General features: G+C 42.4%; 3 protein-coding genes across 4 annotated transcripts in view; all 3 read right to left on the reverse strand.

The window, feature by feature from the left end:
* Window positions 1-19,868: 19,868 nt before the first annotated feature.
* Window positions 19,869-32,971, reverse strand: RPSA (ribosomal protein SA). The gene is made up of 7 exons (XM_082663780.1): window positions 32,901-32,971; window positions 30,572-30,737; window positions 29,544-29,662; window positions 22,364-22,609; window positions 21,441-21,569; window positions 21,158-21,323; window positions 19,869-20,026 (listed from the first exon to the last, which is right to left on the reverse strand). The coding sequence occupies exons 2-7, from the start codon at window positions 30,702-30,704 to the stop codon at window positions 19,932-19,934; spliced, it is 888 nt and encodes a 295-aa protein (XP_082519906.1). The 5' UTR covers window positions 30,705-30,737; window positions 32,901-32,971; the 3' UTR covers window positions 19,869-19,931.
* A 2,494-nt stretch (window positions 32,972-35,465) lies between these two features.
* CASP14 (caspase 14) lies at window positions 35,466-58,781 on the reverse strand (the record flags this gene model as incomplete). The annotated part of the gene is made up of 7 exons (XM_082663513.1): window positions 35,466-37,223; window positions 41,708-41,817; window positions 50,695-50,811; window positions 51,304-51,529; window positions 55,282-55,431; window positions 56,499-56,551; window positions 58,451-58,781. 7 exons carry the CDS (start codon window positions 58,779-58,781, stop codon window positions 37,122-37,124), a joined length of 1,089 nt encoding a protein of 362 aa, XP_082519639.1. The 3' UTR covers window positions 35,466-37,121.
* A 3,681-nt stretch (window positions 58,782-62,462) lies between these two features.
* Window positions 62,463-72,089, reverse strand: part of SLC25A38 (solute carrier family 25 member 38) — an 11,005-nt gene continuing 1,378 nt past the window's right edge. The window contains exons 2-7 of one of the 2 annotated variants that reach the window (XM_082664732.1): window positions 68,182-68,303; window positions 67,491-67,575; window positions 66,604-66,783; window positions 66,201-66,369; window positions 64,284-64,450; window positions 62,940-63,203 (exon numbers count right to left, since the gene is read on the reverse strand). In XM_082664732.1, coding sequence (XP_082520858.1) covers window positions 63,081-63,203; window positions 64,284-64,450; window positions 66,201-66,369; window positions 66,604-66,783; window positions 67,491-67,575; window positions 68,182-68,303 — 846 coding nt within the window. In that variant the 3' untranslated portion in view covers window positions 62,940-63,080. Of the gene's footprint in view, window positions 63,204-64,283; window positions 64,451-66,200; window positions 66,370-66,603; window positions 66,784-67,490; window positions 67,576-68,181; window positions 68,304-72,089 lie in introns of both variants that reach the window. The other variant, XM_082664733.1, reaches the window with a different exon arrangement.

Consider the following 72,089-nt stretch of genomic DNA (forward strand, 5'->3'; position numbering starts at 1 on the left):
ATTACAAGTTAGGCCAGGTATTGTGTGTGATTGAAAGATCTGAAAGGTATGCTTGGGCTGGAGATGAGTAGATCGTGGGGGTGCCTGGTTTAAAAGTTAGTTCCAATACAGCTTTGCTAAAGTGCCAGGAAAAGGGGCTTCCTACCGAGGGTAGTTTCCTGTAAAGAGCTGCTTATAAGCCCACTGCTTTCATCTAACACGGGCTCTTGCCAGCACTGGCTAAGGGTGAGTGCTCAAAAGGCCTTGCCAACTGCCCAGCCAGTTCTCACCCACAGGCTGCGTGCTTATGGCTGGAACACTGAAGACCAAGCCTGACCTCAGTGATTTGGAACAAAGGGATGATGTGAGCCTATGAAGGCCCTGAGATGTCCTAACCCCCCAAACCAAACTCCTGGGCAGGGTTTCCCCATGTCAGGCTGAGATCAGCTAGACTTGTCCACTTTTCCCAAAAGCTTTCCTGACAAAGGCCTTGCCAGACGAGAGCTGTGCCTTTTACTGCTAAGAATGAGCCACCATGGAGGTAGGACAAGGCAGCTTCTTAAACCCACACTGTTAAAATAGACAAATGCATAAAAATAAGCAAGGAAGATAGAATCATGAAGGCCTGGTTGTGATGGTGGCCAGGACCAGGGACCACTTTAAATATCCCAAGGATGGCCCAAAGCTAGTTGCCTTAATCCTATCAGTCTCAGCCCTGTGTCTGGATGAAAGAAGAATTTGCTGCCTAATTCCTTTAGTGGTTACAAGTTTCTCTTTCCTTTGAATATTAAGTATCCCTCCAAAGTGACTTTGTCCTACTCTGTTTTTTTCTAGCAACGCCTTGAATTTAAGATTGCTTTGGTATTTGAAGGTTCTCCGCTCAGTAATATTTATGGGACCATCATCACAGACAGATGCCCTTCTTTTAAGTTTTATTAGACTATCTGAGCTCAGAGAAGGGGCCAAAAGAGAACTGGGGATGTGAAATGTGGACTCTTGAGACCATTGTTTGTGTTCCTTGAGAAGGAAGAGGAGAAAGGAAGGGAACAGTCACTGTACAGCCTCCACGTGCTGCCTGAGGTCAGTCCTTTGTCCTTGAACGATCTCAGGTACACGTTCCCATCCTTGTACCTGTGAAGACAGGTGTATGAAATACAATTCTTTCTCTGTGTGAGATGATTGCCAGTGTGTACTAGTGGGGTTACAAGTGATTTTAGTTAAACTGCCTCAAACTAGTTCTTGTTCTTCAAATTAGAAGATCCACTGGATTCTACCCAGATTTTAGCTGTCCTGCTTGGGAGGGACAGCGGTTGACCAAAGGACCAAAGCCACACACACACACACACACACACACACACACACACACACACACACACACACACACACACACACACACAAAAAGGAAACTCACCTAGTGACTTTCTTCCTATAGGGGTCTGTTCCCCTCCAGAACTTCTGCTTTTGTTTTTTCTTCGGTATCTTCCAGCAATAGTTTTTTTAAAAAACTTTTTTATTGAAGTATAGTTGATTTACAACATTGTTTTAGTTTCAGGTATACAGCACAGTCATTCAGTTATACATACAGATTCCTTTTCCTTTTCAGATTCTTTTCCCTTATAGGTTATTATAAAATATTGGGTATAGTTCCCTGTGCTATGCAGTAGGCCCTTGTTGGTTATCTGTTTTATATATAGTAGTGTGTATATGTTAATCCCAACCTCCTAATTTATCACTCTCCCCCACCCCCTTTTCCCCTTTGTTAACCATAAGTTTGTTTTCTATGTCTGTGTGTCTCTTTCTGTTTTGTCAATAAGTTCATGTGTATCATGTTTTTAGACTCCACATGTAAGCGATATCATATGATATTTGTCTTTGTCTGATTTACTTAGTATGATAGTCTCTAGGTCCATTCATATTGCTGCAAATGGCATTATTTCATTCTTTTTTATGACTGAGTAATATTCCATTGTGTATTGTGTGCATGTGTGTGTATACCACATCTTCTTTATCCATTCATCTGTTGATGGACATTTAGGTTGCTTCCATGTCTTGACTACTGTAAATAGTGCTGCAGTGAACATGTATCTTTTTTTTTTTTTTTTGCTGTACGCGGGCCTCTCACGGTTGTGGCCCCTCCCGTTGCAAAGCACAGGCTCCGGAGGCGCAGGCTCAGCGGCCATGGCTCACGGGCCTAGCCGCTCCGCGGCATGTGGGATCTTCCCGGACCGGGGCACGAACCCGTGTCCCCTGCATCGGCAGGCGGACTCTTAACCACTGCGCCACCAGGGAAGCCCAACATGTATCTTTTTGAATTATGGTTTTCTCTGGATATATGCTCAGGAGTGGGATTGTTGGATCATATGGTAGCTCTTTTGTAGTTTTGTTTGTTTGTTTGTTTGTTGTTTTTTTTGCAATATGCGGGCCTCTCACTGTTGTGGTCTCTCCCGTTGCGGAGCACAGGCTCCGGACGCGCAGGCTCAGCGGCCATAGCTCACGGGCCTAGCTGCTCCGCGGCATGTGGAATCTTCCCAGACTGGGGCACAAACCCATGTCCCCTGCATCGGCAGGCAGACTCTCAACCACTGCGCCACCAGGGAAGCCCCTTCTGCCCATTCTTTGATTGAGTTGTTTGTTTTTTTGATACTGAGCTATATGAGCTGTTTGTATGTTTTGGAGATTAATCCCTTCTCGATTGCATCATTTGCAAATGTTTTCTCTCATTCTGTAGGTTTTCTTTTCATTTTGTTTATGGTTTCCTTTGCTGCACAAAAGCTTTTAAGTTGAATTAGGTCCCATTTTGTTTATTTTTGTTCTTGTTTCCATTACTCTAGGAGATGGATCCAGAAAGATATTGCTGAGATTTATGTCAAAGAGTGTCCTGCTTATGTTTTTCATTAGGAGTTTTATAGTATATGGTCTTACATTTAGGTCTTTAATCCATTTAAAAAATTTTTTTGAAATATAGTTTATTTACAATGTTGTGTTAGTTTCAGGTGTACAGCAAAGTGATTCAGTTATACATATATGTATATCTCCACTCTTTTTAAGATTCTCTTCCCATATAGGTCATTACAGAGTATTGAATAGAGTTCCCTGTGCTATACAGTTGGTTCTTATTAGTTAGCTATTTTGTATATAATAGTGTGTATATGTCAATCCCAATCTCCCAATTTATCCCTCCCCCCCCTTTTACCCTTGGTAACGGTAAGTTTGCTTTTTACATCTGTGACTCTATTTCTGTTTTGTAAATAGGTTCATTTGTGCCATTTTTTTATATTCCACATATAAGCAATATCATATGATATTTGTCATTCTCTGTCTGACTTACTTCACTCAGTATGATAATGTCTAGGTCCGTCCATGTCACTGCAAATGGCATTATTTTGTTCTTTTTTATGACTGAGTAATATTCCATTGTATATATATACCACATCTTCTTTATCCATTCCTCCAGTGATGGACATTTAGGTTGCTTCCATGTCATGGCTATTGTAAATAGTACTGAAGTGAACATTGGGGTACATGTATCTTTTCGAATTATGGTTTTCTCTGGATATATGCCCAGGAGTGGGATTGCTAGATCCTATGGTAGTTCTATTTTTAGTTTTTTAAAGAACCTATATACTGTTCTCCAGAGTGACTGTACCAATTTACATTCCCAACAACAGTGTAGGAGGGTTTCCTTTTCTCCACACCCTCTCCAGCATTTACTGTTTGTAGCTTTTTGATGATGGCCGTTCTGACCAGTGTGAGGTGATAACTCATTGCAGTTTTGATCTGCATTTCTCTAATAATTAGTGATGTTGAGCATCTTTTCATGTGCCTCTTGGCCATCTGTATGTCTTCTTTGAAGAAATGTCTATTTAAATCTTCCATTTTTTTGATTGGGTTATTTGGTTTTTTTTGATATTGAGCTGCATGAGCTGTTTGTATAGTTTTGAGATTAATCCCTTGTCGGTTGCTTCATATGGAAATATTTTCTCCCATTCTGTGGATTGTCTTTTCATTTTGTTTATGATTTCCTTTGCTGTGCAAAAGCTTTTAAGTTTAATTAGGTCCAGGCTTCCTGGGTGGCACAGTGGTTAAGAATCCGCCTGCCAATGCAGGGGACATGGGTTCAAGCCCTGGTCCAGAAAGATCCCACATGTTGCCGAGCAACTAAGCCTGTGTGCCACAACTACTGAGCCTGCATTCTAGAGCCGGTGAGCCACACTGAGCCCATGTGTCACAACTACTGAGCCTGTGCTCTAGCGTCCATGCTCTGCAACAAGAGAAGCCACCGCAATGAGAAGTCCGCACACCACAACTAAGAGTAGCCCCCACTCTCCACAACTAGAGAAAGCCCCCACACAGCAATGAAGACCCAATGCAGCCAAAAATTTTTTTTTAAAAAGGTTTAATTAGGTCCCACTTGTTTATTTTTGTTTTTATTTTCATTACTCTAGGAGGTGGATCAAAAAAGATCTTGCGGGCCTCCCTGGTGGCGCAGTGGTTGAGAGTCCTCCTGCCGATGCAGGGAACACGGGTTCGCGCCCTAGTCCGGGAAGATCCCACATGCCGCGGAGCGGCTGGGCCCATGAGCCATGGCTGCTGAGCCTGCGTGTCCAGAGCCTGTGCTCCGCAACGGGAGAGGCCAAAACAGTGAGAGGCCCGCATACCGCAAAAAAACAAACAAACAAAAAAACATCTTGCTGCAGTTTGTGTCAGACAGTTTTCTGCCTATGTTTTTCTTTAAGATTTTTATAGTATCTGGTCTTACATTTAGATCTTTAATCCATTTTGAGTTTACTTTTGTGTATGCTGTTAGAGAATGTTGTAATTTCATTCTTTTACATGTAGCTGTCCAGTTTTCCCAGCACCACTTATTGAAGAGAGTGTCTTTTCTCCATTGTATATTCTTGTCTCCTTTGTCATAGATTAGTTGACCGTATGTGCGTGGGTTTATCTCTGGATTTTCTATACTGTCCCATTGAACTATATTTCTGTTGTTGGGCCAGTACCATACTGTTTTGATGACTGTAGCTTTGTAGTATAGTCTGAAGTCAGGAAGCCTGATTCCTCCAGCTCCGTTTTTCTTTCTCAAGATTGCTGTGGCTGTTCAGGGTCTTTTGTGTTTCCATACATATTTTTAAATTTTTTGTTCTACTTCTGTGGAAAATGCCACTGATAATTTCATAGGGGTCACATTGAACCTGTAGGTTTCCTGGGGTAGTATGGTCATTTTGGCAATGTTTATTCTTCCAATCCAAGAACACAGTGTGTCTTTCCATTTCTTTGTGTCATCTTCTGTTTCTTTCATCAGCTTCTTATAGTTTTTGGAGTACAGGTCTTATACCTCCTTAGGTGGGTTTATTCATAGATATTTTATATTTTTGATGCAATGGTAAATCGGGTTGTTTCATTAATTTCTCTTTCTGATTTTTTGTTGTTAGTGTATGGAAACACAGCAGAGTTCTGTGTATTAATTTTGTATCTTGCAACTTTACTGAATTCACTGATGAGTTATAGTAGTTTTCTGGTAGTGTCTTTAGGATTTTCTATGTATAATATCATGTCATCTGCAAACAGTGACAGTTTTACTTCTTTTCCAATTTGGATCCCTTTCATTTCTTTTTCTTCTCTGATTGCTGTGGCTAGGACTTCCAAAACTGTGTTGAATAAAAGTGGTGACAGTGGATATCCTTGTCTTGTTCCTGATCTTAGAAGAAATGCTTTCAGCTTTACACCATTGAGTATGATGTTAGCTGTGGGTTTGTCATATATGGCTTTTATTATGTTGAGGTAAATTCCCTCTGTGCCCACTTTCTGGAGGGTTTTGATCATAAATGGATGTTGAATTTTATCAAAAGCTTTTTCTGCATTTATTGAGATAGTCATATGGTTTTTATTCTTCAATTTTTCAATGCAGTGTATCACACTGATTGATTTACGTATATTGAAAAATTCTTGCATCCCTGGGATAAATCCCACTTGATCAGGGTGTATGATAATTTTAATGTATTGTTGGATTTGGTTTGCTAGTATTTTGTTGAGGATTTTTGTTTCTATGTTCATTAGTGATATTGGCCTGTAATTTTCTCTTTTTTGTGGTGTCTTTGTCTGGTTTTGGTATCAGGGTGATGGTGGCCTCATTGAATGAGCTCAGAAGTGTTCCTTTCTCTGCAATTTTTGGAATAGCTTCAGAAGGATAGGTGTTAACTCTTCTCATATGTTTGATAGAATTTGCCTGTGAAGCCATCTTGTCCTGGGCTTCTGTTTTTGGGGAGTTTTTAAATCACAGATTCAATTTCAGTATTTATGATTTGTCTGATCATATTTTCTATTTCTTCCTCATTCAGTCTTGGGAGATTATACCTTTCTAAGAATTTGTCCATTTCTTCTAGGTTGTCCATTTTATTGGCATATAGTTGCTTGTAGTAGTCCCTTATGGTCCTTTGTGTTTCTGTGGTGTCAGTTGTATGTTCTCCTTTTTCATTTCTAATTTTATTGATTTGGGTGCTCTCCCTTTTTTTCTTCTTTTTTTTTTAGGAGTTCTTTCTTTAATTTTTTTTTTATTTTTGGCTATGCTGGGTCTTCGTTTCTCTGCGAGGGCTTTCTCTAGTTGCGGCAAGCAGGGGCCACTCTTCATCGCAGTGCACAGGCCTCTCACTATCGCGGCCTCTCCTGTTGCGGAGCACAGGCTCCAGATGTGCAGGCTCAGTAGTTGTGGCTCATGGGCCTAGTTGCTCTGTGGTATGTGGGATCCTCCCAGACCAGGGATTGAACCCGTTTCCCCTGCGTTGGCAGGCAGATTCTCAACCACTGCACCACCAGATAAACCCCCTGGCAGGAGTTCTTTAGACCCAAACAAGTTGTCAATTACTTGCCGCGCAGTCTTAATTTGGATGTTTGGTGGTTGTCTGGGTGGATCTTTTCAAGTCCAAAGAGATAGAGCAATAGGAGAATGAGAAAGACTGAAGGGGAAAAGCTTGGCCTCAGTGCGCTTCTTCACGGCCAGAGAACTGGTCCCTGCCAGATTCTGCAGGCGACGTCAGCTGCCACTTAACGGGCTACTTGAATCTACATGGCTCAGGATAAGTCCCAGCCACCCTTCAGAGGGGAGCCATAGCCCAATAGGCGGATCGAGATTATGGCCTTTGAGGCCCCGCATTGGGTGCCAGAAAAGATGTTGCAGGAAAGAGAGTGGAGTGCGAGAGGATAGTCACATCCCAAGTCATGTCTGAGTCCCTGGGATGGCCGCCAAGTGTGGGTTCTTGGCTTTGTGCAGGCAAGAATTCAAGAGCAAGACATAGTACAGTGAAAGAAGGTTTATTCAGGGAGATACACACTCCATAGACAGAGCGTGGGTCATCTTGGAAGGCAAGAGCTCCCTTTTTTTCTTGATGAGGCTGGCTAAAGGTTTATCAATTTTGTTTATCTTTTCAAAGAACCAGCTTTTAGTTTCATTTATCTTTGCTTTTGTTTTCTTAGTCTCTATTGCATTTATTTCTGCTCTGAACTTTGATTTCTGTCCTTCTACTAACTTTGGGTTTTGTTAGTTCTTCTTTCTCTAGTTGCTTTAGGTGTAAGGGTAGGTTCTTTAGTGTAAGGATAGGTCGTTTGAGATTTTTCTTGTTTCCTGAGGTAAGCTTGTATTACCATAAACTTCCCTCTTAGAACTACTTTTGCTGCATTCTGTAGGTTTTGGATCATCATGCTTTCATTTTCATTTGTTTCTAGGTATTTTTTGATTTCCTCTTTGATTTCTTTAGTGATCCGTTGGTTGCTTAGTAGCATATTGTTTAGCCTCCACATGTTTATGGTTTTTTGCAGTTTTTTCCCTGTAGTTGATTTCTAACCTCATAGCATTGTGGTTGGAAAAGATACTTGATATGATTTTAATTTTCTTAAATTTACTGAGGCTTGCTCTGTGCCCAGCATGTGACCTATCCTGGAGAATGTTCCCTGTGCACTTGAAAGGAATGTGTATTCTGCTGTTTTCGGATGGAATGCTCTTTAATATCAACTAAGTCCATCTGGTCTAATGTGCTGTTTAAGGCCTGTGTTTCCTTATTGATTTTCTGTCTGGATGATCTGTCCATTGATATAAGTGGGGTGTTAAAGTCCCCTGTTATTATTGTGTTACCATCAGTTCTCCCTTTTATTATGTCTGTTAACATTTGCCTTATATATTGAGGTGCTCTTGTGTTGGGTGCATATATATTTACAATTGTTACATCTTCTTCTTGGATTGATCCCTTGATCATTATGTAGTGTCCTTCTTTGTCTCTTGTGACAGCCTTTATTTTAAAGTCTGTTTTGTCTGATATGAGTATTGCTACTCCAGCTTTCTTTTGATTTCCATTTGCATGGAATACCTTCCTCCATACCCTCACTTTCAGTTTGTATGTGTCTCTATATCTGAAGTGGGTCTTTTGTAGACAATATATATACAGGTCTTGTTTCTGTATCCATTCAGCCAGTCTATGTCTTCTGGTTGGAGTGTTTAATCTGTTTACATTTAAGGTAATTCTTGATATGTGTGTTCATATTGCCATTTTGTTAATTGTTTTGAATTTGGTTTTTTAGGTCTTTTTTCTTCCTTTCCACTTTTGTTCTCTTGTGATTTGATGACTATCTTTAGTGTTGTTTGGATTCCTTTTTCTTTTTTGTGTGTATTACAGATTTTTCATTTGCAGTTACCATGAGGTTTTTAATTTTTTTTATTTTTTTGCCATACGCGGGCCTCTCACTGTTGTGGCCCCTCCCGTTGCGGAGCACAGGCCATGGACGCGCAGGCCCATCGGCCATGGCTCATGGGCCCAGCCACTCCGCGGCATGTGGGATCCTCCCAGACTGGGGCACGAACCCTGTGTCCCCTGCATCGGCAGGCAGACTCCCAACCACTGCGCCACCAGGGAAGCCCGCACCATGAGGTTTTGATATAGCAGTCTATACATGATTGTTTTAAGTTGCTGATCTCTTAATGTCAAATGCATTTCAGATATCCTGCGTTTGTACTCTCCTCCTCTCACGATTAATGGTTTTGATATCATATTTGTGTGTGGAGATTTCTTGCCTTTACTGTATGTTTGCCTTCACCAGTGAGCTTTCCTGTTCATAATTTTATAATTTTTAGTTGTGGTCTTTTTTTTTTTTTTTTTTGCTTAGAGAAATTCCTTTAGCATTTGTCATAAAGCTGGTTTAGTGGTGCTGAAATCTTTTAGCTTTTGCTTGTCTGTAAGGCTTTTGATTCCTCCATCACATCTGAACAAGAGCCTTGCTGGGTAGAATATTCTTGGTTGTAGGTTTTTCCCTTTCATCCCTTTATATATATCATGCCACTCCCTTCTGGCCTGCAGATTTCTGCTGAAAAATCAGCTATCTCTAATGGGCATTCCCTTGTACATAATTTGTTGCTTTTCTCTTGTTGCTTTTAATATTTTCTCTTTGTCTTTAATTTTTGTCAGTTGATTACTATGTGTCTTGGCATGTTCCTCCTTAGGTTTATCCTGTATGGGACTCTCTGCGCTTCCTGTACTTGGGTAACTGTTTCCTTTCCCATGTTAGGGAAGTTTTCAGCTATTATCTCTTCAAATATTTTCTCAGGCCCTTTCTCTTCCTCTTTTCCTTCTGGGACCCCTATGATAAGAATGTCATTGCATTTGCCGTTGTCCAAGAGGTCTCTTAAACTGTCCTCATTTCTTTTCATTCTTTTTTCTTTATTCTGTCCTGTGGCAGTGATTTCTACCACTCTGTCTTCCAGCTCATTGATTTGTTCTTCTGCCTCATTTATTCAGCTATTGATTTCATCTAGTGTATTTTTCATTTCCCTTGTTGTATTTTTCAAGTCTGGTTGTTCTTTATATTTTCTAACTCTTTGCTAAAACCTTCCTGTAACTTCTCACACTGTGCATCCATTCTTTCCCCAAGCTCTTGGATCATCTTTACGATCATTACTCTGAACTCTTTTTCCAGTAGATTGGCTATCTCCACTTCACTTAGTTGTCTTCTAGGGTTTTATCTTTCTCCTTTGTCTGGCACACACTCCTTTGCCATCTCATTTTGTTTAAATTTCTATTTGTATTTTTATTTATGTAGTAACTTAGTTACATTTCTTGACTTTGGAGAAGTGGCCCTCTGTAGGAGATGTCCTATATGTTCCAGCAGTACACTTCCCTCTCATCACCCAAGAACCAGGGACCAGCTGGTCCCAGGGTAGTTTCTGACCGGTGTTTGCAGACTCAGTTCTGCAAGATCATAGTTTCCTTGCTTCTGGCGTCTGCCCCCTAGTGGGTGAGGCTGGTCTAGAGGTTTGTGCAGGCTTCTCGGTGGGGGTGTGCTGGTGCTTGTCCACTGGTGGGTAGAACAGGGTCCTGGCCCTCTGGTGAGCAGGGCCATGTCAAGGGACATGTCTAGAGGTGGCTGTGGGCAGCCTGTCTGCTGATGGGTGGGGCTGTGTTCCTGCCCTGTCGGTTGTTTGGTCTAAGGCTGGAGCTTACACACTGTTGGGTGGGGCCAGGTCTCAGTACCTAGGATCCAAAGTGTCTGCCTCCAGCCAGAGGTCTTGTAGGTCCCTGCTATGTCCGCCACCAGCTTTTATGGCCCCAGAGAGAGCTACAGCCACCCCTGCCTCCCCAGGAGACCCTCCAAGACCATCAGGTAGGTCTGGCCCAGACTCCTACGGAGTCACTGCTTTTGCTCTGGAACCCACTGTGCACAAGACCTTGTGTGTACTCTCCAAAAGTGGAGTCTCTGTTTCTCCCAGTTGCGTGGAGCTCCTGCAGTCAAGCCCTGCTGGTCTTCAAAGCCAAATGCTCTTGAGTCTCTTCCTCCCGATGCTGGACACCTAGGCTGGGGAGACTGGCATGGGGCTCAGAGATCTCAAACTCCTGCAATGTACTTATTCTGCAGCTTGTGGGACGCCCACCCAAGTGGTATGGATTTTGATAATATACTGAGTGCGCTCCTCCTGCTGTCTCGTGGTTTCTTCTTTATGTCTTTGGATGTAGAATATCTTTTTTGTTTGGTAGATTCCAGTCTTTTTAAAAAATATTTATTTTACATTGGAGTGTAGTTGATTAACAATGTTGTGTTAGCTTCAGGTGCACAACAAAATGATTCACTTATACATGTATCTATTCTTTCTCAAATTCTTTTCTCATCTAGGTCATTACATAACATTGAGCAGAGTTCCCTGTGCTATACAGTAGGTCCTTGTTGGTTATTCATTTTAAACATAGTAGTGTGTACATGTTAATTCCAAACTCCCTAACTATCCCCACCCCACCCTTCCCCCCGGTAACCATAAGTTTGTTCTCTAAGTCTGTGAGCCTGTTTCTGTTTTGTAAATAAGTTCATTTGTATCATTTTTTTTTTAGATTCTGCATATAAGTGATATCATATGATATTTGGCTTTCTTTGTCTGACTTACTTCAATCAATATGACAATCTCTAGGTCCATCCATGTTGCTGCAAATGGCATTATTTCATTCTTTTTTATGACTAATATTCCATTATATATATATATGTGTGTTTATGTATATATGTACATATGTATGGGCACCACATCTTTATCCATTCATCTGTTGATGGACATTTAGGTTGCTTCCACGTCCTGGCTATTGTAAATAGCACTGCAATGAACATCGGGATGCATGTATCTTTTTGAATTATGGTTTTCTCCAGATATATGCCCAGGAGTAGGATTGCAGGATCATATGGTACCTCTATTTTTACTTTTTTAAAGAACCTCCATACTGTTCTCCAAGTGGTTGTACCAATTTACATTCCCACCAACAGTGTAGGAGGGTTCCTTTTTATCCACAGCCTCACCAGCATTTATTATTGGTAGACTTTTTGATGATGGCCATTCTGACCAGTGTGAGGTTCGTTGTAGTTTTGATTTGCATTTCTCTAATAATTAGTGATGTTGAGCATCTTTTTGTGTGCCTCTTGGCCATCTGTACGTCTTCTTTGGAGAAATGTCTATTTAGATCTGCCAAATGACTTTTGAAGTGTTCCTTCCTCTGCAATTTTTGGAACAGTTTCAGAAGGATAGGTGTTAGCCCTTCTCTAAGTGTTTGATAGAATTTGCCTGTGAAGCCATCTGGTCCTGATTCCAATCTTTTTTATCAATGGTTTTTCAGCAGTTAATTGTGATTTTGGTGTGCTCGTAAGAAGAGGTGAGCTGAAGGCCCTCCTGCTCCACCATCTTCTAAAATACTAGTTTCTCTTTTTCTTACATCTCTCCCAGGAATCAGGAATCATGTCGGAAAAAGCAAATAGCTTCTATGCAGAACTTTCAGGTAGTGAAGTGCTGCTGAAAGCTGTGATTCTCCAGTTTGAGATGCTCATTATAGTAAATGATTATGGAGGCTATGAAGTCCCATAGTCTGCAAGCTGGAGAACCAGGAGACACAGTGGTGTAATTCAGTTCTGGTCCAAAGGCCTGAGAATAGGGCCATGGGTGGGAGGCAGTGATATGAATCTCAGTCTGAGTCCGAAGGCCTGAAAGTCAGGATCACCTGTGTCCAAGAGCAGAAGAAGATGGATGTGTCAGCTCAAGCAAAGAGCTTCTGGCAATAGTTTAAAAAAATATTTTCCCTAGAGTTTTTAGTGGTTATCCAGGGTAGATTATATTTGATAGGAGCTGTTTGGCCATTACAAAAGCAGGTGCAGTCCTTTGACAGAGTTTCAGGAAATATGGGTAAAGTTTCATGACTAACCCTTAAACTCCAGACTAAACTTGCACAGGAATGGGGCCCTTTAGGTGGTCAAAATATGTTTAGGACCCATCACTGGAAATCTCCTTTGAAGCCAGCTTAGAAGTCCCATAACAACTTGGTCTCATTGCCTATAGAGTCAGTTTCCATTTTCCATCTCGAATAGGATGCAGTTTGACTGCCCTTTTATTCACATCATTGTTTCCAAACTTCTTTCAGTATGTATCAAAAATTCAGTTCACTCTCATAGTGATGTCCCACCTTAAAAAATATTTCAAAGCCCCTTGAGCTATGGACTTTGGGTGGGTAGGGGGGCACCCAAGAGTGGTAATAAGCCACGATCTCCCAGGTATGAAGTGGCCAAGCCACCGCCTGAAGAGATTCTTTCAAAGGCAAGAACAAGAACTCAATTAATTTGTCTGGGTTGTTTCACAAAAGCAGACTTTAATCTGGAAGGTGTATAAATACACCAGGTTTCTTGCTCAGAATAAAATTGGTTGTTCTTTACTTGTTGAAACTTTTAAGTCTTACATTTAAGGTTCTGGTTTTCTGAATAACAGTAGATGGCGTTTATACAGTAGCAAGTGTTTAGAGTCCGTGCTATGGTAAATAGTGTACTAGCTGGCATCTTCAAAAGTTAGAATAAAATGAGAGAGCCTAAGGCAAAAGACGAGAAAGAACAACAAAAAGCTTTTCCACACTAAAGTGTAGGGTCATTCAGGACCTGTTCAAACAACAGGAATTATGCTGGTGATGACAGTACATCCCTTCCAGCCTCAGAAAAGCGCTCTAAGAAAGACATTCATTCCCCATGGCCTTTCTCATCCCGTGCGCCCACCTGATCTGGAGAAAGCCCTCTGCAATATTGAGCCCCTCGGGCTGCCCATCACAGGCACGATGCAGGGGGCTCAAAGGAGTTCTTTGTGAACCTCATGTCACAAAAGGGGACACATTCTTCCCTGGCCTTTGACCTATCTTCCGGTGGAAACCTTGTGCAGGGTTAATAGGTGAGAAACCATGTTTTCAGCACCCTGGAGCATGTTCTGGTCCCTGAGCACCAGATCTCAGATGGTGGAGAAGGTACAGATCTTCACCAGGGTTTGGAAAAGTACTGGCGAGGAAGCTTTTCCTGTGAAGTCTGCCCTCCTGTGGTTAACAGAGTGATCGACAGTGACATGGCAAGGTCTCTGCTTAGGGTTCTAGATTTAGATGTAGTAAAGCCATAAATTCCTCTATTTTCCCATTTTCATTTAGATGGTAGTCTCTGTTATGGGCATAGCTAAGGTAAAATACTTAAATTATTTGAAATACAAAATGGAACGCTTTTCTCAAGTCTGTATCTTTTTAACTCATAAACCTACTGTTTTGATAGAAAAACAAAAGTAGCATAGGTATCTCTGCCCTTTGTCGCCTTCACATGATAGATGCCTGTTTTTTTTTTTTTTTTTGGACCGTGTGGCATGTGGGATCCTAGTTCCCCGACCAGGGATTGAACCCACGACCCCTGCTGTGGAAGCGCAGTCTTAACCACTGGACCACAAGGGAAGTCCCAATAGACACCTTTCTATTTGTCTTCTCTCCAAATTACAGAGTAAATTCCTGGAGGGTAGGGAATGGTCCTAGTTCTCTGTCGGTTCCCATGTCCCTAGTTCTGTGCAGAGCACATAGTTTTTAGCAAATATCATTGAATAGTAAAATTACAAGATATCAGTTTGTTTTCTTCCTCTATTTTTGCAACAAAAATGGAAGGCAGTGGCTTTTTTATTTGGTCATCTTATGCATAGATTATTGCTGGCAGAGGGTACCTTAATGCCATCTAGACTAGCTTCCCAGAATGTGGAGAAATGCTTTTGGAACATCAAGCCTTGTAGCTTCTTTCTGGATGTTCAAATCAAAGCAGGTCAAGAACTGCTCTTTACGTAATTGAAATGCAAAGAAACAACACTGAAATGAAAATTTTCATTAATCAGATTAACAGAGATTAATAATTATTGTGGGGAGTTCCCTGGCGGTCCAGTGGTTAGGACTTTGTGCTTTCACTGCCAGCGTCCCGGGTTTGATCCCTGGTAGGGGTAATAAGCTCCCACAAGCCATGCAGCATGACCAGGATAATAATAATAATTATTATTTATTATTGTGGGTGACAATAAAATTGAGCCTGCAGTCCCTTTTGTTGCTACTAAAAATGTAATTCCAGAACACTTAATGATTTTATTTTAAATCCTTAAAATATTCCTGTTATTTGATCCAGTTAACCACAGGATGTTCATGATAGCTATGTTTATGAAACTAGAAATTTGGAAAATATTAAAAATAGGAAAAAGCATATACAAAGCATTTGGTAGCCACTTAATACTTTATTTTATAGTTAATATATACAATAGCTATATATATATATACACACACATACAATATATATACAAAAGCTATAATATTGTGGAGAAATGCTTATGGTAAATTCTATGAAGAAATCAGGTGACTATAGATTGTGTATATAATTAGTTACTCTTGCTTCATCGCATTCCCTGATAAATTCATTGCTATGATATAAAGTAGTGGTAATAGTGGGTATCTATGTCTTGTTTCTGACTTTAGTGAAAATGTCTCTAGAATTTTCCCATTATATCAGCTATCTGTTACTGAGTAACAAGTTTTCTTAAAGCTAAGTGGCTTAAAACAACAATAATCATTTATTTTGCTCATGAATATGCAGTTGTTGACAGAGCTTGACAGGAGTGACTTTCATCTGCTCTACATCGCATCAACTGAGATGGTTCTAGTTGATACTGGACAGTCCACTTTCAGTACAGATCACTCCCGTGGCGGGCGAGTTAATGCTGGCTGTCAGCTGGCAGTTCTGCTGGTCTGGGGCCTGGGAGTGAGGGGCCTTGCTGCTGCTTCTCCAAGTGGGCTTCTAATCTGCTAGGGCTTCTTCATTGGATGACGGCTGAGTTCCCTGAACAAATGTCCCAAGAGATGTAGACAGAAGGGAGTGGCACTTTTATGCTCTATCCTTGGAAATCATGTAGCATCACTCACTGTACCTTATTAGTTGAGGGAGTCACGAAGTTCCACTCAGGTTAAAAGGGAGAGGACATAGGTTCCACCCATGGGATTGTGGGAAGGTCACGTCGTACAATGAGCGTGTGCATGAGAGACATTCTTATATTCTAACCTCTCTCAGATTACAGAGACACTGAGACACTTGAATTTATGCACGTCATTGCATGTAGCTGTGCTTCGTTCATTTTCACTGTTGCCTGGCACTCCTTGATATAAATATACCGCAATTTAGGAACTGTGTTCTGGATGGACCCTGGGCTATTTCCAGGTTTATTGATTAGCATTCCTGTCCACATATCCTAGTGCAAATGTGCATAGGTGTCTTTGGTGTATACCCCCAAGAGGGATGTTACAGATGCTTGTGTTCCTAAATAATGCCAAACTGTACCAATTTATACTCCCACCAGCCAGTATGAGAGTTCCTGTTCCAAAGGCTGGTTACCATAATCTGATTTTTCCAGATTTTTTTCTTCTTTATCGCAGGTTTCTAATGGAAAGCGCCTTTAATCCTAATTTTTCTGTGTGCTAGCTTTCCAAGGAGCAAGAGTGTTCCCTTCTTCAGAGTCTGTCCCTTCAGATGCAAAGCTCATAACTGCTTGACTTGGTGCACAGAAGCGTTTGGCTGAGTATATTGCAGGTCAGAGATAGAATGTGCCTGTATTAGCAGAACTGTGTCCTTCCATTTCTGCTTACAGGCTGCCTAGATTTAGCTAGAGTTGTTCCTTCACAGGACTTTGCTCAAAGTAGTCAAAAAATTGGCAACATAATCCATCATTCTAAATCTTCCTGACCATGTCCCTAATGACACAGATTTGGTCAAATTATAGTCTACCCTCCAAAGTAATGCAGGCCTCCAAACCTGACTGAACATCTTATCACCGTGTAATGTGAGGCACCAGCTTCTCAGCCTATACCGTTAACAATCAGCACATCTGTTACTATGGAAGAAGGGAGGATGGACACTGGTCGACCACCAGCACTCTTGGCCACAGCTTCCTTCTGGCATCACTTTTTCTTAGTAACTTTGTTTTCTGGAAAAGTATAGTGTCCTAACTCTTGGCTAACAGAGCTGGGTTGACCACTTCTTTTTCTCATTTTATTTTCTGTCTCTGTTGATAGGGAACAGTCGGGTGTGTTGATAAGGAACAGTCGGGTGTCCTTTTTCTTTGGTTATTTTCAAGAACACTTTTGTGTTTGGCGTTTCCTTGATTCCTCAACAGTGTAAAGATAGGTTTTTAAAAATAAATTGATCCTACTTGGTAAACACTGGAATTCCTGAATTGGTGGATTCATGAGAAGTTCAGAAAATTCTGACTTCCCTCATTCTCTCTTCTCCCTCTGGAACTCCAACTAGATGTTTGACTCTCATTTTGTCCTCTAATCTTCTCTTTTCTATGTTATATCCCTCTGTCATTTCTTCATATATTTTTCTAGTTCACCAAACTCCTCTCCGAGTGTCTTATTGTTTCATATGCCCATTGTTATAAATTGTAATTTTTTTCATTTCTAAATTGCAAAAGCAGTGTTATTAGACATTGTTTTAAGAAGCAATTTACAACAGAATTATTTCTATATGAAATGATAGATACAAAAAAAAAAACCTCCAAAAAGGATTTTGAAACAAACGTCATGTTATGCCAGCGCAGTCATTCCTTGTCTTGAAATCTTGTAAGGCCCCTATGCAATCTTGTAAGGCCCCTATGCAATCTTGTGTGGCCGTGATGGTCTGGAGAGCTACTTTCCCATGCTGAAAGCTGTAACTTTCTCTTGAAAATTTTAAGTGGAAGACACCCCTTGGGTTGGCACAGGGTATTGGATGGAAGGAAATGCAGAGATCAGTGGCTGAGGATGTGGCAGAGGGCCTTCCAGTGGGGACATGATGGTGGACACTTCTGGCAACGCTGAGAGCTCTTTGCACCGGTGTAGACCGCGTGCATCACACGTGGCGGGGATTGGGGCTGCGGAGTGCTCCTTGGGCCATTGTCTCCCAGTGCGTGTACAGCAGGGAGCAGAACTGGAACAGATGTCTGTATGGTTAGATTTTTCTTGCCCCCCCCCCCCCCGCCCCGGTCCCCAACTCATTTCCATACCTTTCACACAGCATGGGCTCCAAGAGACTCCATGGCCTCTGGTAAAGGGCACCAAGTCCCAGAGGGAGGGCAGAACCTCTCCCAGCTTGATGAGACCCCTCCTTCCAAAGGAGTTTCTTTGGGCTCTTTTGGTTCTCCCCCAGTGATCCTCTCCCATTTTTCTCTCCTATAGCCTGATGCCTGTGATTTAGGCAAACCTTCACATTTACATCCTCACTTCTGATCCTATAGACAGTGGCATACTTAGCTTTATTACTGCCTCACCCAACAAAATGTAACTGCCATAGGGTCACAAGCTTCATTCACTGCTCTACCCCCAAGTGCTCAGAATTATGTGTGGTCTAGAGTAAGCACTTAATATGATTATTAGATTATTTTACTTGAGATTCTTTGCAGAGGTAGAATTGGAAAATTCTCAGGTTATGTGTAAGTGAAACCCACTGAACTTTTAGCATGGATAGGAGTGCAGTAGGTTCTTCTCTACTAAATGAGTTCAATGTTTGGCATGTAGGTTTGGAGCAGGTTTTTCACAGGTGGAGTTCGGTAATCTCATTCTTGCCTTGCACAAAAGTATGGATTGCTCAGGCAGGGTCAGCAGGGTCAGAAGCACCGTGGCAGTAGTGACATATGGATTCCAACAGGATCCCTAATTGTTGAAGAGTACCATTTAAAACACCTTGAGAATCTAGGAATATATTTACCAAACAAAAGATGTGCAAAACCTCTTTAGAAGAAATTCTAAAATTTTATTGAGGGACATAAAAATGAGAATCTGGGGCTCCCTGGTGGTGCAGTGCTTGAGAGTCTGGCTGCCAATGCAGGGGATGCGGGTTCGTACCCCAGTATGGGAAGATCCCACATGCCGCGGAGCGGCTGGGCCCACGAGCCATGGCCGCTGAGCCTGAGTGTCCGGAGCCTGTGCTCCGCAACAGGAGAGGCCACAACAGTGAGAGGCCCGCGTGCAGCAAAAAAAAAAAAAAGAATCTGGCAGGATGTAGATTGTTCATGGACTGAAAAACTCCATACAGTGAATCAGTCACTTATAGTCACTAAATTACAGTCAATGCAATCCCAACTGGCTTTATACTGGAGCTGCACTAGGTTAAAAAATTTATGTGACAATGCAAAAGGTTCAATAATAACCATAACATTTGGAAAAAAGGCAGGAGGACCATGCTACCCGTTGCTATCGTGGATTATAAAACTCCAGTCAACAGGAAAGACAGTGTGGCATTGGCCTGGGGACAGTCATAAGAACAGTGGGGAAAGATGAGCCAGGATCACACCCTGTATTTTTAAGGCAGCAGTTCTGAGCAGTGAATAAAGGACAGTGCTTTAGTACTAAGGGTTGTGGCTGTGTTTTCAGAGGATTTTATAGATGACTGTGAAATCTGACATTATCTGGTGAAGCTAGAGTTTGAAACCCAGAGTGAGGAAATTTCCGGACACCAGGATCTATCAAATGTTCAAAATAGCTCTGCTGTTAATGGCCAAAATATGGGAACAACTCAAATGGCCACTGCAGTTAGAGGTCATGGATGATTCTTTGGGAACAGGGCAAGAGGGGTGAAAAGCACAAAATAACAAAGGGAAAAGAAGCAAGTCACACAAGATATGATTCCATTTATAGGAAGCTCAAAAACAAACTAAAGAATTCTTGATTTGATCATCTACCCTTTCCAAAGGATTGAAGGAGAGAAGCTTGTGACTTCAGGAAGGAGCATGAAGATTTTCTCAGGTCTCAGCACCTTCCTACTTGGTAATCTGTGTAATGGCTTATTCTCCAAGAATACACAGGTATGTCTTTCATGATCATCTGCATGTATATTTTACTCTTTAAAATTATTTTTAAATTATATACTAACAAAGGACAATGTGATACATTGCTCTGCATCACAGCTCCAAGATTATCCCCTGCTAAGGACACTTGGGCCCAGAAACATCATCTCTTGCCCAGAGCCACACACTAGGAACGGGCTGAGCAAGGCTTTCATCCCAGGCCTGTCCCATGAACTGAAATAAATGGACACAATTTTTAGAAACTGTTTATTTTCCATCAACCTATTTCCATTTTAAGAGTTTGTGGAAGAACAGTTTAAGACCACTCAGTGGTTGTTCCTACCCACTCGGTGGCCTGAGCAGTGGGAGCTGCAGACCAGTCTTCAGTGGCAGGCTGAGCACTCCAATCTTCTGTTGAGAAAATACCAAAAAAAAGAGAGAATGCCATCAGCCCCCATTCCCATAGTATTTTTGTCACCCCCACCACCAGCAACAATCTGCCTTGCATTCCAACAGATAACACATTTCAAAGGACAAAGACAAAAGACAGAACATTTCAAAAGCACCTGAATTCAACCTGTCAGGTTATTAGCACAGCTATGGCACACCGAGACAAAACCCTTTAATGCTAGTATGTGTGTGTGTGTATATATATATAGTGTATGTATATGTGTATACGTATAATGTACACATACATACACTAAGTGCCCTACATACAACCTTCAAGTTATGAACTCTCGAAGAGAAAGTGCATTCGCATGTCCAATCACATAAGTTAATTCACATGTCTGTGTGTCTGTGTACACTGTCACGTGCCTGCATCCTCTACAAGTGGTTGTGTACTGTACTGTATAGAGCACACAGTTACAGTATCTTTACTTCAAGCCCAGGATGTCCGGAAGCAAGTGTAAAAGCAGTGGTGATGTAGCTGGTACATACAGTACTACCGAGACATCACTGACTCGTTTTTTCAAGGAGACAGAACTGAATCCAGCAGGGAACCAGACCTGTGCCATCAAGGTCAGGCGTGAGTGAAATTACCCTCCACCTCCGATAGTTGATGACCTTTCAGCTCTACCATCTCCCTCCCGCCTCCTCCAGTCAGTAACACTTCTTGCCTATTCACTCGATACCAATCCCTGTATGCCAGCTGTTGTACTGTACTATAAGATTAAAAATGTTTTATTTTTTGTTTTTTATGTGTTATGTTGTGTGAAGTGTTATAAACCTATTACAGTATAGTACTATATAGCCCATTGTTAGTTGGGTACCTAGGCTGTGTTGGACTTACAAATGTGCTCTCAGAATGGAACTCGTTTGTATGTACAGGATTTACTGTATACGTATATATAAAGTGTGCGTATATATATATGCATGTATGTGTGTGTGTATATATATGTGTGTGTGTGTGTATGTATGTGTGTATATATATATATATATATATATATATATATATAGTGTGTACACACACACACGTATGTTACACTGGAAACACAGAAGTTCCAAACCACCAGCCTGATGCCCTTGGATCTTGATACGTACCAGTGGGGAACTGCTGAATAGGCACAGAGGGCACCTGCACACCTTCGGACCAGTCTGCCACCTCAGGCTGAGCAGCAGTGAACTCAGGAGCTGGAGCAGTCCATTCACCCTGAAATTCCTCCTTGGTCACAGCCTTCTCAGCTGCCGCCTGCTCTTCCTTTTCAATCTGGTTTAGAAAAAAATTTTTTCGTTTATAGGGACTGACAGACTTTACTGCCAAGCAGCACAGACTAAAGTGTCCAATTTGTTCATGTTACCACAAGCCTTTGTGGAGGAAGCTCACCTCTTCAGGATCTCTGTAGAAGTAGAGATCAGGCATGACCTCCCACGGGTGTTCACGGGAGATGGTGCCACGCATGCGCAGAACTTCCCGGGCAAGCATCCACCACATCAGACCCACTGAGTGCGCTCCCTGCAAGAGTGCCAGATTATTATAAAGTGATACTCGGCGAACCCCAAACAGCAAGCACCTCCCATTCCACCTAACAGCTGGGTCCCTTGGTACCATGTGAACAGACATGTCTTAGTTTAGAAGTGTCTATAGTATAGCAGAAACTAACACAACATTGTAAGGCAACTACACTCCAATAAAAATAAGACTTTACTTATTTAACAAAATTATTCCATAACTCTGGTTCTCAACCTTGACTGCCACATTCTGGAATGAATCATGGGGATTAATCAAGAGTCCACTCTAGACAACAAAATGAATTAACCTGGGGTCAGTGCCTGAACACTGGTAGTAGGAAAAAAAAAACACCTGTGCCTGATTCTTTTGTGTAACCAGTGACAAACCAGACTAATTTGAACCATATGCAACCCACCTTTTTAGGATCTTACATCAGGATACATCAAGTTAGTCTGAAAACAGAAAGGCCAAGTAATGCCTGAGAGGTCCAGGAGTAAGAAATAATGGAGAAAAGCAGAAGAAAACGCAGGCCATTTTTAAAATGTTTTTTCATCTCTCCTTAAAGCTTTCATGTATTAAAATCATACATTTGTAGCAAGTATTACTATCAAACTCCACTCATTGGGCCAGAGACCCTTGTGACGTTAGCGGAAAACTTGCCCCTCATGTAGCACACTACCTACACTTGTGAGTTCATCGGCCAGTGGCCTCAACTCCAAGCTCTAACAATGTGCAGAGGAATGTCTGTCTCTAGAGCACTTATTCTCCAGCTCTAGTTTAGATCATAAAATTGTTACCTTGTTGTTGCATGGGATGGCAATGTCCACATACCGCAGAGGAGAGTCCGTGTTACACAGAGCAATGGTAGGCAGGTTAACGTAAGAGGCCTCTGTGAGAGGCTGGTGGTCAGCCCTGGGATCAGTAACCACCAGAAGTCTTGGCTCCCGGAAGGCTGCCTGGATCTGGTTAGTGAAGGTTCCAGGAGTGAAGCGGCCAGCAATAGGAGTGGCTCCAGTGGCAGCAGCAAACTTCAGCACAGCTCGCTAGAAGAATCAATATTAAGAGTTAACAAAAAAAAAAAAGAGTTAACAGTGCTCCAGAGATGGTGCCATCTTGCAGAATTGCAGGAGTTCTGCAATTATAAATGGGTCAACACCAAGTTCTGTAATCACATGAAGCAGCCTATCTAGCCAGAACCTCCCGAAATCCCTTACTCAAAAATGAAACCATCAAATTAAACGTTCAAAACATCCAGTAATTCTTCTATATCCTTCACTTATTACATGAAAAATACTTACAAAATTAGAGCCAAAAAACATGCCAAGCACGGCCCACTCCTAGGCCCTCTGCTGGGGATGCTCTTCCCTCAGGTATCTGAGGCTCACTACTTCCTCACTTCTGCAGGTTCCAGAGCCAACCAGCCTGGTTCAAGTACCAAGCAGGTCACTTACGAGTAACTGGGGCAAGTTACTCACGTGTCTCCAAGTTCCTCATAGAATTGTAAAAATTACACCACGCAGAACAGTGCCCGGCATCCAGTAAGCACTTCTGTACCGGTCAGATTTTGTCACAGCCAACCTATACAGAGCAGGAGTTCACCCACCTTTCTTATCCTCTAACTCCACAGAAAGCTTATTTCCTTCACCCCTTCAAAAACAGACTGCTTTTCTGCTATATTCCAAGCACTCAGCAAGCACTGCCTGGACCAATCTAGATACTCAGTAAATTTTCGCTGAGGGAAGCACGGAGTGGTCACTAAGTTCATTCTACAGCAGTAATTAAAACTGTCAGCCATACATCAAACCACAGAGGTCATCATAAGCCAGCCTCTGGGGAATAACGCCGTTAACATACATCTACAGGGGGTTCCAATCAGGATAGTGGAGTAGAATGACATGGAACTCACCTCCTCCCACAACTACATCAAAAATACATCTACAAATGCAACAACTGTCACAGAACACCTACTGAACACTAGCAGAAGACTTCAAACACCTGAAAGGGTAAGAAAGATCTCCACATAACTGGGCTGGACAAAAGGAAAAAAAAGAGGAAGCAGGATGGGACCTGTGCCCCGGGAGGGAGGTGAAGAAGAGGAAAGGCTATCAACACCCTGGGAAGCCCCCTCAACGGTGGGGAGATCAGCTGGGACAGAAAGGGAGCTCCTAAGGCTCAGAGGAGAGCACAACAACTGGCTTGTGGTAGGCATAACAGAGAGACCTGCACGCCTCAGCCTGAGATGCGTGTCCGTTAGTACAGGTGGGGGCTGGGTGCTGGTTTAGAGGACAGACCCAGAGAGATGACTGGTGTTGGCTGTGCAGAGATAGCCTGAAGGGGCTGGAGAGTGGCACAGCCACAACCAGGACTGTTTGTGGAAAATGGCCGGGCCCACCACAGAAGGGAAGCGCCACTGTTAAGTGGCATGCGAAAAGAAGTGGGGTCACCAGTGCAGCCTCTTGCAACTGGGACGGGTCTTGCCTAAGCAGCTCTGGGCTTTGTGGGCACGGGCACACGGGGGCTGGGCCAGGGTCTGAGCTGCCTCCTACAGGGGATCCGGGTGTGCGACTACTGCTGTCCTGGCACCTGACTTCAGTGGATCTGCGTGGGTGGCCTTGTGAAAACAACACCTGAGGGACACCAGGGCTGACTACCAGCATTCCCCGGGTTATGATGGGGCCAAGGGCAGTGCCAACAGCACAATGGGTGACAGGTGGCACCACAGAGCACACTCGCCAGTGAACAGCTCCAGCAGAGAAAGACGCAGTGGCTCCTCTCCCAGTGGAAACGCTCCAATCCAGTCTACCTTACGCCGCAGCTCAGCTCTGGGGGCTTCTACTCTATAACAACAACTAGGGAGCACACCCTGCCTGACAGGGTAGTGACAACCACAGAGTAAACAACATCCAGTGCAGGCTCTACTCACCACACCAGTCACACCTCCTGTCAAGGGGATGATGGCCACCATACACTGAGGAAAGAGGCAGCAGGCACCCACAGTAAAAACAGCCCACACCAAAAATGTTAAACCCAAAGAGGCTATACAGTGACATTCCCACATAAAAATAGCCCTCTAAGGGACCTCCCTGGTAGCACGGTGGTTAAGAATCCACCTTCCAATGCAGGGGACATGGGTTCAATCCCTGCTGAGGAAACTAGATCGATCCCACATGCATGCCATAACTAAGAGTTCGCATGCCACAACCAAGACCAAGACCAACCAAAATAAGTTAAAAAAAAAAAAAAAGCCCTCCAACACCACAGAAGATAACTTTCTCAACTTATAGAGCAAGAGAAATATAAGTAAAATGCAGAGACAGAGGAACTACTCCCAATTAAAAGATCAAGAGAATTCCCCTGAAAGAACAAACTACGAAAAAGACCTGAGTCTAACAGACATCGAGTTAAAAAAGGAAATAATGAAATACTGAACAAATTGAGAAAGACTATCAACAGAAATGCAGATTACTATGAAAAGGAACTAGAAATTATTAAGAAAGAACCAAGAAAAATCAGAAAATTCATTTGCAGGGACAAAAGCTGAACTAAAGGCAATGAATAGCAGAATGAATAATGCAGAAGAACGTTATCTGTAAGACAGTGATCTATCTTCAGAAGAAAGTGATTTGGAAGATAGACTGGAAATCACCCAATCAGAACAGCAGACAGAAAGCCAAATGAAAAATGAAAGCAATATAAGGGACCTATGGGATAATATAAAGCATTCCAACCTACACATAATAGGGATCCTAGAAGGAGAAGAGAAAGGGGACTGAAAATCTATTTGAAGAAATTATGGCTGAACACTTCCCAAACCTAAAGAAGGAAACTGATATCCAGGTACAAGAAGCACAGAGCATCCCAAACAAGATAAACCAAAACAAACCTACACCCAGACATAATTAAAATGCCCCCCCAAAAGGATTCTAAAGACTACAAGAGAAAAATAAAGAGTTTATTACAAGGGAACCCCCATAGGGCTTTCAGCTCATTGTAGGCCATAAGGGAGTGGCAACATATATTCGAAGTCCTGAAAGGGAAAAATCTGCAACTCTACCCAGCAAGATTATCATTTGGAATAGGAGAATTTCCTCAGACAAGCAAAAACTTAAAAGAATACAGCAATACTAAACCTACCCTACAGTAAATACTGAGAGGTCTTCTCTAAATAGAAAAGAAGAATCTATAGGAAAGGGGGAAAAAAAAAATCACAGTTGGAAAGTAAATCACTTAAATAAGCCAGTAAACAGATTTTAAAAATAAAAAAATTTCTCTTAAAGCAAAAGGATAAACATGAAGATGTAAAAGAGGACATCAAAATCACAAAATGTGGGGGATGAAAGAAAATGTAATTTTTTCTTCTAGAAAGTGAGCCTGTATGACTACCAGTCTAAGTCAAGTTGATATGGGAAGGGGTTAACATATTTGAAAAACAGGGTAACCACAAATCAAAAACACAATAGATTCACAAAAACCAAGAAAACAAAAGCACAATACAAAAGGAAATCATCAAACCACAAAAGGAAAAACAAAAAGAAAGAGACAAATAAGAACTATAAAGTCAACAGGAAAACAATGTTTAAAATACCAATAAAATTACCTTAAATGTCAATGGACTAAACGTTCCATCAAAAGACAGAACAGCGGATTAAAAAAAAAAGGGCCTACAATATGCTGTCTACAAGAGACACACTTTAGGGCAAATGATACACGTAGACTGCAAGTGAGGAGATGGAAAAAAGATATTGCATGCAAAAGGAAACGACAACAAAGTGCGGGTCGCAATACTCATCAGACAAAACAGACTAAAAAAAAAAGGCTACATAGAAAGATAAAGCAAATGACATATGGTAAAAGGATCAATAAAAGGAGAGGACACTATACTCATCAACAGGTACCCAAATACGTAAAACAAATACAGACATAAAGGGAGAAACTGACAGGAATACACTAATAATAGGAGACTTTAACACCACACTCATATCAATGGACATATCTGGGAGAGAGAAAATCAATAAGGCAACAGAGATCCTAAATGATACAACAGACTTAAGACATTAGAGCCGAAAAAGCAGAATACACATTCTTTTCAAGTGCACACGGGACATCCTGAGATTGACCACATACTAGAGCACAAAATAAGCCTCAACAAATTTAAGAGCATAGACATTATTCCAAGCATCTTTTCTGACCACAACTGCATGAAACTAGAATCAACCATCGAAAAAGAAACAAGAAAACAACAACTGCATGGGAGACTAAACAACATGCTACTAAGAAACCAGTGGGTCAACAATGGAATCCAAGAAATTAAAAAATACCTTGAGACAGGGGCTTCCCTGGTGGCGCAGTGGTTGAGAGTCCGCCTGCTAATGCAGGGGACACGGGTTCATGCCCCGGTCCGGGAAGATCCCACGGGAAGATCCCACATGCCGCAGAGCGGCTGGGCCCGTGAGCCATGGCCACTGAGCCTGCGCATCTGGAGCCTGTGCCCCGCAACGAGAGAGGCCACAACAGTGAGGCCCGCAAAAAAAAAAAAAAAAAACCTTGAGGCAAATGACAATGAAAACACAAAATCTATGGGATACAGCAAAAGCACTTCTTAGAGATTAAATTCACAGTGATACAGGCCTTTAAGAAACCAGAAAAATCTCAAGTCAGCAGAAGTAAGTAGATAGATCAGAGAGAGGAGGGACTTTCTCTGCTGGTGCAGTGGTTAAGACACGCACTCCCAGTGCAGGGGGCCAGTTTGATCCCTGGTCAGGGAACTAGATCCTACATGCATGCCACAACTAAGGAGCCCGTGAGTCGCAATTAAGCTCATGTGCCACAAGTAAGGAGCTGGTGAGCCACAACTAAGACCCAGCATGACCAAATAAATAAATATTAAAAAAAAAAAGATCAGAGAGGAAATAAAATAGAGATTAAAATAAAACCAAGATCTGGTTCTTTAAAAGGGTAAACAAAATCGACAAACCTCTGGCCAGGATCACGAAGAAGAGAGAAGACCCAAATAAAATAAGAAATGAAAGAGGAGAAACCACAACTGATACCATTACAAACAATTATATGCCAACAAAAAAACATTATGAACAATTATATGCCAACAAACTCGACAAACTAGAAGAAACGGACATCTTTCTAGAAACATAAAGCCCACTGAAACTAAATCAAGAAACAGACAACTTGAACAGCCTGATTACTAGAGATGAAACAGAATCTGTAATTAAAAAGCTCCCTTCAAACAAAAGTCCAGGACCAGATGGCTTCATAGGCGAATTCTACCAAATATACAAAGAACTGGGAGAAAATATTTGCAAATGAGGTGACCAACAAGGGCTTAATTTCCAAAATATACCAAGAGCTCATACATTTCAATAACAAAAAAACCAACAACTGAACTGGGCAGAAGACCTAAACAGACATTTCTCCAAAGAACTACAGATGGCCAATAGGCACATGAAAAGATGCTCAACATTGCTAATTATTAGAGAAATTCAAATCACTACTACAATGAGGTAACACCTCACACTGGTCAGAATGGCCATCATGAAAGTCTACAAATAAAAAATGCTGGAGTGGATAAGGAGAAAAGAATACCCTCTAATCCTGTTAGTGGGAACGTAATCTGGTGCAGCCAGTATGGAAAACAGTATGGAGGTTCCTTAAAAAACTAGAGTTGCCGTATGACCCAGCAGTTCCACTCCTGTGCATATTCCCAGACAAAACAGTAATTCGAACATTCAGGCACCCTAATGTTCACAGGAGCACTATTTACAATAGCCAAAACATGTAAACAGCTGAAATGTCCATAGACAGATGAATGGATAAAGATATGGCGTGTATCAACAGCGGAATACTACTCAGCCATTAAAAAGAATGAAATAATGCCATTTGTAGCAACATGGATGGACCAAGAGATTATCACACTAAGTAAAACAGAAAGAGAAAGACAAATATCGTATGACTTCACTTATACGTGGAATTTAAAATACAACACAAATGAACATATCCATGAAAGAGAAAAATAGAACAGACTTGTAGTTGCCAAGGGGGATAAGGGATGGGGGAGGGAAGGATTGGGAGTCTGGGATTAGCAGATGCAAACTATGCTATATAGGATGGATAAACAAGGCCTTACTGTATAGCAAAGGGAACTATATTCAATATCCTGTGATAAACCATAATGGAAAAGAATATGAAAAAGAATATATGTATATGTAACTGAGTCACCTTGCTGTACAGCATAAATTAACACAACACTGTAAATCAAATACTATACAATAAAAAATTTTTTTAAATGAAATTAGAAAAAAGAGCATCTTACTATCAATACATTAATTTAAAAACTGTCAAAATCCAAGTCAAATTTTTTAAAATTAGAAACAGGGTGAATGAAATCCTTTTAAGAGCTTTAATGCTTTTATAAAGCATGTTTTTAAAAAACCCGTTTTCTCAGCAGAAAAAGGAAATAACTACCAAGATAGAAATGGGACAAAAAAGACTAAAGTTTTATCTTACTTATCATTAAAAAATACTAAGCTATTTTTTATTCATTTAAGCTGGCAAAGATTACTCTTGCTTATGAGACAAAGACTGGGGGTACCCTACCCTCAGAAGACCTTCCTGAAATATTCTGAAGTTGACATTCAATTTTTTTTAACCCAGTATTACATCATTTTAAATATAAAAAGCTCACTGCAGAAAAATGTGGTGAGCCACTTTAATAGGGTCATTCCTCGATATTTAGTGGCACAAGAATACACACAATGACGTGAAAACATGAACCGTGACATACTGTCAGATGCAAAGTGATAAATACACTGAAATGGTTGAATTTTGGCAATTCCTCTGACTCAGGGCAATTTCAAATGATTTCTGAACAGTGAAATTACGGGTTATTTTTTTCTTATGCTTTTCTATATATCCCCAAACATCTTTAGGTTTTATAACAAAAACCAAGCATACTGTTCCACAAACCTGGCCAGTATTCCTGGAGGATATGACACTGACATCAGCTGGGTTTTCAATGGCAACAATGGCACGAGCTGCCAACAGAAGCTTCTCCCAGGTTCTCTTCAGATTTATGATGTAGATGCCTAGACACAAGGTTTTGTTAACACCTAGCCAAGCTTTAAAAGTTAACATTCTTCTAAAAAGCTGAATGCATGTGGCAGCGAGTACTATCAAACTCCAGTCATAGAGGCAAGCTCTACTGGTGTTAGCGAAAATCCTGCCATTAATATAGCACACTTCCGACACTCAGAAGTTCATTGGCCAAGACTGGCCTCCACTCTGAGCTTTAATAGTGTGCAGCCTTGATTCAGTAGGCAAAGTGCACCTTCTCCCTACTCTTCCCCTGTACTAACCCGCCCTCAGGCCCCCCATGCAGAAACCAACAAGCTCTTACCTACTTCTGGCCTCTTACCACTCTTTTCCTCTTATCTTCTGCCTTGATGTCAGATTCATCCCCAACTCCTTTAAACCCTGCCACTCACACACAATTCCTTCAGTGGTTCTAAGCTGAAGAACTTAATGCCTTCCATATTCTCATCACAACCTACATTCCCTTTTCTGATACATTCAAGCAAGCCAAATTCCCATCTGTGGCTTTTTCTCAGAATTCAGCTTTACAAACCTCTATCAGTAGCCACAAAATATAAGGCACCATGGGAGATAAGTTATCAGGAACTAAGCTGACGAACTTCCTCTTTATGTTTACATCATGCTTCTTCATGGCCCAACCCAGGTCACATAACCCAGCAATAGCCACTCTTCCACTGGAGTCCAGAAACCCTTCCTTCCAAAAACCACCAGAGCACTTTTACTCAGTTTTAAAGCTTCTTACCCATCTAAAGATCTAGTTTCATCTGTTACTTGGTGAGAGCCCGCCAAGGCTGATATTTTAGAAATCACTTCACTCAGCACTACCTATCAGAACAGAAGCATCAAAACTTGTCCTTACAGCTGGGATGACCAAGAAAAAGAACCCTAAAGCAATGACTGACCATCACTTTTCCTTTTGTAGATGTACTGTTCCATCTGGAAGTCAAGGTTGGTGCCACCTAAGTGGGTTCCTGCTGCAAGGAATTTGAGGACATCCTCCTCCTTCATTTGCAGGACATCAAGGGCTCCGGACATTGTTAATGTTTCCCTTTAAGTTACGACGGGAATCTGAAAAACAATAGTTAACAAAAGTCCTTTACACTCCAGTGACAAGTGGGATGAGGTAACGGGTGCATTCTAACTCCTCTTGAGAGTCAAATGACTCAATGTTTAAATCTAACCATCTTGACAGATGAACGGATAAAGATGTGGTACATATATACAATGGAATACTACTCAGCCATAAAAAAGAAAGAATGCCATGTGTAGCAACATGGATCCAACTAGAGATTATCATAGTAAGTAAATCAGAAAGACAAATACCATATATCACTTACATGTGGAATCTAAAATGACACAAATGAACCAATCTATGAAACAGAAACAGGACAGAACAGACTTGGTGGTTGTCACGGGGGAGGGGTGGAGTGGGAGGCTGGGATTAGCAGATATAAACTTTTATATACAGAATGAATAAACATGGTCCTCTTCTATAGCACAGACACCTATATTCAACACCCTATGGTAAACCATAATGGAAAAGAATGTTAAAGACGAATGTATACATATGTATAACCTAATTACTTTGCTGTATAGCAGAAATTAACACATTGTAAATCAACTATACTTCAATAAAAAATATCGATAAACTTGAAATAATCTAACCACAGACCACACCTCCTAGTGTCAGGCATTGGGCTTAGTCTAGTGGGATGAGACACATCAACACCTTGTAAAATATGCCACACCTTGTAAAACTGCTGGAAATCCTGCTAAAGAGTATTATGGAGATGGACAAAACACCCAGATAATGAAACTAAACGAAAATAGTGAACTGAGACTTAATACTTCTCAAGGTACGCAGGACTTAGACGTGGAACAGCAGCCATGTTCTAGACTATTCTAAAGCTGAGCAAAGGTGAAGTTTATTTTCAAGCCGACTGAAGCTGGGAGCTTTGGCATTACTTCTCCCTGCAATTACAACTAGTTTTCCTCAAAATCAGGCAGGAAAGACAGGGCTGAACCCAAGAACAGCCTCCTCAAACAGACATTAGGCAAAAAGCAAAGCCACCTCCTTGTTTTACACTTAATGAGACCATGAAGCATGGAGGAATGGCATCAACAAGAACGTAAATTAGACTTTTGATTAAACTCTGTGACACCTTAAGAGGGAACTCTGACCATAAAACCCAGAGAGCTTGGCCGAGCACACAGGCTGCAGGTGACTGCTGTACCACCTCACACGCCTGGCGCTCGTATAGCAAGGGAAAATGGCTCTTAGAGCGCAGGTGCGGTGGCTTCTGGAGGCGGACGGGGAAGAGCAAAAACTGATGTAACGAGGTGGAATCAAAATCCCACTCCGATTCTCCCAACAATGAGTATTCCGCCCCTAAACAAAGAAATATGCGCCCATTCAAGGAATTAAAGTGAAATAAAAGGCGTGGGGGGGTGGGGTCAGAAAAACCCCTCGGTGCGCTCCTCACTCGTGAGGACGCCCGCATTCTTCTCCGAGTGCGTACTTTCGCTTCTGCCCATTAATAAATTGCTTCTTTGTTTCTCTCTACACCTCAGTCTCTGTGTTTTGTTTTTAACAATTAAAAAAATTTTTTTTCCTTTAACACCGCGAGGCATGCGGGATCTTAAGTTCCCCGACCTGGTATCGAACCCGGGGCCCCTGCAGTGAAACAGCTGAGTCTTAACCACTGGACCGCCGGGGAAGTCCCTGTATGTGCCTTTCTTTGCGTCCCCTGTCCGAAATCTTTCGGACAAGCAGAATAAGAACCTGGACCTTTAATTTAGCCTGTCCGGCACCAAAAAACCTCGCGAAGAACCTTAACTCTTGAACGGAATACCACGAACGGGGAAAACAGACCAACCCAACCAGCTGAAAAAAACTGGAGCCTAGGTCTCTGGGTTTACCGCCGAGTGTCGGTACCCGAAGCGACCGTAGCGCGCTGCGTAGACCGGTCTCTCTGCACCCCTAGCCACCGGCACCCCAACTCGGGCCCTCAGCGGCTGGAGCGCGACCTCCGCCGGCTCCCAGGGCCTTGTGGGAACGCGCGGGCCCGAGCCCGGCCACGTGCAGGACGCCAAATCCGAGGGAGAGCGCGCCGAGCCGAAACCAGACGCGCTCCGCCTGCGGGGTTCCACCCTGGTGCTCGCACCACTCGTCGCGGCAGAAAGCTCGTCTTGGTGGCCCTGGGGTACGCCCGGACGCCACATGCTACTCACCGAGGACAAAGCCGCATGGACCCTTATCTGGCGCGGAAAGAACGCGCGGGCGGAAATGACGTCCTTATATAGTCCGCCTCCAGCCAATAACAACGAAAGGCGAGCGGAAGCGCTAACAAGGCGGGAGTTGTGGGGGCGGGCCTTCCTCCGGAAGGCGGGCTGCGGCGCTGGCGCGGACGCTTTCGAACGGCGGAAAGGGGCGGGCCGGTTGGAACACGCAGTTTGCGACCAGGGACGCGGGCCGGAAGTCAGCCAGGCAGTCAGCCAGCCTTCCCCCGTATGGATTCGACCTCTCGCCCAGCCTTTTGTACCTATGAACTTGAGCGGGTCCTTCACCTAAGGTGCAGTTTCCTTACATGGGAAGGGGTGTTGAACACAAGCCTGTATTGGATAAATAAAAGCTGGAGAAATTATTTTGCATTTTTGGAGGACAAGTTAGAAGTGTGTAATTCAGATTTTCAAAAAGTTATCTTAGGGCTTCCCTGGTGGCGCAGTGGTTGAGAATCCGCCTGCCAATGCAGGGGGCACGGGTTCGAGCCCTGGTCTGGGAAGATCCCACATGCCGCGAAGCAACTAAGCCTATGCACCACAACTACTGAGCCTGTGCTCTAGAGCCCGTGAGTCACAACTACTGAGCCCGCGTGCCACAACTACTGAAGCCCACGTGCCTAGAGCCCGTGCTCTGCAACGAGAGAAGACACTGCAATGAGAAGCCCGCTCACTGCAACGAAGAGTAGCCCCCGCTCGCCGCAACTAGAGAAAGCTCATGCGCAGCAACGAAAAACCCAACACAGCCAAAAACAAAAATTATCTTACAGGAAGTTTCCCGGAAAAAAAAAATAAAATGAAGACTGCACAGGTGGTTTACATGAGAATTTCTTTCTCATAGGAGAAAAATTGCAATATCCATTACTAGTTAATATTTATTCCGCCCAATACTATGCAGCCGTTAAAAAATAATTAAAATACAAAAAGGAGTTGCAGGATGAGGGCGATTATTTTTAAAAATTGAAGCCCTAGGCATTAAATGATTGTAAACAAATAACCAATAGCCAGATTATTAGTTATACAGTAGGTTTCAAGCCTGGCTGCGCTTAGAATCACTTGGAGAGCTTTTAAACATATGCCCAACTCCAAACCACAAGAATCTAGATAATTTTAATGTGCAGCTAGGGTGAGAACTACGGATATACAAGTAGAGAAACTGGGTAGGTTTTTGGCCTCATTTTTTTAGTGTTTCTTGAAATTTTCTATGAGGAACACAGGTTTTTAAACTGAAAACAAACCCCACTGCATTTAAATAAAGAGCTGACATACAAGGAAAGGAGTAAATTTAGTCATGGCTTTAAGCATCCTTAGAAACTGCTGAAAATATCTGTAGACATTTTGGCTCGCAAAAAAAAAAAAAAAAAAGGAAGACTTAAAAGGAATGGCTGGCTTTTAGGGACAGTGCTCTATCACTGCAGGACTTCTCTGGAGGGCATTCTGGGGGGCGCTCCCAAACTATCTCAGCAGCTCCCTCCCCTGTGCACCATAGAATCTCCAGAATACTTCCATTATGACAACTAGGAAATGGTACTGTAATTAAATTTAGGGTTTCTCCACAAAATATTTTTTTTCCTGCAAAATAACTTTGTCCTTGAGACGTGATCTGCATGATGAAAATATTCGGCAAGGAAGTGAGTTAACTCCAAAGGTGAAAACGTACTGTAGTGATAATAAGCCATGGTGAGGCGCCCTTGGCCTAAGAGGCACTTGTCAAACGGCTGTAGCTCCCCAGCCACGTGTTCTTCTCCCCACCTCAGCCTCCTAGTCTTCTGCACAAGTTTCTCCACTACTTTTTATTCATACACATTTTTAATAAAAATCTCAGAGCCTTCCTTTTGCAAACTTTGGTTCCTGGGGTCTGTATTTAAAAAATAAATAAACTGGGCTTAAAATTTTTTTTCAAATATAAAATTGTGCCAGAGACTACTTTTTTGGGCTATATTTCACATGGCATTGGATGGCTAGGACAGTCTCTACTGATTTGAAGCTGAGAGAATATGGGGCAGTTAGCTAGCCCCAGGCATCAAGTTCATCTTGGGCCACCTACCTTTCTAACCAGAATTCTTCCTTGCTCCTCTTCATCTGTTTGTCTGGTGTGCAGTTGTCCTACAGTTTTCTCCGTGACCCTTACGTGTAGTGGTCTGAGCAGGGTTCCAAAATCACTTTTCCCTCCTTTGTCCCAAAGCCCTCATTCCATCAGTGAAGTGGTAATGGAATGGTCCCTTCTGTCCATCAAAAGCATTCTGTCTTAAAACTTTTCTCTATCACTTGGCACTTCATGTCTTGAATTAGTTCATGGTTTGGAATCCCAGCTTCACCACATGCTGTGACTCTGACCAAGTCACTCAACCTCTCCCAGGAAATAAAGAGTTGTTGATATTTCAGCTGCTGCTGTCCCACCGAAACGAGCCTCTGTGCCTAGAAATCCTCCAGAATCCAAGTGAAAGAGAAGGCTCACCTGATGTTCATATTTTATGAACCAGAGACATTTTAATGCTCTATACAAAAACAAAGCTATATATCAAATATCAGAACTCAAAGGCTTAAAAATTAAATCACATGTATTTATACTTAAGAAATCACATTAACTAAAATGGTCACAATTATCCCTGAAATGGAGACAGGCCTGGAGATTCTGGATTGCTTCAGTCAGTTTGGCTCTCAGTCTTCAGAGCATTCTCACCAAACACCTGCATCCTCGTACGGGCCCATCAGTCATGCTCAATCCACAGTTTGTTACTCTAAAAATACTAGTCTACATACAGCTTTGCTTTGTAGTGGGAGGGGACCCAAGTTGCACCCTAAAGAATACTCAGTATAGAGGAAGCACACAGTGAGAATGAAGGGCATTTCAGACAGAAAGGAGAGATTGAACTCTGATATGATAACATATCCAAGAGTGTTTATCCACAGTCATTAATCCACAAGCCCGATTCTGTGAGACAGGATTATTAAGGGGAGGGCGAATTACGAGGACAAACAGGCAATAAAAGAGTAGTGTAGATTAAGCCTGACGGAGAAAGACTTGCAATACTCTCCTACAGGATTTTGGGGTATATCCAGCAGGCAGTGGGGAGTCAAAGGATTATTAACAATGGGATGGGTTTTATAAAGAGATTTAGGGGAAACTTAGGTTAACGTCCAACTTGTTGAGTTAAAGTAGCCGTGAGACATCCACGTGTGTGAGGTTAAGTAGCAAGTGACTAGATGCACAGAGGTCTGAGGGATGGATAAAATAATTAAAAGACAGGGATCAGTCACTCACTCAATGCTCATTGCATGGCTTCTCTGTGTCCTAAGGCACGGATGGAAGCTAGGATGCAGCCATGAATGAGACACACAGCCTCTGCCTCTCGGATCTTAAGACTGAACTGGAGAGAGAGATTAAACAGCTACTAGACAGTCATTTCAATGCTACAGAAGAGAAGCAGAGGGTATCTGAGCACTTAGAAGAAGCTGACCTAGCATGAGGAGCTGTGGAAAGCTTCCCTGTGCAAGTGATGCTTGAACCAAACTCCAAAGGATGGAGAGGACTTACCTATGTGGGGTGGAACACAGGGTTCCAGGTGGAGAAAACAGCAGTTCAAAGGTATGAGGCAGCAAGGAGGAAGCGGGGAAATGGATGGAAGGTGGAACACATGAAGGCATCAAGGGCACAGAGACATCCAGGTAAGACTTGAGAATGGCTTACGGAGTCAAAGAGGAGATCAGACTGACTGCAGAAAACAATCTGGGTAAATAAGGTGAAACAGAGGACAAGACCACACACAGGCAATTCTTGACTAAGTCAAGAAATTGAGGCTTAACACCAGCATCAAGCTGAGAGTGGAGAAGGTAGGGTGTAATCACCAAGAGAAACACAGGATAAAAACAGTACACAAATGGAGCTGGACGTCCATGTTTTGGTAACGGTTCAGGAAAACGTTTTTTTTCAGAAAACAGGGATCTTTAAAAAAAAAAAAGTCAAATTATTTACAAGTATCAAGTAAGCATAGTTAAATCTTAGAAAAATAATATATATGTATATATATATATATACAAAACAAATTGGACAAATACAACCAATGACAAAAATAATGCAAAATGGTAACCACTAGTACAATGCTATAAATGCTCACAGCTCTTTTCAAACTCTACTGTAAAGCAGTCCTTGTTTTTTTAATCTTCCTGATGTCAAAAGTATACAAATTTAGTTAAAGTTGACTCCATTACAAGTGATACTTTTATTGGTTCATTACGAAGATTAAATTCACGGTGCACCACTCTGTTATTCACCTGTAAGATAAAAGCACAAACTGTCCAAAAGAATGTAAAGCCCTCAGCAAAAGCCTCTTAGTAAAGCCCACAGAAGGAGACAGCAGAATTCTGACTGCACCAGGAAAACAATGCAGACACCACCCACCAAGTGCTTGAAGGCATCGAGTGGCTGCGTGCACAGCCCCGGGTTCAAGTCAACTTGCCCCTGGGTAACATCAGGCAAGATAGTAACCTCCTCTGAGCCTTGGTAACTCATGGCATATGAAAGCATTGGATTATGTTTTGTCCAAAGTATCCAATAGCTCTATTAATTCCCGTGCTGCTTGTAACCCTACCATCTGCTGCCTCACTAAGCTCTAAGTGCCTTTAATGCAAAGGTCGCATCATGCTCACTTTTGGACTTTCTTGCCAGTATCTACTTAGCAAGTGCTTTAAAAATGAACAGTGTTGGGACTTCCCTGGCGGTCCAGTGGTTAAGACTCCACGCTTCCACTGCAGGGGTGTGGGTTCCATCCCTGGTCGGTGAATTAAGATCCCACATTTCAAAAAAAAAAAAAGAATGCTGTTCATACCATATGACCCAGCAATTCGACTCCTGAGTACATACCCAAAAAACACAAAAACACTAATTTGAAAAGATACATGCACCCCAATGTTCGTAGCAGCATTATTTACAATTGCCAAGGTATGGAAACAACCTAAGTGTCCATCAACAGATGAATGGTAAAGAAGATGTGATACACACACACACACACACACACACACAATGGAATACTACTCAGCCATAAAAAAGAATGAAGTTCTGCCATTTGCAGCAACATGGATAGACTTGGAGGGTATTATGCTAAGTGAAATAAGTCAGAGAAAGACAAATACTATATGATATCACTTATATTTGGAATCTAAAAAAAACACAACAAACAAGTGAATTAAAAAATAAGGAAGCAGACTCACAGATAAAGCGAACAAACTAGTGGTTACCATGGGGAGAGGGAAGGGTGCAGGGGTAATGTAGGCGTGGGGGGAGAAGGGTTATTATGGGATTATATGAAAACATGTGTGAAACTTTTGAAAATTGTAAAGCACTATAGAATTTAAAGAATCTTTCATTCAGTTAAAAAATATTGGCTTTCAATTTTAAAACAATGAATGCTGTTCAATAGAGACTTAATGAACACCAGTCGGCAAAACAACTTTCACTTAGCATTAACTAAAATGGATTTCTACTTACGGTAGGTTAAATCTGTCTCTATTATTACATTTTATTGAGATGCTGACGAGAAACTATTTTCTTAAAGAGAGAAATTGAGCAATACAAGAGATTTGGAAATATGGTTAGAATGACTGTCAAAATTGTCTATACTCCTCCCATTTAACATTTTTTCCCCCAAGAGCTTACCTTAAAATGAGATGAACACCTCAACATAATAAAGGCCGTATATGACAAACCCACAGCCAACATCATTCTCAATGGTGAAAAACTGAAACCATTTCTTCTAAAATCAGGAAAAAGACAAGGTTGCCCACTCTCACCGCTATTATTCAACATAGTTTTGAAAGTTTGAGCCACAGCAATCAGAGAAGAAAAAGAAATAAAAGGAGTCCAAACTGGAAAAGAAGTAAAACTGTCACTGCTTGCAGATGACATCATATTATACATAGAGAATCCTAAACATGCTACCAGAAAACTACTAGGGCTAATCAGTGAATCTGGTAAAGGAGCAGGATACAAAATTAATGCACAGAAATCTCTGGCATTCCTATACACTAAGGATGAAAAATCTGAAAGAGAAATTAAGGAAACATTCCCATTTACCACTGCAACAAAAAGAATAAAATACCTAGGAATAAACCTACCTAAGGAGACAAAACACCTGTATGCAGAAAACTATAAGACACTGATGAAAGAAATTAAAGACAATACAAACAGATGGAGAGATATACCATGTTCGTAGATTGGAAGAATCAACATTGTGAAAATGACTATACTACCCAAAGCATCTACAGATTCAATGCAATCTCTATCAAACTACCAATGGCATTTTTCACAGAACTAGAACAAAAAATTTCACAATTTGTATGGAAACACAAAAGACTTCAAATAGCCAAAGCAATCTTGAGAAAGAAAAATGGAGTTGGAGGAATCAGGCTCCCTGACTTCAGACTATACTACAAAGCTACAGTAATCAAGACAGTATGGTACTGGCACAAAAATAGAAATATAGATCAATGGAACAGGATAGAAAGCCCAGAGGTAAATTCACGCACATATGGTCACCTTATCTTTGATAAAGGAGGCAAGAATATACAATGGAGAAAAGACAGCCTCTTCAATAAGTGGTGCTGGGAAAACTGGACAGCTACATTTAAAAGAATGAAATTAGAACACTTTCTAACACCATATACAAAAATAAACTCAAAATGGATTAAAGACCTAAAGGTAAGACCAGACACTATAAAACTCTTAGATGAAAACATAGGCAGAACACTCTATGACATAAGTCACAGCAAGGTCATTTCTCACCCACCTCCTAGGGAAATGGAAATAAAAACAAAAATAGGGCTTCCCTGGTGGCACAGTGGTTGAGAGTCCACCTGCCAATGCAGGAGACACGGGTTCGTGCCTGGGTTCAGGAAGATCCCACGTGCCGCGGAGCAGCTAGGCCCGTGAGCCATGGCCGCTGAGCCTGCACGTCTGGAGCCTGTGCTCCACAGCGGGAGAGGCCACAACAGTGATAGGCCTTCGTACCGCAACAACAACAACAACAAAAAATAAATAAATAAATAAATAAACAAATGAGACCTAATGAAACTTAAAATCTTTGGCACAGCAAAGGAAACCGTAAACAAGATGAAAAGACAACCCTCAGATGGGAGAAAATATTTGTAAACGAAGCAACTGACAAAGAATTAATTTCCAAAGTATACAAGCAGCTCATGCAGCTCAATATCAAAAAAATAAACAACCCAATCCAAAAATGGGCATAAGACCTAAATAGACATTTCTCTAAAGAAGACATACAGATTGCCAACAAACACATGAAAGGATGCTCAACATCACTGATCATTAGAGAAATGCAAATCGAAACTACAATGAGGTATCACCTCACAGCGGTCAGAATGGCCATCATCAAAAAGTCTACAAACAATACATGCTGGAGAGGGTGTGGAGAAAAGTGAACCCTCTTGCACTGTTGGTGGGAATGTAAATTGATACAGCCACTACGGAGAACAGCATGGAGGTTCCTTAACAAACTAAAAATAGAACTACCATATGACCCAGCAATCTCACTACAGGGCATATACCCTGAGAAAACCATAATTCAAAAAGGGACATGTACCACAATGTTCACTGAAGCACTATTTACATTAGCCAGGACACGGAAGCAACGTAAGTGTCCATCGACAGATGAATGGATAAAGAAGATGTGGCACATATATACAATGGAGTATTACTCAGTCATAAAAAGAAACGAAATTGAGTTATCTGTAGTAGGTGGATGGACTTAGAGTCTGTCATACAGAGTGAAGTAAGTCAGAAAGAGAAAAACAAATACTGTATGCTAACACATGTATATGGAATCGAAAAAAAAAAAGTTCTCATGAACCTAGGGGCAAGACAGGAATAAAGACGCAGATGAAGAGAATGGACTTGAGGACACGGGGAGGGGTAAGTGTAAGCTGGGACGAAGTGAGAGAGTGGCATGGACATATATACACTACTAAATGTAAACTAGATAGCTAGTGGGAAGCAGCTGCATAGCACAGGGAGATTAGCTCCGTGCTTTGTGACCACCTCGAGGGGTGGGATGGGGAGGGTGGAGGGGAAATGTAAGAGGGAGGGGATATGGGGATATATGTATACATATAGCTGATTCACTTTGTTATACAGCAGAAACTAACACAACATTGTAAAGCAATTATACACAAATAAAGATGTTAAAAAATAAAAATGAGGTGAAAAGAAGTTTTGAAAGCTGTTAAGCATCATATGTAAAGCAGTAAACAATTTTTTAAGAGAAATAAAAATAGCCACCATAACTTGGGGAGATAAGGAGTAAGTAATCCTATATAACTGTGGTTAAGGCATGAGCTCTAGAAGTGCTCTGCCTGGGTTGGAAAGCCAAGGCTGCTTTCCATCTGTAATAGGAGATGGGAATCCCAGTACCTGCCTGAGAGCTGTTGGAAGACTCAATGTATTAATATCTGTGAAGCGCAGGGAACAGCAACTGGAGAGCAAGCAGAACTTCAAAGCTCACCTAAAATCCAACTCACTCACGTGCCAAAGAATAAAGTGTCACTATCAGTTTCCCTTCGCACCTGGCTCGGCCATGACTTCTGCGACAGTCCTCTTAATGCACCATCAGCCTGCTGTTTCCAAACAACTACTCACCATCTCTCACGCTTTCTCAGGCTTAAGTCAATCGTCTCGTGAAAATGTTCTCATCAAGTGCATTAGCTTTAGACAGAATGGAGCACATGTTCACTTGGAATTTACTTACTTTGGTGAAGAAGTCAGCAATGTGCCACTTATTTCCATACTGTTTAAAGACTTCGGTCATTGCTTTGATCATCACAGAGCCGGTGCGGGGGTCCCGTAAAGCCACATGATCTACAAAGGAAAAAAGTCATTTCATCCATTTTCCTCCTCTAACTTACAGCAAACTTGTTCTCTGACCCATAGTTAAAACCTGGAAAATGGCTTTGAATCGAGAATATAGAAACACTTGCATTAAGATACAATCACAGAGAACTCATGTGACCAATAGCACATAACCTCTCAAGAGGACATTCTTTTTATATGCATTTTTAAAATACAACTTTTCAAATATACAAAAAAGTAGAAAGCAAAGTTTAACAACCCCCCATATAATCATCCCTCAGATCCAAGAGTTATCATTTTGTCGTATTTGCTTTATTTATTCCTTTTCTATTTTTTTTATTGCTGACTTTTGCTCTAGCATTTTAAGCTAAATCGCCCTAAATACAACCATATGGAATTTATTTGGTGGTATTCAAGAGTTTACTGAAATTATCTTTATTATTAGGCTGAAAAACTTGAAATATGTCTATATAGTATGGAAATTCAATGGTAATATTAAGATTGCACACTCTCATAGTAAACCTGGGTTGGGACAGAAAAAACATGGAACATCTTTCAACCTCAGGGTAGACAAAAGTTTCTTACAACACAAAAATCATAAGCCACAGAAGAAAAAAAGATGATGAATTGGACTTAAAATCTAAAACTTTTGTTTTTTGGCAGGCGAGAATTCTACCACTGAACCATCAATGCTTATAAAAGTTTTGCTTTTTGAAAGACATCATTAAGAAAATGAAAAGCCAGTCACAGATTGGGAGAAAGCATTTGTAACTCGTACCAGAGAAAGGACTTGTATTCAGAATATATACAGCTTAATAAGAAAACAAACAACCCAATACAACATTGGGCAAAAGAAGATACATGATGGCCAATAGGCACATGAATAGATGGTCAAAAAAATTGAAAGGTGATGGTCATACAAATTGATAAAAAAATATTTTTTTCATTCTTTTTTTTTTTTTGGCTGCGCTGTGCGAGCGTCTCATGGGATCTTAGTTCCCCGACCAGGGATTGAACCCAGGCCCTCGGCAGTGAGAGCACAGAGTCTTAACCACTGGACCGCCAGGGAATTCCCTCATTCTTAAATAACCACAATTACTAATCAGATGTGTGCCCCTTTTGGACACTGCATGACTTCTCAACCTAGGATACCACCATGGTACTTGCTTTTTAGCTCAGCGAACCTCCAAAACCTAGATACCACCAAAATATGATATCAAAAAGAACACAGCACGATCTAATTTTTGGAACCATACCTCACCTGAGCTGGTGGTTCACAGAATTAAGTATAGCTGTGTGACTTCACTGTGGCCCCCTGATCTGGAGACCGCAGCACTAGGGTGTATACCCAGAAGTGAAATTGCTGGGTCGTGGAATAAACAAACTTTCTAGGTATCACACATTGCTCTCCAAAGAGGCATTATAACTTGCTCTCATCAATGGTATATGGAAGTACCCGTTGCCCCCCATCCCCACACATATTTAGTACTGCCTCATCCAATCAGGTATGACCCAAGGGAATTCCCTGGTGGTTCAGTGGTTAGGACTCCGAGCTTCCACTTCAGGGGCCACAAGTTTGATCCCTGGTCGGGGAACTAAGATCCCACATGCCGCGTGGCATGGCCAAAATAAAAAATAAATCAATTGAAAATTTAAAAAAATATTTGCAGCCAATTAAGCTGACTGTGCTCTTTTCCCCATGGGGGCCCGGTGCGCAATGGCTGCAAACAGCAGCCTCCTCAGTAGTGTATGCGGCCTGTTGCCTGTATGGGTTGCCCTAAGGCATCTTGGAGACAGCCCTTTCCAGTGGACATTAATGACTGGCATGCTGCCCCCAATCCAGGCTCCTGACGGGTACGCGCAGTGCCTTTAGAAAGCCCCAGGGTGCAGAGGCCAGGGTCCACATTGGCCAAGTCACAATGTCCATCCGCACCAAGCTGCAGAACAAGGAGCATGTGATCGAGACCCTCCGAAGGGCCAAGGTCAAGTTCCCTGGCTGCCAGAAGATCCACATCTCCAAGAAGTGGGGATTTACTAAGTTTAATGCAGACGAATTTGAAAACATGGTGGCAGAAAAGCGGCTCGTCCCGGATGGCTGTGGGGTCATATACATCCCTAACTGCGGCCCTCTGGACAAATGGCGGGCCCTGCACTCACGAGAGCCTTGGTGCTGTCCCCCCCTTACTCATGCCCACCATTAAATCCTACTTTCCTGTCAAAAAAAAAAAAAAATTAAAAGAACTGGGATCATGCAAAAAAAAAATGGGTGATCCAAAAGATTAATTTTATCACATATTCCAAGTTTTCCACTTTGGGCACTTTGGGTACTTTAAATATCCCTCCAGGTATAAATCTTAATTCTTGATTAAAGCAAAAGTTTAATACTATTTTCGGCTGATAGGAATGAATGGAAATCCCCAAGGCATGCCATTCCTCCAAACAAGGAAGCTGAAACTTGAGCTAGAAGCAGAAAGCAAAAGGGAAAACCAGAGTTGCGTTTGTGTCTAAGGGTAAATGTCAAGTCTGGAAGGTGTACCTGGGAGATAGGGAGATGAATTTAAGATCCTGCATTAACCATGTGACCCTGAGCAGAGCTACAGAGGTCCACGTGTGGGTGGTAATCCTCTCTAAAGGAAAGCATAACTGAATTATGCCCCCAGGAGTATCACAGATTAAGATTCAATAAATGAGCTAAGAGTTCAGACACACAGAGAAACAAACCCCCATGAGTGACAGGCAACAGAACGACCACAAGAGTGATCCCCAAAGACTTTAGATATTGAAAGTATAAGGTAAAAAATATAAAATAACTGTGCATGAAATGTTTAAAGAAATAAATGATGGAATCACAAGGAAGAACAAGCAAAGACACTGTTACATCATCGGCCAGATTTGGGTGTAAAGTGAACTTACCACCTATAAATCTTCCTTAAATGAATTTCTAAAGGATATACTTCATGAAGAAAGAAAATGGTCTGAGATTCAGGACAGATAGAGAAGAAAATGGTAAACACATGCATAAATATAAACAAACATACACTGTATAAAATATTACAAAAGTGTTCTAACTTGTGGGGTTTTAAAAAAGGAATAGGCATTACCTAACATAGTGCTTGTCACCCTAGAACATGCCAACCTATCTGATGAAAATGTGTTGGGTTAATGTCCTAATTTAGAAGAAAATTAGGGTGGAAGGAGAAGGAGTGTAAGAATACATAAATAATTTCATATAAATAAAGATACAAAAAATAAAAGTTAGAAGTAAATGTTGAACAATAGCACTTAAGTGTGGAAGGTGATGAGAATTAGTGTTCTAAGGTTCTGTGTATCATCAGGGAGTAAAAATAAGCTTACTTACTTATAACATTTCACAGGGAACCAGGAGAAGAAGAGATGCGAAACACATATCTTCCAAGTCAGTAGAGGGATAAAATGTAAGAATAACAAACTAAACTCACAATCAATCAAAAACAAGAACAATAAAACTACCATAATATTGTACACACCAACTATACTTCAATTTTTTTAAAAAAAGAGCAATAAAGGAGGGGAGAAAAGCAAATAAAAGTAAATAGCACAAAGTAAAATGGTAAAAATGTAAATATATCAATAGTCACAATAAAGATACATTGTCCTAACTCACCAGTAAGAAGATTGATATTAGACTGGATTAAAAAACAAAATCCAGTTATATTCTGTTTAAAGGACCACCTAAAACATAAGGCCCAGAAAGGTTAATAGAAAAAGGTCTGAAGGAGATATACCAGGCAAATATGGGCCAAAAGAATACTGGGGTATCTATATTAATATCAGAGAAAAACTAATACCAAAAAAAGCACTATTTGGGATAGTAGGTTCACTAAACAATGATTGAAATATTTATTTCACCACAAAGTGTAACAATTCTAAAATCATATGCCTCTACTAAAGTTGCCTCAAAATACATAAAGAAAAGAAAAATAGATAATAGAACTACAGAAGAAACTGACATATCCACCAGGATAACATGACATAGTAACACATTATCTCAGTTATTGGCAGGTCAAGCAGACAAATTACTAAATATGTCTGCTTGACCTTTAGTAGAGACTTGGAACAACACAACTGAGCTCAATTAATAGAAATATATAGAACCTTGTATTCAAGAAGTGAACACATATTCTTAAGCACATATAGAATATTCATGATAGATCAATAGCCATTAAAAAATGTACTACAGGGCTTCCCTGGTGGCGCAGTGGTTGAGAGTCCGCTTGCCAATGCAAGGGACATGGGTTCGTGCCCCAGTCCGGGAGGATCCCACATGCCGCGGAGCGGCTGGGCCCGTGAGCCATGGCCGCTGGGCCTGCGCGTCCAGAGCCTATGCTCCGCAACGGGAGAGGCCACAACAGTGAGAGGCCCGCGTATCGCAAAAAAAAATTTACTACAGATCAAGACATAAATCAAGTCTCAACCGATTTCAGATTGGTATAGTTGATATTCTTTCTCAAGAATAAACTAGACATCAATAATAAAAGGATAAATAATAATAATAATAAAAGGATAAATTTTAAAATTTCAATACCAGAAAAATTTAGAGGCATATTTCTAAATAACTAATGGGTATCTTGGAACTGAAGGATAAAAATGTTACATATTAAAATATAAAAGATACAGTGAAAGCAGTAATTAGAGGGGAATTATAGGTTTAAAAATGCTTATTTTTTTTTAAAAGGTAGAAAATAATGACCCAAGTACCTAACTGAAAAAGCTGGGAAATTAAGAGTAGAATAAACCCTTAAAAAATGGAGAAAAATGGAAATATGAGGCAAATGAATGAAATCAAAAACAAACATAATAATAGAGGATTAACAAAACTAAAAATGGGTTCTTAACTAAATAAATAAACCACTGGCAAGACTGATCAAGAAAAACAAGAAAGCCAGAAATATTAGAGGTAAAGAGGGGAACATAACTACAGATAGAGAGCCCACGTGATTAAAGATACAAGAAACCCTACAACAAGAAATAAGAAAATAAACTTGGGCTTCCCTGGTGGCGCAGTGGTTGAGAATCTGCCTGCCAATGCAGAGGACACGGGTTCGAGCCCTGGTCTGGGAAGGTCCCACATGCCGTGGAACAGCTAGGCCTATGAGCCACACTACTGAGCCTGCGCGTCTGGAGCTTGTGCTCCGCAACAAGAGAGGTCGCGACAGTGAGAGGCCCGCGCACCACGATGAGATGAAGAGTGGCCCCTGCTCTCCGCAACTAGAGAAAGCCCTCACACAGCAACGAAGGCCCAACACAGTCAAAAGTAAATAAATAAAATTAAAAAAAAAAAGAAAAGAAACTTGCTTTTCTCCCGTTGAGAAGCCAGTTTTCCCATCACTTATTAAACGGTCCATCCTTTCACCATTGATTAGCAATGGCTTCTTTGTCATGTGTCTCATTTCCCTATATATTTGGGTCTACCTCTACATTCTTTATTCTATCCCAATGATCTGTTTGTCTATGTACCGGCTGATAGAGTTTTTGTTATTGCTTTCTACTAAGTATTCATATCTTAGGTGACACATTTTCTCAAATATCTGCATAGCTCACACTCTCATGGCCTTCAATTCTACACAATAATCACCTTCTCAGTGGAAACATCTCTACACATCTCTTTTTAAAACCACAGTCCCGGGACTTCCCTCGTGGCGCAGTGGTTAAGAATCCACCTGCCAATGCAGGAGACATGGGTTAGATCCCTGGTCCAGGAAGATCCCACCTGCCTCAGAGCAACTAAGCCCGTGCGCGTGCACCACAACTACTGAGCCTGAGCTCCAGAGCCCGTGAGCCACAACTACTGGAGCCTGCACACCCTAGAGCCAGTGCTCCACAAGTGAAGCCACAGCAATAAGAAGCCCACGCACCGCAACAGAGTAGCCCCTGCTTGCCACAACTAGAGAAAGCCTGTGCTTAGCAACGAAGATCCAATGCAGCCAAAAAAAAAACAAACAAAAAAATTATAATCTCCACTTCTACCCCTCAATACTCTCTCTCCCCGGTTCCTGCATTACTTTTCTCCATAGCACTTATCACCATCTAACATTTTATTTGGTAAACTTTTCACTGAAGGGTAACCATCATACAGAAAAGTATGCAAAGCATATGGGTATATAATAGCTCAATAAATTTTCATAAAATGAACACACCCCCATACCTGGCACCCTCATCAAGAAACACGATGATACCAGTACTCCAGAAGTCCCCTCTTGCTGCTCTGGTCATAACCACTCCAAACACTGTGCACCCTGAGGACAAGCAGCACCCGGACTTCTACCGTCCACCATAGATTAGTTTTGCCTGTTTTTGAACTTCATAGACATGGAATCATAAAGCAACCCAGGATCTGTTTTCTGTATGTGCTTACTGTCGTCTCCTCCCCTAGAACATAAGCTCCATGGAGGCAGAGATTTTTAGTTCTTGTGCTCAATACTGAATCTCTAGTGCTCAACAGAAATAGCCAGCATATAGTCATGAAATTCATTCATTCAGCAAAGTTGGAGCTCAAGATTCCTCGTCTTGACCCTTAACTGTTCCATAATAATTTTGTGATTAGTTTGTCAAATTCCATGAAAAAACACGTAGAATTCAATTTACAAACTCATTTGGGGAAAAAAAGGTCATCTCCATGGTACTGAAAATCTCAACCATGAGCATGGTATTTCCCACCATTGATTCAGGTCTTTCTTTATGCCTTTCCGGAATGTTCTCTCATTTTCTCTAATAAAGTTCTTGCTCATCTTTTGTTAGTCATTCCTAGACATCATTCACTAAAGCAAGAAAAAATAACATGGTATCTTTTTTCTTTTCTATTATATGTTTAAGTGATTACTGCTAGATATTCAAAACTATTGATTTCTACAATATTGATCCTTACATCTTTTCTTATCTTAATGAATTAGCTAGGACTACCCATGCCATGTCAAACAGTAGGAGTGAGAGTGGGCATGCTTGTCTTACATCTAACTTTTTAAAAAATTTACAGCTTTATTAAAGTATGATTGATCATTGACAAGCATCTGCATATATATTTTTTTTTGGCAGCACCACGCGGCATGTGGGATCTCAGTTCCCTGACCAGGGATTGAACCCATGACCCCTGCATTGGAAGCATGGATTCTTAACCACTGGACCACCAAGGAAGTCCTGCACATATTTTAAGCAAACAATTTAATACGTTTTGACATATCTATACTTCCGTGAAACCATCACAACCAAGATAATGAATCCAGTCAGCCCCCTCCAATGTCCTCATGCCGCTCTGTAATCCTTCCTTCCCTCTCCACTCCCATCTCCAAACACAACTGATTTGCTCTCTTATAGACTGGTTTGCATTTTCTAGAATTTTATATGCATGGAACCACACAGTATCTGCTTTATTCTGTCTCACTTCTGTCAGTCAGCAGGATTATTCTGAGCTTCATCTATGCTGTAGCATGCATCAGGAGCTCATTTCTTTTATTGCTGAGTAGTATTCCATGTATGATATACCACGATTTGTTTATTCTTTCACCTGTTGATCATTTGGGTTGTTTCCAGTCTTTGACTATTTCAAATAAACCTGCTTGCACTTGCTGTTACAAGTGTCTATCAGGACATATGCTTGCTTTCTTTTTTTTTTAATACTTATTTATTTATTATATATTTATTTATTTTTGGCTGTGCCAGGTCTCAGTTTTGGCACTCAGGATCTTTGTTGCAGCATGCAGGCTTCTTAGTTGCAGCATGCACGCAGGATCTCGTTCCCCGACTAGGGATCGAACCCGGGCCCCCTGCATTGGGAGCACGGAGTCTTAACTGCTGGACCACCAGGGAAGTCCCAGGACATATGCTTTCATCTCTCTTGGATGAATAAAGTTACATCTAACTTTAATGGGTATATTTTCATTTTATATTATTGTCCTTAGTTTCCTCTGCTTCCATTTCTTCCCTAACATTTTATCTTGAATTGCATATATATATATATATATATATATACACACACACACACACACATACGTGTGTATATGTGTATATACACACACATAAGCTATTTTAATCCTTTTTGGAGAAAGTCAAGATAAAAACAGCTAAATAAATGCCCTTGACCATTTATTCCTATCTTCTCTACATTTTCCTATTTCCCTTTCACAACTGAATCAAGTTCACCCCTTCAGCACACAAGATTCTTTTGGATTTTAACCTATTAATATTAATAGTATAGTAATAATAAGGATAATAACGTAATCAGCATAATATATTAGTAATAATATTAATTTCTTTTTTACCTTATTATGCCAGTTATTATGATAAGCACAATACCTGCACTACATAATTTAATTTATATAACATCCCAATGACACAAGTATATTTTATCATTCTTCTTTTGCATAAAGAAACTGACATATCTAGAGGCTAAGAAATATTGAAAGTCTCAAAGACAGCAAGTGGCAGAGCTGGCTTTGGACCAAGATCTTTTTCACATGAGAGCCGATGATCTTATTTACTATGTGATACTTTGCTAAAAGGATGGCATCTTCCTGGAAGAGATGAACAGTCAGATGCAAACTTGCCATCTCTGAAAGTGGAACAGTTGAAGATGGATAGGTTAATGAAAATTTCTCCTTATGTACATCAATCTGTAAAGCACAGATAATATTTTTAAAAAAGATTTTCAGTAATTCCCTGGCAGTATAGTGGTTAGGACTCAGCACTCTCACTGCCGAGGACCCAGGTTCAATCCCTAGTCAGGGAACTAAGATCCCATGAGCCACGTGGCACAGCTAAAAAAAAAATAAAAAGATTTTCAAAATCATTAGGAATAAGCTAAACCCTCTGGACGAATGTGTATCTCACTGTCATCAAGCCTCACTGTCTTACCTGCCTGGGTGGGATAGATGATGAAATAATCACTGAATGTAGGCAGCCTCTTCTTCTCTGATCTATCATCCGAGTCCATGGGTTCATCATCCGTTTCAACACCACTGTCTCTTCTCTCTATTTTTTGAGGAATGAAAATGCAAACTATGATAATACACCATTGACACCAGTAATCTTTTTTTTTTTTTTGACACCAGTAATCTTTAATAAAAGTCACAACAAGCTTGTATCTCCATAAGAGAGAGAAATATCCACCAAAGTTAACATAAATCAGATATTAGTCCCACAAGCCACCTGGAATCACATGAACGGTGGGACATCCCCTGGAAATTGCCCACCTCTCTCCCAGAATTTGAGTTTCCCCAACCCACCTCATGAATTTAAAGACTTAGACCCTTCCTCAGCCTAAATTAACTATCCTATCCCAGGAAAGCTTTCCCTTCATTCTTTCCTCCCAGCTCAAAGTCCCTACTATACTACGTAACTAAAGTTACATCAGCTAAGCGTCCGCTAATGTAAACTAATTTTTTAAAACTCAGTTTTCTTTCCTCAATCATCAATATGAGAATTTCCTAAAAACAGAACTATTACAAAGAGGTCTCCACTTACCTCCTCTGCAGGCCTGGATTATAAAGATTTTTGGTTTCTCTTGAAGTGCTGGACAATTTTTATTGTTAAACATTTCAAAAATGCCTTCCAGGCTGACTTTTTCACCATCTGTCATTTTGATAAAGCCTTCTTCTCCGTGGGACATAAGAGCAACAAGGCAACAGCCAATGTCATCTTTAATTTCATTTAGTCCATCTCGAAATGATGTTATCTTTCCAAGTAACTCCTGTAAAATAGGAAAACATATTAAAAAGAACTGCAAGTAGGAAAACCCAGAAATCCCAGAGATGGCTCCTTTACAAGGTGATCCAATGAGACGACAAATATGAAAATACCTGCATCTCTAACAGAGTCAGTATAACTTGTCAATTCCCTTTTGGTTGCTTTCGGAATTCATATGATTTCTTCTTGTACCACTGGTGGTTCTTGTTTGACAAAATTAGGGTATTTCTGATTCTCTACCACAAAATATAACAGAATTATAGCTCCCCAAAGGGTTAATGTATTTCAATGCTATATTATTAACTTACTTTAATATATAAAATTATCTTATAAAATTAATACCCTCAATAAGCTAGAAATGGAAGGGAATGGAGGAGTCTACCCAATCATATCTACTTGCCAGAATCTATCAGAAGACGTCATCAGAATCAATCCCACTAAAAAGAGAAGACAGGAATGGCTGTTCTCACTAGCCTCATACATGTTGTAACAAAGATCCTAGCCATTTCAATAAAGTAAAGTAAAAAATTAGATGAAGTTTAAACATTGGAAACAAACTCATTACTTACAGATAATATGACTATCTAGAAATATAATCAACTAAAAACTTCTAGAACTAGAGATCAGCCAGTTGACCAGATACAAAGTTAATTTACCAAGATCTATAGCTCCCCAATTACCCAGGAATAATAATTTAAACCGCATAATGGAAAAGGGATCCATTCATGGTCATAAAAAAAGTAAAACAATACGTAGGAATAAACCTAACAAGAAATGCACATTGCCTAAGTGAAGAAAATTATTTAAAAAAAAACTTTAGTGAAGAGGCAACATAAACTATGACATACCGATGTTTCTGAGATGACTCAATACTATTAATTTGCCAGTCAACTCTAAATTAATCTCAATTCAATGTCATGTCAATTAAAATCTCAAAGGATTTCTGTGAAACTTAACCAGATGGTTCTCAAGGTCACAGAGAACAGATGCTCAGGAACAGCAAAGTGCTCAAGAATAGCAAAGAACATTCAGAAGTTTAAAAAAAAAAAAAAAAGCAAAAAAACCATAAAAAACAATGAATCCCCATAGGATAGGTCCTATCAGACATCCAAAGGTACTATAAAATCATGGTGAACAAAACACTGATATACCAGCTTAAGAATAAACAAATGTATGAATAGAATACTTTAGAATATAGAAATGGATCCAAATATATATATATATAGGGATTTAGTTTATGATAAGAATGGAATTCAAATATGTCGGGAAAGGATGTATCATCAACAAAATGAGATGACTGGCTTGGAAATAAAGTTAGACCTCCCACCTCACTGTTCCCAAAAACATAATTCCAGTGAGTAGGCTAACCTTAAACTATAAAAATGTTACAGAAAAATAATTTTCAAAAATTTTATGTTGGGAAATCATGGGGTTTAATCAAGACATAAAAGCCAAGAAGGCAACAAACAGAAAGGCTGACAAGTTTACTCACAAAAACTAAGACTTCCAGGGGAGTTCCCTCGTGGTCTAGTGGTTAGGATTTGGCGCTTTCATTGCTGTGGCCTGGGTTCCATCCCTGGTCAGGGAACTGAGATCCCACAAGCCGCATGGTGCGGCCAAAATAAATAATTTAATAAATAAATAAAAAAGACTTGCAATGCCACGGAGCAACTAAGCCCACGCGCCGCAACTACTGAGCCCACGCGCCACAACTACTGAAGCCTACGTGCTCTAGGGCCTGTGCTTTGCAACAAGAGAAGCCACCGTGATGAGAAGCACGTGCACTGCAACGAAGAGTAGCCCCCGCTTGCCACAACTAGAGAAAGCCCATGCGCAGCAACGAAGACCTAACACAGCTAAAAATAAATAAATTTAAAAAAAAATAAAAAAGACTTCCATTTGACTTAAGATAACAAAAAGTCAAAAGGCAAGTAACAAGGCAGGAGAAAAATATTTGCACTCTATTTTGTCTAAAATTCAGGAAAAAGAACTACAGAATAAGAAAAATAAAATCCAGTGTGGTCCAGTGGTTAGGACTCCATGCTCTCAATGCAGGGCCCGGGTTCGACTGCTGATCGGGGAACTAAGATCCTGCAAGCCACATGGCACAGACAAAACAAAAAGGAAAAAGAAAATCCAGTAAGAAAAAGGGCAAACAGGTAATTCAAATAATTCACAGAAGGAAAAAAATGGCCAGAAGATGTTCAACCAAACTAATAATCAGGAAAATGAAACAGTGAAATAATTTTACCAGTAAAGTTGCTAAATATTTACAAATAAATGTTGACAAGATGTAGAGAAAGAGGCCACTTCTGGACCTTTGGGAGAATAAACCAGAAGAACACTGGCAATTATCTGTAATCTGAATGGAAAGGACTGGATTAAAAAAATCACATAATATTGGAAGAGATTCTGGTACAATCCTTGGGAAACACGAAGGAGTCTGTTTTTAGCTTTGAAATAATAAAATCAAAATTTATTGAGCACTTACTATAAGCCAGCTACTATTCTGAGAACTTTTACATAACGCAGCTCATTTCATCCTCACCATAGCCTTACAAGATAAATTACTATCACCCCCCCCACCATTTTAGAGATAAGAAAGTAGTCAATTAATTTAAGACAGAATTTCTAGAACTCTTGCACTATTATTTTGTGTCAGGTAATCTTTGCCTTGGGGGCCGTCCTGTGCACTGTAGGGTGTTCAGTAGCATCCTGGCTCTACCTCAGCAACTACACAAGATGCCAATAGCACCCTCCAGTTGTGACAACCAAAAATGTCTCCAGACATTGTCAAATGTCCTCTGGGGGGACAAAAATCACCCTCAGTTGAGAACCAGATTTAAGGTAACAACTAGTAAGAGACGAGATTCCACCGGTCAGTGTGTGCTGCTTTCCTAGCCCTTCTGCTATGCTGTTCCTTGATATTCACTAGCAGTGCCTCCTGGGGTCTATGAAGGACTTTCCTCTGTTATTATCCCCAAACATGAGCAGGGCTAGGCCAGGACTCAGCTGGGGTCAGAGAAGTCAAAATGCAGTTCCCACCCACCACCACCACCACTCTTCCACCTCATTTTCTTGTGTCCTCGAGTTAAATCACAATGCAATTCTGCCCAGGGCTCTCAGCAACTCCTCTCCCCACCCCTCCCATGGTTCTAAGCAAGTCCCACCAGGATCTTCCAAAGCCCCTGGGCTCCAGTGCTGCTGGGATTCCTCTGGCCTGGCTGCTTGATGACCTCTCAAAGCTGTCCCCTTGGTCTTCCTGTTCCCAAATGCTCTGGACCTTGCCTACTCTGGACTCACAGCATGTCCTTGGGCCTCCTTGCCCAACTCACTTTTACACCTTCTTGGATTCCCTTCCCTCTTCAAATGCAGGGACCCAAGAGGTCCCTGCTTGACTAGAAGTGAAGCTGGAGTATCATCACACACTTAACATGACAAAAGCATCTGTATCCAACAGGTAAGCTGGGTAAGAATTTCATCAGGACATACACATCCATTGCTCAGCAGGCCCTGGTTCTAACCAGGTAATAAAACCCAATTTTTTTAAAAAGGAAGGAAAATTATAATATCCAAGCTACAATTTTTCTTCTTCTTTTCATTTTTTTTTTGGCTGTGCCGCAAGGCATGTGGGATCTTTGTTTCCCAACCAGAGATCAAACCTGCGCCCCTTCAGTGGAGGCACGGAGTCTTAATCACTGGACCGCCAGGGAAGTCCCGAGCCACAAATTTTCATTTTTGTTTTTAACTTGGTACCATTTTGTCGGGATCGATGCACAACGTATTTTCGAACTGGCACTGGCCAAGCCAGTCCTGCATCAGTAGGACATCCTGGTGAGCGCCCAGCCTGTCTCTCGTCACACACATGAGGAAGGCCTTCCGCCTGCCACTCAGGTCATAACGGTCCTGTTTTCAAGGAAAGCCAAGAAACAATATTTAAACCAAACCAAATCCAAATACACCTTATATGTGAAATGAGTTTCTTCTGGAGTTAATGATGACGTTTCCCAGCTCAGAGCAGGGGCACAACACTGATTTCCTCTCTCATCATGACTTCATTTATAATTTTTTCAAATACCTTTCTCAAACTAGGACGAATAGGCCAATCTCATTTTTAAATTCCTATACATAGCCAGAACTGCCCGTTTAAGGAAAATGGTAAATGACAACACAGGGCTGCAGTTATCAAAATCCAGAATGTGGGACATTCTACAGGACAAATAACCTGGTTTCGTCAACAAACAAGAGAAGAGGTCAAAGGGAGAGGTATCATAAATTAAGCCTCTTAAGAGACAAACCATCAAGTGTAACTGTGTAGACCTTGCGTGAGTCGGACCCTGACTCAATCCAACTGTAAAAGGCATAAGAGCCAGCCAAGGACATCTGAAGGCTGACTGCCAATGAGGAATTTGTTTCTAGGTAGAATAATGGTATCATGGCTATGTTTGGAAAAAGTCTTTCTCAGAAATATATACTCAAGTATTGTATGTATGAAAGTGATATGGTAGCTGGGGAATTTGCTTCAAAATAATGGAGGGGGGGCGGGGGGAGGAGCAGATGAAACAAGATTGGCCACGTTGCTAATTGTTGAATCAGGGCAAAGAGTTGGTTGGGCTGGAGTCTGGAGATGCATTTTTCTCTTCTCTCTACTTTAACTTATGTTTTAAATGTCCTTAATAAAACAAGCAAAAAAAGGCCGGAAGCCAGCAATTTATGTAGTTTCGAGAGGCCACACAGCCTGCAATGCCTTCGTCTGTAAAATGCAGATACTAACAGTGCTTACCTCATTTGGTTAATGCGTGCAAAGTGGTTTTACCTGGCTAATGTTTTGCTTTTCCTATTTATAACGGAAAGCAGGAAGATCTGACCGCTTGAGACAATGACACAGATACCCACCTCCAATCCAACAGAAGCAGCACAAAAAAATGTTCAAATGGTGACTAAATACTATCTTAAAGAGTCCAGATATTTACCAATTCACCTTCCACACAGTCATAGCTTCTCTTTGGAATCTTTCGTGGAATCACTGAATGAATTTTCATGAAAAGACAAAACAGAAAAGAACATATTTTTTCTTTTTCCTCTTCTTAATCATGATCTGCTGTCATTCCTGTTAACAGGAAGCACCTCCCAAGGAAATCAGTTGCCTCTTATGTTTTAAAACAGGTTTCTAGGATTCTGAAAACCCTCTCCCAAACTCATAAGGATGAAAACTTAACAGAACTCCCTTAGGCCCCAGTCAGATTCAGGGGCAGGGAGAGCCAGGCCAGAGATGAAAAGGAGAAGCACCAATGAACATTAGTGTATATGCACCTCCAGAAAAGGAGACCAAGACATCAATAAAGAGAAAAATGAAGTTAAAGGAACTAGACCCTATTTAATTTTTTAATTAAACAAACTCTTAGCATTCAATTCAAATATTTTTGGAGTGCCTACAGTGTGTAGTCATGATACCGGGTAGTTTGGTTGATTCTGAAAAACAAAAAAGCCCAGTTTACCAACTGCAAGAGACTCACAGTTTAAAGGGGTGATAACAAAAGTGTGATACATTAACCACTAAGCCTGGAGAGACATTATGATAAGTGCTGTGCAGATGCAGTCAAGGGAGAATCAAACGCTTCGTGAGGCCAGTATTCTGCCTACAGGCCATGTTTTGAGGTCGTTTACAGTTGTCACCCATTAGGAATCTAAAAGTCAGCAAAGCAACATACCTCAAAACTCAACCAGATCTTTATTGGCATATAATTGCTTTATAATGTTGTGTTCATTTCTGCTGTATAACAAAGTGAATCAGCTATATGTATACATATATCCCCTCCCTCTTGCGTCTCCCTCCCACCCTCCCTATCCCACCCCTCTAGGTGGTCACAAATCCCCAAGCTGATCTCCCTGTGCGATGCAGCTGCTTCCCACTAGCTATCTATTTTACGTTTGGTAGTGTATATGTGTCAATGCTACTCTCTCACTTCGTCCCAGCTTACCCTTCCCCTCCGCGTGATTTTTCTCAAATTTTTGGAGAGCTATTAGCCAGGAATTTGGTGTAATGACTCATTACGTTATTCCTTAAAAAATGTTAAATGTGTGTGTAGAGTTAAGTAGCGGTCGTACTTTTGATTTAATAAAAAGTTAAAAAAACCAAAAACTCAACCAGATCATAAGCATGCGATGGCAGAGACCAGCAACAGTATATTTTAGTGTCTACCTCAGTGTGCCCAGTAGAAGTGCTTTCTCTTTCTTTCTCATTCTCTCTTTCTCTATGTACACAAACTCGCTCACATATTATACACACATACATTTATTAAACTTACGAGGGGAAACCCTAACCGCCCCCAACTTGTTACATTTCTTGATCTTAAGCCACATCTTCCCAGATTTATGGCAAATGTTCTAATGGTGGATTCCAACACGGGGTTTCTCACTGCATCATCTAAAAACCTCCTCCATCATAATCACTTGGAGGTAATTGTTAAAAATGCATCTCAGGCCTGCTGAGTCAATCTGATTTCTCAACCCACCCCAGAATGAACTGGTAGACCCTGATGGCTACTCTTGGACTGGTCACTTCGATTCCGTGCCTGGGAACTGTCTCTCTCCTGCCTTCTTATCCCCCGGTTCCCACTTCCCGCCGCGCGTTCACTGGTCCCTCGACCCCCGCATCCTCCTTGCTCCACTTCCCCCACCCCACCCTACTGAAGCTCGGTCCACCGCCGCTCACCTGTGCCCCAGGCCTAACCCGGCGCTCACCTAGGACACCCCCTCCCTGCCAGTCCCCCTTCCCTCCAGTCAGTAGCCCCTCCCCCTGCCCAGGAATCCCGGTCAGTCCTCCCTCCGCCAATCCGGGAATCCCCGGGCGGTAGGGCCAAACCCAGCGGTCACCAAGCACCCCCTCCGGTCCCCCCAACCCTGGGAATCTCCGCGCGCTCACCCGGGCCGTCAGCGGCGGCGCTCTGCCAGCGCGGCAGCAGGTCAGCGCGGGGCAGCTGCTCCAGCACCTGGACGAGGACGCGCTTGGCGGCGGCCGGTGGGTAGTACTGCTTGGCGAGGAGCCTGGCCAGCCCCGACGGGCTGCGGCCCTCCAGCTCCAGCTTCACCTGGCTCACGCGCGGCTCCACCTTCTTGAGGTGGTCGCGGAAGCTGCGCAGCTCCTGCGAGGACAGAAGGTCCAGGGTCTCCTGCAAGCGGCTCTGCAGCTCCTCCATGGCCGGCGGGATCTTCGGAGACCCCGAGCGCCCGCCGATTCCCGAGCTCCCCTCCATTGTCACCCAATGATGCTGAAGCGACCGGGCGGGAGGGACCAATCTGAGCCCGGCGCGCCTCACACGCCTCCCGCTTCTCCTCTTTGTTTTGAAAACTGGAGGCGTTTCCGCTCGTCCTCTTAAGCCCGGAGATCTCTGGACGCCGTCTGCCTGCAAGGTCCCGCCTTCCGTCCTCTCGGGCCCGAGGTCCGCCCCCGCCCCGGAGCCACGCCCCGCACCCTGGAGGCCCCGCTCCGCCCACAAGAGCTCCTTCTTTAACCCTTGGAGCCTGGGTTAGCAGAGCCGAGTGGTGCCCGCCCTGCCGGTCTACTCCGAGGTGCTCTGCGTTGGCACGCGTTACGATCACCAGGAGGACTTCTGAAACTACTCATGCCCAGGTCACAACCTGAACTGATTACACTAGAACGTCTGGGTGGCCGACCAAGGCATCAGTGGTTTTTAAAGCTCCCTGATGATTCCAGTGTGCAGCCAAGTTTGAGAACCACTGACCTTAGAGTGTTTACCAGCTACCTAAGCCAGTAGTTCCCAAGGAGCAGGGAAGAACTTGGAAGGTGAAAGAACACCTAGATTATGGCATTGAGCCAGTTTTTTTTACAGAGGACATGGTGACAAAAGCTGATATTTGAGAATTTGAAGGCAGCAAGGAGGTGGAAGTGCACACTGCTCAGCCTGGAGGCGTGGAAGGAGCACTGCTTTGGAGAGCAGATCTCAGCTTTGCAACCCCCCAGAGTCCTATTGCTAGGCTCCCTGACTTGATTGGGCCCTCAGGAAGTGATGACTCACTTTAACCGTGGTTTGCCTGAAAATTACTTACCCTTTCCAACAGCTGGTGAAAGAATCTTAGGACTTGTTTGAATCCTGATGCAAATAAACCAACTGTAAACAATAATTTTTGAGACAATCAGGGAAACATGAATATGGACTGGGTATTGGCTGATAAGCAAAAAAAAATGTTAACTTTTTTTCAAGTAGGATAATAACGTTGTAGTTACCTAAGAAAAATGCCCATAATTTTTAGATATGCATATAGAAATGTGGAAGGGTGAAATGGTATGATGTGTGGGATCTGCTTTTAAAAGCTTCAGTTAAGGAAAGAAAAAAGGAGGTGGGGGAGAGGGGAAAGACAAGCAAAAGTGGCTAAATCCTGATAATTGTTCCATTTGAGTGATGTGAATGAAGGGGCAATGTACCATCTATTCTACTCTTGTGATTGAGATATTTCGTAACATATTCTTGGAAATTGAGTATAGCAGCTTAAAAGCTTTGCTTCTGTCCTTTTTGCCTCCTGCCTTACTAGGCCTTATCTCTAGCGCCAGATGACTGTTTACTCCCACAAAGCTCCGCCCCTATACAATTTGCTTTAAGTCTAAGGCAGCCAAGAACGAATCAATTTAAAAAAAAAAAAAAAGTGGGGGGAGGGCACTGGGCAGTGTTTCCAAAGCCCTCTGAAGCTCACTAGCCACTTCCTTTCTGAACTTTTAATACTTGTGGGAGACTACGGGAGAGGAAAAAAATTCTGGGGGCCTGGGATATGTAGACCCCAGGGCCATTTGCCTCTGGAATCAGAGTTCATAATGGCAAATTTCAGTTTTACTCCATATTTAGAGGAAATGAGACGATTTCTCCAAATTTTAAGATGATTTGCCCCCAACAGAACAAATGAAGAGCAGGGAGGGGCCTCTGGTGGCTGAAATTCACCAGCTGTGTATAAGGCGAGCAAATCTGCACTGGGATGAAGCCTGCACCTCTGGGGCTTATCTCTGCCCCTCCACTCCCAGCAGCCCCTGGCCGGGCCCCACTGGCATTAGGCTCCCAGAGCCCAAGATGAGGGTCAGGGAGACTGAAGAGGCCAAGAAACCTGAACATCCTGCCTCAGAGGCTAAGTCCTTAGGCGGCAGGCACTCCATCCATCATCTGTGTTAAGCTGCCTGCCCTGCATTGCTGCCCCAAGCACACCATTTCCAGCCCTAGGTGCTCCCCTGCTTTCCCCAGCACACAGCCTCACACACATAGGTCACCAAGCACTGGTGGCTTGGGTACCACTAGGAGATTAGGATCCTAGTTTGTCTTCTCCCATACTCCTCTCCATATTATAATTTGGAATACGGCATTCTAACCTAAAACTTAAACTTATAAATCATTAAACTTAATATGTATGAATTGACTTGTGTCCCCCAAAAAGATATGTTGGAGTCCTAACCCCCAGTTCCTACGAACATGACCATATTTGGAAATACCGTCTTTGCAATGTAATCAAGATGTCATTCTGGAGTAGGGTGGGCCCTGATCCAATGACTGGTGCCCTTAAAAATAGATGCAAATTTGGACAGAGAGACACACGGGGGAGAAAGCATTGTGAAGACAGAGACAGAGATTGGATTGATGAACACCAAGAACTGCCAGCCACCATGGGATTAACTGGAAGAGACAAGGAACCATCTTCCCCTAGGGCCTTCAGAGAGTATGGCCCTGCAGACATCTTGATTTCAGACTTGTAGGCTCCGAACTGAGCGAATAAATTTGTTAGAAGCCACCTGATTTGTGGTGGTTTGCTGTGGCAGCCCTAGGAAACTAATGTAATGCACCAGAAACATATGCTCAATTAACCCTTGCCACCACCCTGGGAGGTAGGAAATATTACTATCCCCATCCCCTGGGGACAACTTCAAATGTGTCTAAGTAGGTGGAGAGCCAGCCTTTTAACCTGGGCCGCCTGAATCACAGCCCATATTCTTAACCAGGAGATCAAACTTCCCCCTTCTGCTGTTTGGATAAAACAACAGCCCCTTCCTAAGCTTAAAAGTTGATAGAACCCACTAGAATGGCTACAATAAATAAAACAGACAATAACAAGTGTTGAGGAGGGTGTGCGGAAATCAGAACCCTCATAAACTTCTGGTGGTGATGTTAAATGGTGCTGCCACTTTGGAAACAGTCTGGTAGTTTCTCAAATGGTTAAACATAGTTACCACATGATCCAGTAATTCCACTCCTAGGCATGTACACAAGGGAAATGAAAATGTATGTCCACACAAATGATTCATACGTGAATGTTCATAGTGACAATATTCGTAAGTGCCAAAAAGTGCTAACAATTCACACATTCATCAACTGGTGAATGGATAAATAGGCACACAATAGAATATTATTTGGCCATAAAAAAAGGATAAAGTGTTGAACATGCCACATCATGGATGAACCTCCAAAACGTTATGCTAAGTGAAAGAAGCCAGATACAACAGACTACATAGTGTATGACTATGTAGGAAGCGCACAGAAAAGGCAAATTTATAGACAGAAAGCAGTTCAGTGGCTGCCTGGGCTGTGCTGGGGCTGGGAACGAGGGTTAATTGTAAATAAGAGATCTTATTGGGGGCGGGGGGTGACTGTGTTCTGAAACTGATTTATGGTGATGGCTGCACCAGTCAGTAAAGTTACTAAAAAAATCACAGAATTGTTTACTTGGAATGGATGAATTGTATGATATATAAAATAAAGCTATTTTAAAAAATTTTAGGTTTGAGGACCTATACAGATCAAGAGTCTTCAGACATGAAGACTCTTCAGACCTATACAGATCAAGAGTCCCTTAGACTATTTTGTTATTTTAGAGCGGAGTCGTGGCACTTGAGGTTTTTCAATGATAAAGTGCTTCACTTTATTTATCCAACTTTAGCTGCAGAAAAAAGCCAGAGTAACCTGGAGTTGAAACAGTGCAGGAGCCAAGATCAAACAATATTATTTGGACACTTAGGGGCTAGGAAGCCACTGCTCCCCTTCTCTGGAGCCTCTGAGAAGTCAATGAGGAACCAATGAAGTCGTGACATCTGTTCTTCATCACCTCAGAGGCAGTCTTCAGCCTGGTGACGGTGACTCCTCTCTCAGCAGATCCAGCCTGGCTGCTGGAACTCCTCCGCCACTGCAGGCGGCCCACAGCATCCCTGGCGCTGCACTGCCCAAGAGCAGATCCAAAGAGGCACTGTGGTGTAGTGGGTGGCTGAGCAGAGACACCAGACAGAGCACTCTCTGGAAATGCCTTTTCAAGTAGCCTTGCAGGGTATGTAAACCCTTCTCCTAACTCCCCAATATGATGTCCATGTCAGTGACTCCTCTTCTGGGAGGTCTGGAAGGCTTGAGTCGGACCCACCTATTCTCTTCTTGAGCTGGGTAACTGGAGGTGACGTGTTTGCCTGCCTCTCCAGATAGGACTTCGTCCAACTCCAGGGTAGTGAGTTGAAGAGGTCCTTGGCAGAAAACAGGCAGGGCGACAGATCCCATCTCTGCCTGGTCCTGGCTCGGTCAGGACTGCAAGCCCATCTTGGCCATCATCTCTTCGTAGACTGTCCACGCCATGGCTGCCATCAGAGTTCTGCGGAGGGCCCGGGGGACACCGCCTTGGAAGAAGCCACGCAGCCCATAATCCTAGGAGGAAAATGGAGGCCAAAACTCTGGGACTAAAGCAGCAATACACTTATATACCTGGCACGAGAGTGAGGATCTCTCTCTGCATTACCCCATTGTTAAGTCTTACTTTTTAGGCTTTTATAAATAATGTTAAAACTATGAATACTGGGTCCAAGGAGGCAATAAACTAAAAAAAAAATTTTTTGGAGTAGTTGCTAAGCTTTATCTTTTTTTAGGCTTGCTCCATCCAGGGGAATTTATTTCTTAGCTGAAAATCTTACCATTTTCACATATACTGAAGACTCTATTTTCAAACTTCATGATTTTAGGTATAAAGAATAAGAAAGCAGGCAACCTAAGCAGTGTGATGAATATGATCCGATTCACAAATACTTGCTTGTATCTAGGATAAGGCAGATATTTGCTGCAGATGCTTACATGTTTCCTGTGCTACATACAAAAATTGAGTAGTACAGAAACATCTAAAGATCTAGGTGACAAATTTACTTTCAAAAAGAATATCTGATAACAGTACGTTTCCAAAGGGCTTACTCAGTGGCTTTTAAATAGCATTTTAGTGTACTTTACAATTACTGTACTTTTTATCTTCAATACCATCTGTCCATTTGCATTAGTGCAAACTCCTGGAAACAAAACAATGTGCTTGTGATTTTTTTCTGACTACATTTTCTCCTAGATCCTTGATTAGGTTAAGGAGTCCTCCCAGATCTCCTGACTAGGTAGGTCTGGGGTAGAGCCCAACAATATGCATATTTAACAAATATCACATGTTGTCCTAATGTCAGGCTCCCTCCCTAAACAAACAAAACCAAAACAACAACAAAAAATCCCACAACCATAGATTTTTAGCAGTGATTCTCAACCTTGGCAACACATTGGAATCACCAGGGAACTTGAAATACTGATGCCAGGGTTTCATCTCCCCCAGAGATTCTAATATGATAAGCCCAGGTTATGAGCTGGGAATCGGGATTGTTTTAAAAGCTTCCCAGGTGTTTCTACCATGTAAAGGATAAGAGCTACTGCCTGAGAAAGCCTTAACCACAATATGAACCAATATTTGTTCTAAAGCCTTACTTTGAAAATGAGTGTCACTGCCTGGCCAATCCACCGAAATTTCATTGGGGAGAGCTGCATGTGAGTTTTGATAACATCTGCAGGTTGAGTTACCAGTGAGGCCAGAATCCCAGCAAATATCCCACAACTGAAATTTACAACGGGAACAAGGACTGTATCCAATTGGTCTGAAACAGGACAAAGGCAACATTCAGTTATAAATAAATCCCACATTCATCAGATAAATATCCATGCCAAGTTGCCCACTAATTCTTCCTGAAAGCCAGAAGGGTCTGGATTCAAACAAGGCTAAGAATTCAAAATCTAAACTAATCAGTGTAAGTAGGATAATGGAAAAGTTCACCTTTTTACAACCATCAGCATAATTGACTAAGGCAAGAGTCATTCACTGATGCTAAAATATATGGATGAAAGGACAGGAAGTGTTATATAGATTTATATAGATTCAAAGTATCTCCCCACAGAGATACTTAGAAATTACAAAAGAACAAACAATTGAGTTTTCAGTGGAGACACTATTTTTATAGTGATAAAAAGTTAACATCACCCACAGTGCATCAAACGGATGTCATGAGCTTCCTGATATAAGGCACTGAAGACACAACCTCAGTTATGTGCTCCTCTAGCTAGAAAGATATAAATGAATCTAGTTGAAAGGAAACATCAGGGAAACCCACACTGAGGTTATATAACTGGCTTATACTCTTGAAAATAAAAAATAAAAATTGCTACAAAATACATTATTGGGAAAATTGGAGAAATCAAGACTATAGATGAAAGAACTATCGATGGTTATACAAGAATGCATTTGTTCTTAGGAAGTACACACTGATGTATTTAAGGGTAAAGAGGCATCATGTCTGCAACTTATTCTTAAATGGTTTGAGGAAAACAATTATACACATAGAAAGAGAATAATGAGCTATGGAGTTATAGGTACTATTCTTGTGGCTTTTTTGGTAAGCATAAAATGATTTCTAAATACCAAATTAAAAAAAATTTTTAGGATGGATGAAGAAGTTAAAAATGTATATCCAAGCCCCCTTATTGCCTTAACTTTCTCCTGTAAGGTAAGGCTGTGACCTGTAGTGTCACACCTCCTGGCGCCTGGGGAGAAGCAGCAAGTCTCCCAAAGCACTCCAACTGACACCACTGTCATGGGGGTGGCATTCTGGCTTTCCCAATTAAACGACTTTGGTTGCAATTCCTTGCTCACATTATCCATAGACACCTTACTGAATGCAGGTTCACTTTATAGGATGTGTTTCGATCAGTGCCTGGCTCTGCTTGGGTGGATGTTTACTGCCTGTCGGTTTTGCCCATGTCTTGACAACACGAGCTTACTGGAAGCGTGGGCCTGCCAAAATGCTAGGGGTTTGGCATCTTTCTCTCCATCCAAAAGGAGGGCTCAAAACAATGTTAGCCAAGAGCACAGCAAGGGACATGAAAATATTTTTCTTCTAGCTCCTAACCCATTGGATTTCCCAAACTTGTCTGATAAGAATCACAACAAGTGCTTCTTGAAAAATACAGTCTCTGAGGTCTTACCCCAAATCTTCTGATTTAGGATGCCTTGGGTAGGACCCAGATCAGGCAAATGTGGGAAGCATTGCTGCAAAACCTATGCAAAATGAGCTTTATCCTACCCCCTCCCCGACTCAAGAATTACATACTATCAGTAGTCTGCCTTAGGAAGCTATAAACTCAAAAGGGCAGGGACCATGTCTTCATGGCCGCCCTTGCATCCCAGCACCGGGTCCCATGCCCGACACAATGCAGGTATGGCTTGGTTTCTAAAACTAGGATAAGAATCTGGAGCTGCTAAGAACAACGAATAGTCTCCTATCTCAGAGAAAGTGGTGAGGATGTGATCTCTCAAGGGATATCTCTTCCCACCACACCTTCCTTTACCCGTACCATGAAGCACAATGTTTTTGGTCTGGTTGTAAAACATCAAGTAGATTCCGGAAAAGGGGGCATCACGAAGGAGTGTTGCTGTCAGGCCACTGAAGAGACCCCGGTACCCCTCGCTGTGACAGATGCTCCTCAGGGCCGCGTAGATGCTCTCATAGCCGTACCGCCCACTCTGCAAAGGAAGCACAGAACCAATGGCTGGCACAGTGGCCCTGGGTTTGTGCACTGAACGAAGCCATCCTCAGGGTGCATTACCGGAGCCCTGGCGGCTCTGGTTTGCATGTGCTTGGCCTGACTACACAGATGAGTTCTCCGACCACATCAACCCTGTGTTAGGTTATAAATCGGGAGGTGGCATCAGTGGCCACTTGACTCAAGAGCCCGGTGTCTCTGGTTGCCCACTCACCTCGTACCGTGTCTTGATCACAGTGATGGGTGACATGCAGACCCCCGCGACAGAGCGGGAGCCCACCCCCAGTATGACTGACTCCAGGGCGGTGGGGGGATGGCCTCGCAGGAAGTACTGCTTCAAAGAGTAGAGAGTGCCAAAGTAGATTCCAATGCCAGGGACGCACCTCACGATGGACTGCAGAACAAGTCGGAGGGAGGAACGGAATCAAACACCAACATGTAAGATCCTGTCTGAGCTGGATTTCCCCAAAGAAGACCCAGGATTCGCATGCAAGGAGTCGATTTAAGGTGTGGAGGGAACACCAATGGGAGAGTAGGGAAATGAGATGGGAGAGAAGGCAGCCAACAAAGAGTGTGTCGTCTCATCAGTTATTGCCATGGGCAACGGAATCCCTCTGGGGAACTCTGGGAATCAGTGTCCTAGGTTACCCTGCCACCTGAGGAGGGAAGGGAAGTTTTAAACATCAGCTCTCGTCTTTCATTGGTTAAGGGCTGCTGCGGGGTTGGGGTGAGTGTGAATTCCCTGCCATTTCCAGCAAAGTGAGTTCCTAAGGCCAGAAAAAGCTGTCTAGGCAAAGAAATACAGGTGTGGAGGCACTGGAGGGGTGAGGGAAAGGTCTGTTGACAGGTGGGGTGCCAGCTGCCTCTGCTCTAGGACTTCATGCTGCACTAAGAAGTCGTGCCCAGGACGCACAGGTGTGTTATTCCCAGGGCCCTCAAATGGAAGCCAGCGATAGTGAGAGGGACGGGCAGGAAGATCAGAAAGGCCCTCCCACCACCTCCAACCTCACGTACCCTTAAAAGAGAGGAGGTGTGAGGTGGATGAGAGACAGCTAGTTATTAAAGGAGGGGTTGCAAGACAAGACCCAAAAGGCAGCTTACGGGGGACATCCCTTTCCAGAGGCCAAAAAGACTCTCCGTGCGAACCACATTCAAGAGCAGAGCCAACATCCCAACACGTCTGGATCTGAAGGCAGACAAAACGGAGGCAAGGAAGGAGAAATCGCTTAGACCACATCCCTGTGAAAGAACTCCCCACTCACAGACTTCTCTGTATGGACTCTTTTCTAGAACACTTAAGAATCTCTAAAAGGCACCCTGGAGTTACTCTGAGTTCCTATGCGTTCATGATGTGGCAGGTGCATGATCCTTTGTCCATTCACACTGCAAGCAATGGGATAACTTCTCATTTTACATACACTCTGTGCACTTCCCACAGGGCTGAGCCCAACAGGGGGCACATAAGATACACTCAATACCTATCTTATTTCCAGAAAACCACCCACTACTTGTGCCAGGCAGCACAGTTATGACATTACAGGCTGGCACAGTAAAATGCAAACGTCACCAAGGCAGATCCCAGGAAGCTACTCAGGGAAGGACCCCACTTAATTAAGAGTATATATAAAACACATGAAAGCTCGGCCTGGCCTGTGTTTCTCTTTGCTCATCCAACAGAATGGAAGTTGACTGAGCACAGCAAAGATGCGCCAGTGTCTGAGAGAAGTTGTTGAAACCAGGTCCTCAGTGAAAAGGGGGGGAGGGAGCGGGGGAACGGGGCAGCAGGCCTTACCCATGGGCTGAGGGCTGGAGGGTCTGCAGGCGCGTTTTGAGGAGATCCAGGGGTTGGAAAAGGAGGGTAGAGCAGGTCCCACTGATGGAGCCACACAGGAAAGCTTTGATCACGGGCTGCAACTGCAGGGCAAGAGAACAGTGTGTCAGCAGCTTTGTCCCAGCCTTCGTCACACCTGGACCAGTCAGTTCTCTGTAAGGATCTCTTAGAAACTCACCTGGTGGCACCCTGTATTAGCGTCAGACTTCACAGGAGGGAAAAGCATAGCCAGGAACGAACAGTGTCGGAATGTTATTGAGAACACAGTATACTCCAAGAGGTAGCTCTCTGGTCTTACTGATAACAACTTTAGCAATTACTGATAATTAAAAACTTATGGATAACTTTGCTCCTACTGAGCAACACGGTAATTTCCATCTGTGAATTATGCCACTGACCACACCTCCCTACTTGTCTTGACAGTAAGTTATAGGCCAACCCTTTCTCGTCACAAAAGCAAAACTCAGTTGAACAGTGTTTTAACTCTGAACTGCTGGTTTCAGGTTTCTTAGGTTGTAGGGCCTGCAGGCTATTTACAGGAGTAAGACAAAGGAAGTGAAACCATAAGTGAGCAGGTACAATGTGAAATGTCTGTGCCACTTCCTGTAAAACCCATGCATTTCCTTAATGTAAAACTTTCCCCGTCATTTACCCATTCGTCTCACCAGGACCTAAACAGATGGCAGGGGCACCACAAGGCCAGCAGCCACTCCTGGGTTTGCTGGCTGTCCTCTAAGCCAGGAGAGTCACACACACCGTCTAACTGAGAGGCGGCATCCAGGAGGGCAGGACTGCCTCGCAGACTGACTGTGTTTCCCCCAAGCGCACTCCAGAGGCCCCACAGTGCGACACAATCAAATGGTTGTGAAAACACACTTTTAAAAATCCAAGCAGGAAACAAATGTCCTCTTTTCCAAAGGAGACACTTGGCAAACTCCATCCAAAGATCGTCTCTCTTCTCATTAAATGGCATTTGCACCATTACTTTTTAATAAATGGCATACTATAGTCCTAAAATGCTATTAAGATGAAGTCGCCTGTTATACACGTCAAAAAAACTACCTACCCGGAACCAAAATGTTTGTAATCTGTGGTATTTGTTTCACAGAGAAGAGAGATTATTCCACGTTTCACCAAAAGAGCAAGTCTCAATTTATAACTGGAATTCCTTAAAAGGACTTAATAAGTTCAGATAATAAATACTGGAGCTTATAAGCACGTTCAAATAGCCTTCCAAGCATCAAAGGTAAGACCACTAGTACAACCAAGCCAGATGGGAACAGCTTCATCAGATGTGTGTCCTGCTCCTTTTGCTAACCCATATTCCCACAAATTTTGTTTCTCAGCCTCATCTGAACCTTTGTGGCATCAGTGAGCCTCTCTCCCCTGCATACTCAGCCTCTTACTTCCACTGACATCTTCTCCTTTGTCTGGAACAAGCTCGAAAGCCCCCCATATTTCCAGCCTGATGCCACATCATCTCCACTCCCTCTTCACTAGTCACCCTTCAGGTTCCCCAGTCTGCCATCCAGGTAAAGCCCCTCCACTAAAGCTGCCTCACCAAGGACCTGCCATATCCCAGGACCCCTTTCCCATCTGTGGTCTTCTCTTACTTGGCCTCTCTGGTGCATTTGAAACAGCTGATCACCGCTCCTCTCTTTGTGGTTTCTGGCTGCCCTTCTAAGCCTCCTTTCCCCAGCCACAGATGTTGCTGTTCCTCTTATCTCCCCGTAGCTGCGGCCTCTCAGGGCACCCTCATCTCCACACCACACCATGCTCGACGCACACATGCCGGCAACGCCCACACCTCCAGCCCACTTCAGCCTCTCTCCCGAGTCCACTGTCCCCATGCTCCCCCCACTTCCCCTCGAATGGCCTGTAGGCATCTCAAACTCAACATCCCCTAATGGAAACTCTGTCCACGGTTCTCCACACGCTTGCCTCTCCTTCATGTCCCAGCAGGACATTTGGGAGACAAATAAGACTCCTTGGTCTACCTACTGTTTCATGACCAACTCCTACTGATGACCCCTCATTCCTCCCAGAGCCTGCCCCCCACTGATCCATCCTAGTGATCTCCTTGGGGGTCTCCAGCCTCAGCAGTGCCAACCCCCGCTACCAGAGCAGCCTGGGGTGAGGCATCCATATACAGCACCTCGAAATCTCACAATGCTCGTAAGAGCTAGATGTTCAAACCCATTTTCCAGATGAAACTGGAGCTCACAGGGATGACAACGTATCCTAAGTCACAGGGTTTGAAGCCATTGGCTAAGACTCAAAGTTCATGCTTTCTTCACCATTCCTCCCAGTCTAAGTGACAGTCCAGGGCACATCCCAGGCAGCTCAGCAGGGTTCTGCTGTTGGCTGTTGACCACCACCAGCTCCTTCTGGAAATGTGCTCTGCCTCCGGCTTCTGGGATTAACACTGTCCTGATCTTCCTCCCACTTCCCCGGCCTCTCCGCCTTCACATGCAGAGCCTCTTCTTTCCCACCCTTCTGTCCACACTTGCAAGCTGTCTTCTGCAGACTCCCATATCCACTTAATCCGATGTCCCACAGACACCGCGGGTTGACATTTCTAAACCTGAACTCATCTTTCTTTCTCACCCACCATGTGCCTCTCCTCCAGGGCGCTCCATCCCAGTGAACACCCTGCCATTGATCTACCCTAACCCCACACTCACGTTCAGTGCTCCTCTTCAGTGCTTCCACGGCGCCGGAGCCCACCTGCCTTATGACTGAGGGTCAAGGACAGAGGAGGCCTGGACTGTCCTGTTCATGGTGGTTCCTCCAGCACTGACCATGGAGCCTGGTCCACAGCAGGTGCTCAACAATCAAGAATGAATGAATCAGGGACTTCCCTGGTGGCACAGTGGTTAAGAATCTGCCTGCCAATGCAGGTGACACGGGTTCGAGCCCTGGTCCAGGAAGATCCCACATGCCGCGGAGCAGCTAAGTCCGTGCGCCACAACTACTGAAGCCCGCGGGCGTAGAGCCCCTGCTCTGCAACAAGAGAAGCCACCGCAGTGAGAAGCCCGCTCATCACAACGAAGAGTAGCCCCTGCTCGCCACAATTAGAGAAAGCCCTAGCACAGCAACGAAGACCCAACGCAGCCAAAAATAAATTAAAAAAAAAAAAAGAATGAACGAATCACTTCATCTAACAGGAAATCTGCACATGGCTCTCCCTTGAGCACAATTCCACAGGATAAAGCTTAGAGGGCCCTGCAGGCCACATCCCTGGACAGGGGACTCTCCCCTGGCTCCCCCCAGCCCTTTGCTCCAGTAAGGCTGTAGGAATGGCCGGCAGTTACAGCTTCTAAGCAGTTCTCTTTGGAGCTGCCTCTCTAAGGCTCTCACAGGTTGTGTATGGAACTACTGTATACTGCTCCCCAAAGCCCAACACACTGTCCTCCATTGCAGGAACTATTTTCTTAATGTTTTTATTTTTACAGCACATTGCTTGAACATTTTATTGGCTAAAAAAATATTTGTGGATACATGCATAGAGCCCATAACTTTTTTAACTTTGTAATTTTCCAGGTCCATTAGCATAGAACAGATGCAAAATATAAAACAGCAGTATAGGTTAACCTCTGATAGTTAAAAACAAAACAAAACAAAACAGGTAACATAATTGTTTTAAAAAAATAGAATTTACACTTTTCATTTTTAAGATATTGTCAATGGTGAATGGCATACCCTTTAAGGCATGCTTGACTTTTTTTTCCTAAACAGCCCAAATTTATTCAAGGTAAATAAAACGAGTAATACAGCTGGCTTTTTTGTTTATTTGTTTGTTTTTTGAGGGGGGTAGGGCAAAAACAACCAAACAATGATACATAGATACATAAAGGCAATAAGCAACA

This window comes from Grampus griseus (assembly GCF_964374135.1).
Source record: "Grampus griseus genome assembly, chromosome: 10".
Classification (NCBI taxonomy): Eukaryota; Metazoa; Chordata; class Mammalia; order Artiodactyla; family Delphinidae; genus Grampus; species Grampus griseus.

Bases quoted from the DNA above. Each gene is read 5' to 3' on its own strand.
- RPSA (XM_082663780.1), bottom strand. From the start codon at position 30,704: ATGTCCGGAGCCCTTGATGTCCTGCAAATGAAGGAGGAGGATGTCCTC. The intron at 29,663-30,571 runs GTCAGTCATTGC...CCTTGTGTCTAG, and splicing joins CTACAAAAGGAAAAGTGATG to GCATCTACATCATAAATCTG. The intron at 21,570-22,363 runs GTAACAATTTTA...GCACTCTTGCAG, and splicing joins CCATCCCATGCAACAACAAG to GGAGCGCACTCAGTGGGTCT.